Source organism: Sorex araneus, chromosome 9 (assembly GCF_027595985.1).
Source record: "Sorex araneus isolate mSorAra2 chromosome 9, mSorAra2.pri, whole genome shotgun sequence".
Lineage (NCBI taxonomy): Eukaryota > Metazoa > Chordata > Mammalia > Eulipotyphla > Soricidae > Sorex > Sorex araneus.
Window position 1 is genome coordinate 38378508 of NC_073310.1, and position 72089 is coordinate 38450596.

Below are 72089 nucleotides of genomic sequence, written 5' to 3' on the forward strand. Positions count from 1 at the left end.
AAAGAAACTTCTTTAATACTTTTTAAAAAACTGGTTTCAAGGCTATGAATTCTCTTAAGTTTTTGTATTAGGGCCACACCCAGCGGTGCTCACATCTTACTCCTGGCTCAGGGATCATCCTCAGGGACCTTATTTAATCACTGGATCAAATCAAGGTTGGCAAGACAAGAACCTTATCCCATTCAATCTTTCCAGCCTTTATCCATTCTTCTTTTCTCTGTGATTTGGTATTTGAAGGTCTCCTTAAATATCCCACTCAGTCATTGAATTACTATTGAATCGCACAACACAACAAGGCGCTGTCCAAGGTATCATGCCTCATACATAGTACTTCAAATCGAAAATTTCTCCCACAGAGTATTTCCTATTTGTCTCTCTGAAATGTTCTTAAGTGTTAAGGGTAAGATATATAATATTAATTGAGATTTCTTAAGACAAAATGTGGTAAAATGAGATTTGGAATCTTTCATGTGCCTGTCTTCTCAATATTTATTTTCAAATATAAGGAAAGCACCAAATAGAGATGAGTCCAGCAAAATAATTAACTGATTTTCTCCTGTGTCACACATTGTTACAACTCTTTAGAGGAATGTTTAGATATGGTCCAAATTTTCATAAAGCCTATAATAGATAAAAGAAAAAATAATATGAAATAACAATATGTATACATGTGAAACAACACAATAAATATGCAATTAGTGGAAGTTTTAAAGGGAAAATTTCCATATATTCTTGAAGTTATTTAAATATTGTCTTGCTTAAAATAAATATATTTTCTCCTAATTTTGTTTTGTTTGTTTGGGGGCCATGACCCTCGGTTACTCAGGGTTTTCTATTAGCTTTCTGCTCAAGGCTTGCTCCTGGCCACAGTCAGAGGACTGTATGTGGTGAGAGGAATTAAACTTGTGCTGACTATGTGAAAGTCTACCTGCTTTATTATCTCTTTGGCCATTTCTACTTTTTTTTTGCTTTTTGGATCACACCCAGCGATGCTCAGGGGTCACTCCTGGCTCTGCATTCAGGAATTACCCCTGGCCGTGCTCAGGGGACCATATGGGATGCTGGGAATCGAACCCGGGTTGGCCACATGCAAGGCAAACGCCCTACCCACTGTGCTATCACTCCAGCCTCGACCATTTCTAATTTCATTTTGCGGTGAAGTTTACCACAGAATGTTACCATGTTGGGACAGAGAGATTGTAAAAGTCCCTTTCCTTGCACGTGTCCAACTTCAGCTTGAACTCTGCCAATGCATATGATCCCCTAAGAACACACAGGAATGATCCCTGAACACAGAGGCAGGAGCAATCCTTACCACCACTGAGTGTGACCTAAATACAGTATGTTATCATTTAAATGGGTACAGTTATGTGACATAGTGAATTTTATAGTACAGACTTGAATGGATAGAGAAGTTAGGAAAAGAAGAAAATAGAAAGATATGATGCTTTCAAAGGAGGTGTGGTTTGTTTAAAGAAAATAGCCAAGATTGGGATAGATTCTGGGATAAAGGTAAGATATGCCTGTGATATAGCAATAAGATTTATCTGAGCATTCATATTTAGGCTGAAATTTATGTGAAATATTCACTCTTATCTTTTGTGGTTGCTTGAGGGTGAAATAACGAACCTAAAAATATTGTTCTGGATGAATATGGAATTTTAAAATCAAAAGTATTTGTTTAGAGAAGTTGAGAACTCAAGGGTCATTCTGGAATCTGGTTGTTGCTCTCGTTGAAATACATTCAATAAAATACGTCCTCAGAGGCTCCATCTCATAAAATAGAACACTAACTATTTCAATTTATAAACATAATTTTATTTTTTTTATTTTTCTATCCAATAAATGGCCCATTTTGGTAAAAATGAGAGTTACTGTGTTTTATATTTGCATTTGGCATGGCTATTCAAAGTTTCAGACTCTTTTAAATACTAAAGTTTTTAGTTTTCTATAAGGGTTATTTTTCTAAGAGCAATGATGATCTGATGAAGAATATTCTAAGATACTAATAGGCATACAGATATCTTACCAGAAAAAAGAAAAAAACAAGACAAACTAGAATTTAAATTAAAAACATTCCAGAATGAGGAACGTCTAAACAGAGTTTATTGTAAAGAAAACCAGGTAGAGCACAAAGAACAAGTAGTAAAAACACTCGGATACTAGTCCAGTTTCTTGCACTTAATTCCTTGGCAAAACCTGGTATCTCTTTCAATACCAATCACCTGAGCAACACAATGTCCTCTTCAAATTTTTAGTGAATAGCATTAAATTGAGCTAATGCCTCTTCTTCCAACTTGCAGGATTTTCAAACATATAAAAATGGAGTGTGGCATAACAATATGGTGCATCTTATTAATGCAAAAGCCATCTAGCATAACATAGGTGACTGTAACAAAGTATTATTATTCTTGAGACATATTTGATCACAAAGGTGAGGGCAGATTTTTAATGTTAATTCTAAGCATAATTGAAAAGCTCTTCTCTTTTATGACTTGGAATTATTTTTTTATATATTAGGTAAGTTTATTTATATTTATGCTTTAAAGGTAGTTCTCCCATTATCTTTTTCTGTGTAAAGCCCCTAAGGTGGCATTTACATTGAGTGGTGTGATTTTTGTTTTCAAAGAGGGAAATTTTACAAATTGTGCTTCACTTTTATTTCAGCTTGAGCTGTTTCCTCCTGGGAAAACAGCTTTTTGCTTGGCAAAAATGGATGTGAAGCATTGGCGAAAACGAAAGGCCGTTTTTATTGCAAAGAAAACTGCCTTTTGCTTTTGCCAAAAAAAGCAAAACATATGAGACAAAACCACAAATATTTCCCTGTTTGCAAACCCTGTGAAAACGTGATTTTTCACCAGTGGTGAGAATATTTTTTCACATTACTCTACCCATTTCTAAAAATCATCTTTTCAGTGATAAAAGTCACATTTTACAACTACACCATCCCATTACTATAATCAAATATCATGAGTATTGTTATTTGACACTTTGAGTATATTTCCAATCAAACGTCGTATTGGAGGAAATATTGCTTTTACCCAGTAAAATTGTAGTCTCAAAAAGTAAAAGAAAAAATATATTAAGCAATGGTCAAGCAATTAAGACTGAACAACAAAGCTCAAAAAGGTGTGTAGAAGTCAATTTAGATTTATTAAACACTTTGTAGTTGAATGAATAAAAACTTAAGAAAACACAATGCAATAAAAAATGTTGTAACATTATAACATGGCATAAAGATAATTAAAATGCTTTTGAGTGAATTAGGTGCCAGTCTTTAATGTACAGTTAGCTATCTATTTAACTTTGGCAAATCAGTTTAACCTAATATTTTATAGACTCCACTTGTAAAAACAATAGAATTCCATATAAAGTTGTTCATATTTCTCTAACAACTTGCAATACTCATATTGAAAGTTCATTTTTGAAATATGAAAACTGTAAATAGCGAGGAATTATCACTAATTGACTCTACTGGTTTCAAAATAGGCCACTAAATTTAGAAGGCTATTAGTCTATTAGTGATCATTAATGATTTATGTGAAATTATTCATATAACAAACTTAATTGAAAATTTCTTTGGGTTCATGTTTGTCCATAATACAAATATACATTTTTCTCATCTGCACCAAGCACTTCTTACTGTAATTAAACTAATTTAAATTTCCCTAGTGAAATAGTAAACTTTCATTCACCATTTTAAATTAAATATTTAAAATATTAATACTCTTGTGCCTCAATCAAAACAACAAATTTGCTCAAGAAAATGGATAATGTATTTTTGCATCTGAAATGTTATTTTAAAATTTATTTAGTTTAAAAATCAAAGTTATAATAAATGTTTCATCAGATAAGGAGACACCTTAGCAAATTGTAGGAATATTCCCAAATTAAATAGTGAAAATTCAACTTCTTGAAATAAATTTATTTCATATTAATTTCTTGAAAGACAAGAAATTGTATTAAGCCCTACAAAGTTGCTTGCCTTCCTTAACTGTCTTTCAAACCTAGGCCCCTGCTTCTTTTTCCCTCTACCCCTGAAAATTGCCCTTAATTGAACAACAACCATGAGATAAGCAATAGAGCAGGAACATTCATCCTTTATACACATATTTGGTGGTGCAGTATCCACCTTTAGGCACTTGGAAAACATACTTCTTCACTTATTTTATAGGAAAAATTGCCTCAGAAAGGAGTTATTTGTAGAATAGGGGTCATCTTTCATAGACTTGGGATACTACCAAAGTTTTCAGCCCTCAAACTTGCATTATCTGAGTCATGTCACACCATCCACTGATCTATAGGGAGAAATTTAATGGGATTTTTGTGTGGATGCAGTGATTGGGGACTTGGTGATCTGTCTTCTTCAGAGAGACAATGCCAATGATGAAGAGACAGCTCTAGAAATTCTATTCAAAGTGGAAAGTTGTTGAAGCCAGTATGTCCTCTAGATGAAGTCCTGATGCAAAAGGGATTTCCTCTGCACAGGTAAAATTTTAAGTGGTTCCTCTGCTTGTTCAGTCAACCTTCCAGGTGAGAGGTAAAGTTTACTTCCCAGCTGACATCCCTGAAGTCATTGTATTTTAGCCAGATGCAGACTTTTCTCCTTCCACTTGGATCCCAGCAGCTTCCATACCCACCCTCCAGCATCTCAACAAGCCTACAGCTACATCTTAGACCCTTCACTTGCTCAGTCAATTTTCCAAGCTCACATCCACATGCAATATGCATAACTTCGCTCATCACTGCTTCTCTGAACTGCCACACCAGCTCTAGTCATTACTTCTCACACTGTACACATTACTATCTCTTGTCACTGGGTGACAAGGCAAGGAAGGAGATAAAAACACTCAGCCGAATCCCTCAGAGACTAGAGCTCATTTGGTGGGATGAGCTATGGAGATTTACCCCCAGAGAACAACAAATACAATGGGGAAGCAGTGTAGAAACCCACCAAACTCAGTTAAAACAATGCTGAAGACTCTACACATATCAAACAACTCTAAATACTCAATTAATATACAAATATCATATGGAGGATGTTTCAAGAGCATAAATAAGCAATAGTATATGAAGTCAGCAAAGCACAAGAAAGTACAAAAACAGAAATTAAAAAATTAAAATCAGAAGTAGCACTATAGCACTGTCGTCCCATTGTTCATCGATTTGCTCGATCAAGCACCAGTAATGTCTCCATTGTGAGACTTGTTGTTACTGTTTTTGCCATATCAAATACTCCACGGGTAGCTTGCCAGGCTCTGCCGTGTGCGTGGGAACTCTCAGTAGCTTGCCAGGCTCTCTGAGAAGGACAGGGGAATCGAACCCCGGTCGGCCGCGTGCAAGGCAAATGCCCTATGCGCTCTGCTACTAAAAAGTATGGTAGATGAAATTAAAAACTCAGTAGAAAGCTGAGAAGCAGAGTAACAGCAGCTGAGGAAAAGACTGGTGACCTACAAAATGATATGCAGGAAACATCTAGAAAACAATAAGATGGGGAAAAGTCTGAAAAGAAATGAACAGCACACAGAGAACAGCTGAATGAGTTCAGGACAAACAATATTAGAAACATTCGAATCCCTGGGGAATAGGAAGGTGAATTTGATGAAGAACTACTAGTCAAAGAAATAACAGAATTCTCCAGAGTTGAGGCCTGGAAATACAATACTGCACCAAGATTGCAACCAGATCCAAGAAAAAAAGCTAGACTCATGTGGGGAAAATAGACCCAAATAGAAAAACTACAGACACATTGTAATCCAAATTAGAAAAGTCAAAGACAAGCAGCAAGATCAAGAGGAACTTACATATGAAGGAACTCCCATGAGGATCACAGCAGACCTATAAAATGAGACTTCAGGGACCAGAAGGGAATGGTGGCATATAGTAAAATATCTCAATGAAAAAAATACCTTACCGAGAATATCTATCCAGCTAGATTATCATTCAGAGTTTAAGGAATGATACAAATCTTTATGGACAAGTCACAGTTTAGGGGATTGATATCCTCTTCAGTTTTGCAAGAAACATCAAAGTACGTTCTTTAAAGGAGAAGACAAAACTCTCAACACTTTGCTATTGAGTGTGGTTCATGGCACTTACGGTTGTCCTTTATTAGAATAAGAAAGGTCTGTTTAGTCCTGACTAAAGGTTTTATACTTTCAAGTGATAAACTAACAATTCAGTTATTTTGAATGTTCTTTCTTTGTCTAGTCAGGGTATTATTTTTCATCTCCAGAGCAGAGACTTTTTTACTTAGTCTGCACTATCTATAACATAATATTTTCTAGCATTAAGGTATAAACTTTTTAGGGTAAAACACATATTTAATACTTTTATAGACCTATTCAGGTTTTTGTTTAAATAAAAGAAATTCTCTTCTCACTTTACTAAATTGCGTATTTGTAGGAATTATCTGGATTGGAGCAGTAGCACAGTGGGTAGGGCATTTGCCTTGCACGTGGCCGACCCGGGTTTGATTCCTTTGTCCCTCTCGGAGAGCCCAGCAAGCTAAGGAGAGTATCCCCCCACACGGTAGAGCCTTGCAAGCTACCCGTGGCGTATTTGATATGCAAAAAACACAAACAAGAAGTCTCACAATGGAGACGTTACTAATGCCCTCTTCAACAAATCAATGAACAATGGGACGACAGTGCTACAGTAGGAATTATTTATTTATTTATTTCCTGTAAATTTTTACAATCTTTAAAATCTTTTGAATCTTTAAAAATGTGTTAGTATAGTGATAGATAGTATAGTGGGTAAGATGCTTGCTTTGCACATAGCCAACTCCATATGGTCTCCAAAGCACTGCCCTGAGTCCAGCCAGGTGTGGTCCAAAAGAAAACTAAAAAAATTTGAATATGATTGCTCAAACCATTACTCTCGGTAGCTTGCCGGGCTACAAGGAATCAAACCCGGGTCAGCTGCATACAAGGCAAGTGCCTTACCCACTGTGCTATCGCTCCAGTCCACCTATAGAAAGTAAGTATGCATGAGAAATATAATTATAAATTATAAAGTAAATATCATTGCACTTATTTATTATAATAAATTATAACAAATTTTAAATTAGTTATAAATGATAAAGTAAAAATATTGTAAAGTATGGGGCTTCAATGAAAATGGCAAAGAAAAAATTTAAGGGCCAGAGTGATAGCAGGACACTTGCATTGCTTACTTTGGTTTCATCCCTGATACTCATATGGTCCCCTGAATACTTGAGCATCACTCTGTGTCGCCACCTCTTACCCACCTACCTACCCACCAACCCATCCACATCTCTTGGGAAGGAAAGGAAAGAAAATTTTTAGGGTTTGTACTGCCACTTCCTTGTTATAATTGATATAATTCTTGTCACCATACCAGGATTCTCTGGATCAAGAAAACTTCAATCCTCTACCTTTATTTGTGGGAAGTTTAGCTGGAGTACAGGGGCTTTTTAGATGTGTATAAGTCTCTGCTCTGCAGAGGCCAGCAGCCTGGGAGAACAGACATTACTCAGGAGTGTTTCCCAAGTGGGCTGCTAGCTAGGTGATGGGGAGAAGGAAGATCACTTGCAGGTAGTGGCCTTGCCTTCAGAGATAGTTTAAATTCTAGTAGTGGAAAACAACCAAAATAAACATAAACAGAAATAATAAGTGAGAAAAAATAAATTAGCAAAGTGATTCTCAAGCATGGTTCGGAGCAATTATCCTCAAATCCATCAAAAGAAAAGCTGTTAAAGAAACTTTGATTCTCCATTTACTGCCTATATATAAAAACTCATAGGAAAATAACATCTGAGCACTGCTGAGCATAACTGGCCCTCAAAAAAGAAAAATAACATCTGCAAATGTTACTTTCTAAATTGTACAATATGATGTACTTTAAATATAATGTATTTATAAATACACTTCCTACAATAGAAAATAAATCATTTAGCTTATATAAGAACTATATTTATGAAATATGAAAAAGAAAAAAGGAAGGAAAATAATTTATAAGAAATATGTATTGCAATATGTAAATGCAAGAACTCAACTATATTAGACACTGCTATTTCTCTGGTGGTTGCTCCCAGCTTTATTTAGATTTCCACTGTGTTTACTTTTCCCTCCCAATGCTTAAAGCTTATGCATATTTATGTCTTCCCTGTGAATAAGAAAAAAACTCTTCATATACATTCTAGTCTCTTCCTCCTTTCTCTGCATTGCGTTATCTTAAGTTTTAAATTTGAAACATTGTGGATATTTTTAGCAGGGAAGAGGGGACACATCACCACTCTCCTACTTTGCTCTTGAAAGCAAGTTTCAGGGTTTCACTAACTGGGCCTGAGGTTTCAGTGCAAGAGATTGAGTCTGTGGAGCTGCTTCAACTCTGTGGTGCGTGGGACTCACCAGGATTATGCCTGGGAATGCTCGGGGGCCCCTGTGAAGTCAGTGTTCCAAATTAGTCATTGTATGCAAACCTCACTCTTAAAAACCAAATTTTCTAATACGTTTTTCAGCTCATCTAAAAATGTTTTAAATTATACAACTTAGTGGAAATTATACTAAATTATACAACTTAGTATATTTACAACCTTGTATACCATGACCGCTAATTCCAGAATACTTTAATTACCTCAATAAAGAAACCTCACATCCATTAGCAGTCATTCCTCACACCCCAAACTCCTGGAAATTACTAATCTACTTTCTATTTCTGTTTTCTGGACATTTCATATAAATTAAATCATGAAAGTATGATCAGTTACTTTCATGTAGCAAAATGTTTTCAAGAGTCCTGTATGCTATTTTATGTACTTTCATTTCCTAATAGCTTTATTTTCTAAAATAACTAGAAATTAATATCTCCATATTCTTCAAGAATTCTTGCAGAGGTGTAAATTTGTGACTTTTGGTTTGGAGGTCACACCCCTGGTGCTCAGGGCTTAATCTTGACTGTTTAGGAACCATTTTGGGAGTTCTGGGGAAAGGAGATCAAATCCATTGGTCACAAGCAAGGTAAGTTCCCTAACCTCTGTACTACCTTTCCTAGTTTTTCAAAGTATCTTTACTTTATCCTCACATTTCAATAAAAGATTGGGAACTCCTTTTCTTTTTTAATTTTTCTTTTTAAACAACATTCCCTCAACACTGGCTGTTTGCATTATTTTTTTTGAGTGTTAGAAAAGCTTTTTTATTGCTTAGAAAGTAAAATTTTACAAAGATCATCTTATTCAATAAAACAGACATATATAGAGCACTACTTAAAATACACACTCTTCTAAGCGCTCTGAAAGGATCAAAGAAAAATAATAAAAATATTCACCAACATTATAAAGAGACATCTTCCAATAATATGACTTCTAATAATATATAAAGTATGATGTAATTGAGCCACAATGTAAGCCCAAAGGTGCTGTGAGAATATAGTTAAGTAAGAAATGAATTACAGAAGAAGGTTTGATGACTTCACGGAAAGGAAGGTTTGAAATGAGCATGACATATAGCTCACTATTGATAACAAGCACTACATGAAAAAACTTGTTACCCAGCTGTTTGCATTATTTTTGATGTATGCTGTTGTCACTGGTGGGAGATGGTTCTTTATTGTTGTTTTGGTTTGCATTTCCCTGATAATATGAGAACTTAAAATTCTTTCATTATTGTTGGGCTACACCCAGTCATGTTCAGGTCTTACTCATGACTGCACTCAGGAATCACTCCTGGGACTCAGGGGACCGTTGGGGTGCTGTGGGATCAAACCCAGGTCCACCATGTGCAAGGCAAGCGCCTTATCCACTATCACTCCAGCCCCAACTATGAATATTTTTTATATGGTTATTGGCTGTTTGTATGTTCTCTTCACCACAAGTCTGTTAGTTTTCCTCACCATTTTTTGGAATGAATTATTGTGATATCCAGTTACAAATCTTCATGCTTGAGTTTAGGTCATACAATGATCGATCCACTAGTGCACGTTTTCCACCACCAATGTTCCCAGTATCCCTTCCACCCACTCCCCATCCCCCCTCCCTCTGTCTCTATGGCAGACAATTTCCTTCTTATTCTCTTTCCACTTTTGGGAATTATGGTTTGCAATACTCACCATTTCTTTATGTAGTCATTGGTTTCTTTGTTGCTGAGCTCTGTGAGTTCTTTATATATTTTGTATAGTCCTTTATCTGATGTGTTGCGTGCAAAGCATTTTCCCTCACTCTTTAAAATATCCTTTTCTTTTTTTTGCTTTTTGGGTCACACCTGGCAATGCACAGGGGTTATTCCTGGCTCTGCACTCAGGAATCACTCCTGGCGGTGCTCAAGGGACCATATGGGACGCTGGGAATCGAACCCGGGTCGACTGTGTGCAAGGCAAATGCCTTACCCGCTGTGCTATTGCTTCAGCCCCAAGATATCCTTTTCTTTAACTTGAGTTTATTTTGTCATGCAGAAACTTTTAAATTTTATATATTATCACTTGCTTGCTCAGGGCCACTCTCACATGTTTGGATGAGTCTCATGCATGGGGGAGCCAGCAAAGGAACCCAGATGTGCGGGACCCAGGGCCAAGATCTCGAAGGCTGCTCGGATCGGGACTGGGCCTCTTCCACCCAGATCCCCCATTTTCCAGTAGCTAGGCAATACCCAGAGACTGCCCCCAGCGCCCTGTAATCCCATCAACAGCTAACACCCAGAGACTATAAAACCAAGCTCACGGAATAGCCTAGTTCTCCCTCTTGGAGAACCTGACAAGATACCAAGAGTCTATTGTTCCCTTGGGAGAGCCTGACAAGCTCCCCGTGGTGTATTCATATCCAAAATACAGTAACAGATATATACATACCTCTTGGAGAGCCCAGCAAGCTACCAAGAGTATCCCGCCCTCACAGCAGAGCCTAGCAAGCTATCCGTGGCATATTTGATATGCCAAAAACAGTAACAATAGATCTCATTCCCCTGGCCCTGAAAGAGCCTCCAGTCGTTGGGAAAGACGAGTAAAGAGAGGCTGCTAAAATCTCTGGGCTGAGTATAATAGAGACGTTACTGGTGCCCACTCGAGTAAATCAACGAACAACGGGAGGAGAGTGATACAGTGATCACTTGCTTATTTTTGCTTTTGTTATTTTTGCCAGGGATCAAATTATTGAAGATAACTTTGAAGTTCAGCCCCTGGAATGTTCTCCTTAAGTATTCCTCAGTGTATTTTGCCCTGTCTCAATCACTTTGAATTAATTTTTTGTGTTTGGTGTGAGATACAGATTCAACTTCATTCATTTGCAAGTACTTATCCAGTTTTTCTAGCATCCTTTGTTCAAGAGGCTTTCCTTGCTCCACTTTATTCGAATGGTTAGGAGGAAGTTCTTGAACCTAGACCCCACTGGATCTCAGCCTGGGGTTAGTAAAATTTACCAGGAGAGGGAGATATTTTGGCATAATGAAATCAGTTTACTGAAAGATAGTACTCAGGGCAGGCTGACACAATGAGACTTCCAAAGAGCCAACCGTATAAAGATAATAAAATGTATGTAAAATAATTTTAGCCTGTCCCAGAAAAGGAACAGTGTGGCCAATTCTAGGATTTGGGATGGAAAAGGTATAGAATGTATGTCTTGTTAGACCAAATTTATAAAGCAGGGGTGCCTAGGCCAGTTCTAAGAATTGTTGGCCAAATGGAGCAGTGATGGAGCTTCCCTGGCAAGGAGGGCCTCAGCCAACCAGGCTTTGGAAATGGGGAGTTTAAACTAGGTATCTTTTAAAGATGTTTTTGCTAGACTACTTCATTATCCATCCACTCTTTTGTCAAAGATTAGCTGTCTCTAGATCTAAAGTCTTACTTATAGGTTCTCAATTTTTATCAATTGGTCTGATAAGCTATCATTATTCCAGCATTCTGCTGTTTTTATTGCAGCTTTATAGTATGATTCAGAGTCTAGAAATGATCATCTCCCAATTTTTTTTCTCAGAATGGCATTGGTTTTTCAAGTAGGTTTGTAGTTCTACACAAATTTTATTGCTGATAGTTCTAAATTATTGAATATTATCACTTTGATGGGAATTGTATTGAATATGTATAACACTCTGGGTAGGATGGTCATTTTGACAATATTCATTCTTCCAATCCATTATATAAATTTTGTTTCACAGTATATTATTATCCATGACATATTTTTTCATTTCTTAGTATCTTTTTTCATTTCTTAGTGTTTTATAAGTGAATTATAAGTGTTTTATAAGTTAATTATAGTTTTTAAGGTATAGGTCTTTCATAGTTTTGGCTAAGCTTGTTCCTAGTTATTTGATGATTTTGGACATTGTTTTAAATAGCTTAGTATTATATTTTCGTGGTGGGAGCAGGAGACATCCAGAGGTGCAAAAGGCTTATTCCTGACTTTGTATTCAAATATCACTCCTGGCAGGGTCAGGGGACTTTACAGGATGTTGAGGATCAAACCTAGGTTGGCAACGTGCAAGGCAAGCACCCTACTAGCTGTACTATTGCTCCTAATACAGGGTGGTTTTTTAAAATCTCTTTCTCTTTCAGTTTATTTGCACATAGATATGTAACCAATTATTTTCGTATTGATTTTGTAGCCTGCTATTCATCTGTACTGATTTCAAAGAGTTTTTTTAGTATATTCTTTTGGGTCTTCTATGTATATAATCATTAAAAAAGTGATAGAGTTCTTCTTTTCCATTTACTGCTGGTGTTTTCTGGCCCAGCTTCTGTGGAAAACACTATAGAGATTTAAAAAAAAAATTACAAATAGAACTTTCTTAATGTCCCATGAGTTCCACTTCTTGGCATTTACCCCCTAAATATAAAAACATGAATCTGAAGATAAATTTATACTTATGTTCATTGCAACACTTAGTATGATAGACAGGATATGACGGAGGAATGAATAAAGAACCTATCACTGTATCACTGTCATTCTGTTGTTCCTCGATTTACTTGAGCGGGGACCAGTAACATCTCTATTACACTCAACCCTGAGATTTTAGCAGCCTCTCCTTACTCGTCTTTCCCAACGATTGGAGGCTCTTTCAGGGTCAGTGTTCAGGCCCACTCTCTACACGTTCGGATGAGCCTCATGCATGGGAGAGCTGGCGGAGGAACCCAGATGTGCAGGACCCGGTGTTGAAATCTCCAATGTTGCTTGGATCGGGACTGGACCTCTTCCACCCAGATTCTCCAAAAAACCTATATATAAAGATAATTAACTATTCTGCAGCTATAAGAAAATATAAAATCATTTTTATGATAAAATCATGCATTTTGCCGCAACTGGGATGGAATTGGAGGGTATTATGCTGAGCAAAATAAACTAGTGGGAGGACAAGCACCAGATGATGTCACTCATCTGTGATTTATAAGCAAATAAAACAAGAGGATAGATAATGTCAATTACCTATTCTGCTAGCTCTTCAATCTTGTTCTTTTAAATATGATCTGCTATTCCCATTGTAAGCACTTAGAATGGTTTATATAGAAAGGTCCACCTAATGCTGAACAAGATACAAAAGGATGGAGAAAAAAAACACAATTAAACACATACAGTGAAATTTCAGAATATCAAAGCTAAATAAACTCTATTTTTGCCAGGAATGAGTCTCAGTGGCAAAGCACATGCCTTGTATACATTAAACCTGAGCTTCATATTCAGAAGACAAAATTTTAAATAATTAAAAGAAAAGTAAAATATAAGCATTCTTTCTCTGATTCTAGGAATTTATTACTTCAAGTATTTTTTGTTTTCTCTCTTTTGGAGATTTTATTATGAAAATAATTAATGGTGTCACTTTTTCTATACTACTTATCATTTGTCTTAATCTTTTCTTTCCTGATGCTTTCTCTGGGAGTTTCTTGAATTAGTCTCCTGATCTTAAATCTTTCTTCACCTGTATGCATTCTAATGTTGAATCTATTCTTTGAAATCAATACTTAGAAAATTAGGGTTTTTTTTCTGTATTTGGTATTTCTAATAGCTTTATTTTCATAGATTTTTACTCATATAGGAGTTCAAAAGCCTCCTTATATTGGTAGCCACTAATTAAACTCATTTTAGATCCTTGTTATGTCTTTCTCATTACCTTTGTTTCTTCTGGAACCATTGTTTTGTTATTTTATTATATTTTCTTCTCAAACTGTGATGACTTTCAGTGTTTGTCTTGAGAGTGGAAGGTGGGGAGGCCGCGGGGAAAGAATTTGATGCTAGTTTAGATTCAGAGTATGGGGCTACTTCCCTCATATTGGACTCTTGCTCTCTATTTCCCTGATGTTAGCTACCATCTATTCCCACAGAGAATAACTCAACACTTCTGTCCCACACAAAGAGAGTGGGAGAAGGGAAAGGATGCTGGACATTTTTTTTTTTGCTTTTTGGGTCACACCTGGCGATGCACAGGGGTTACTCCTGGCTCTGCACTCAGGAATTACCCCTGGGCGTGCTCAGGGGAGCATATGGGATGCTGGGATTTGAACCCGGGTCGACCGCATGCAAGGCAAACGCCTTACCCACTGTGCTATCTCTCCAGCCCCCTAGAATGCTGGACTTTTACCTGCTTGCCTGTCTCTCTACCATTCTTTATATTTTCTTTGTGTCTGATTTGGTTGACATGATACCTTTCCAATCCCATCTTCTCCCAGTGCTTAATGAATATTACAGAACAAGATAATTTTCCACAGACAAATGCAGGGAAAACAAAAGTAACAGGAGGAAAGAGGAAATGCAATGGTTCTGACTCTACATTGCAGTTGTCAGATTCAGCTCAATGAGATAAAATTATATTAAATTGATCTGTGCTGAATATGGGAAGAGTTTGAGGGAAAGGAAGGTTCCAAGAATTAATCATTGGTTTGCAGCTTGGTTAAGTAGAGGGATAAGTAGTTAGTCTCTGAGAGTGGAAATATTGGAAAAAGTAAGGTTGTAAATTATGATGTTTACAAGTAATCCCTGTCTTCTGGCTGCTTTTGCTCCCTTCTGTAGCTTCTTCCACAGAAAGATGTCTCAGGGTCCTCTAGTCTAGAGAAAGTCTAAATAAGCCGGTGACTAGTATGAGAAAACTGCTTGGTAAAATGGAAATGTTAAGAGACATGAAAGTATCAAGTGAATTATCCTAGTTATTTTGAGATTCTTGCATGTTGTTTGGAACTATTAGGGAGTATGGAAACTTGGGCTTTAAAGACTTCAGCCACAACTCTTTATTTCACTTCTATACTGAAAAAAAAATTACTAAAACTCCCAAATCAGCTACTGATGTATATTATGAAAATTAGAAAGAAATTTTTTAAAACCCTTTGATATGTTTTGTGTATTGTGTGTGTGTTTTGATGTTTGTACCACATTTGGCTCTGAACTCATCAATTACTCCTAGGAGTACTTGGGGAACTATATGGGAGCTATGGATCAAACTCAGGTTGGCCACGTGCAAGGCAAGCATCCCATCCACTGTACTAGCACTCCAGTTTTGTGTATAATTTTTGATAAAATGTAATTAATTCCAACTGCCTAGTTGATAGATTAACTACATAAAACTGTTAAAACAGAAAGTAGCATTTACATAAATTTGCAATGTAAGTTAAAAGGTAAGCATGAGGCCTCATGTTAGAATTCAGAAATAGAATGTTCACCTCTTAAAAATTGTTTAAAAATTTTTTTCCAATTTTTTGGAAGAGCTTGAGAAGAATATATAATAGGTCCTCTATGAAGGTTTTGTAGAATTCACCAGTGAAGCCATCTGGCTCTGAAATTTGGGGTGGCGAAGGGTGGCTATGTATTGTTTCAATATCCTTGCTTCCTTTTTATTTTCTATTTATTCTGATTCAGTCTCTGGAGGTTGTATTGTTTTAAGAATTTGACCATTTTGCTTGAAGTTGTCCACTTAATGAAAAAAATTGTTTTCAGTAGTCTCTTATCATTCTCCGTTGTAATTTCTACCCTTCTATTTTTATTTTATTTACTAGGATTTTCTCTGATCTTTCTTAGCGAACCTTACTAAACATCTGTTTGTTTTATCTATGTTTTAAAAACACCAATTAATGGTTACATTGGTCAAAAAAAATTTTTTTATTAAATCACCGTGAGATAGACCATAACAAAACTGTTCGTGATTTGATTTCAGTCATACAGTGATCCAATATCCACCCCTCCACCATTGTACATTTCCCATCACCAATGTCCCCAGTGTCCCTTCCATCATCCCCTAACACCCCCACTCTCCATCCTGCCATTATGGTAGGCACTTTTCTTCTCTCTCTCTCCTCTCTCTCTCTCTCTTCTCTCTCTCTCTCTCTCTCTCTCTATCTATCTATCTATCTATCTATCTATCTATCTATCTATCTATCTATCTATCTATCTCTCTTTCTCCAGAAGTACAAGGAAGTGAGCGGGGGGAGGTAGCTCATCCCAACTCTGAAAGAAGCCTAGAGATTTCAGTCACAAAGTCTGCATATCTGAATTTTCAGGAGATTAATATCTTGGTGAGGTCCGTACTGAGACAGTGGACTCTGGATGGGGTCATGTTGGTTATTTTGGATTGTGGAAGTGTCTGCTGGTGGCTCTGTTTGGGTGGGCACCAGGTTAACTTGCCCCCTCCAATCAACCCTCGTCTATTCAGCCATGCAAGACTAATTGCTGCTTTTGATCTATTTCAAGATTTATTTACGAGTCTCTGAAGCAAGGCTGGTGGAGGAGCTTACATGGTGGCACTGGAGTTGGTTTGTGAGGATGACTGCCAGGGCTCATGGAACTACAAAGAAATGTCAGGAGGTAGCTCATCCCAACTCTGAGAAAGTCTGTCGATTTCAGTCACAAAACCCACATACCTGAATTTTCAGCAGGTTAATATCTTGGTGAGGTCTGTCCCAAGATGCTGGAGTTTGGCCAGGTGGTGATTTTATATTTTGGAAGCAAGTGGCTGCCAAGGGCTCTGTTTGGGCAGTCACCAGGCTAACCTACCTCCCTCCAATCTATCCAAGTCTGCTCAGCCTCGCGCGGGTCCAAAGTTAACTGCAGCTTTTGATCTCTTCCAAGACTTATTTATGATTCTCTGGAGCAAGGCCGATGTGATTGAGCTAGAGGTGGTTTGTGGGTGTGGCTCCTGCATATCTAAATTTTGGTGGTATAGTTTCTTGGCAAACTTGGTCCTGAATTGTTGGAGTCTAGCCAGATGAATAGCAGTGACTTGGGGTATCTGGAAGCCCAAGGGCACCACCAGGCTGCTGATACTCTTGCCTATCAGGTCCAGGTCATGCAGCTGTTGGGGCAGCACCCTCTGAGCCCCAGCAGGGACCAGAAGAAGGGCGAGGGCAACTACTCTGTGTGGCTGGGATGCTCTGGGAGGGTCCAGCTACCAGTCCAGCAGAACTCACCAGCAGGCACACACCTCAGTCCTCAGGTCTGGTTTTTAGCCAGTTGGTGCTTAGGGAGATTTTCCCCCATAATATTCTGTGGGCAGCATTCCTTTTGAGAGGTACTTGGAGCACTGCAAGTTCTCTGAGTCACAGGAGCAATGGTGGAAGTTTTAGTCTTGGCATACCTTGGGGGCCAGTGCGTGCATCCAGGGCTACTTGGGGCAACCTAGCAGCTCTGCAGTCCATGCTCTGAGCTGCAGAAGCAGCAGGCGAGGTTATTTAGTCTTTGTTCAGCTTCTGGGCCCAGCACGGGTGCCTGATCAGGCATGAATTTCTGGGGATCCCTAGCTGCCCAAGGTGATCACTCATGGCAGAAATGTCAGGCGGCATAGCAGTTCCAGGTGCCAGAGTGGCCTTGTTTTAGAGAATTGACACACATTCATACCTGTAAAATTATGGAGAGTTTCTGTGCCATTGTGCTCTGCAGTTCGGAATTCCAAGAACTGCCACCACTCCACTCTTCCTGGTACCTGCTACGTTGGTCCTTTCATTTATTTCTACTCTAATCTTTTTATTTCCATCTTTTTTTACTAAACTTGGGTTTGAATTGCCCTCTTTTACTAGTTCTTTTAGGTATGAGGTTAGTTTATTTGAAGTTTCTTTAAAAAACAAGCAAACATTAACTTATATTGCTACCAAACTTCCCTCTAAATACGTATTTTGCTGTTCCTCATGTTTCTATAACTCATGTCTTCATTTCAATTGTTTCTGTGAATTTTAAAGATTCTTTCTTGTTTCCTTGCTAACCCAATAGTTATGCAGCAGCTTTTTTTTTTTTTTTTTTTTTTTTTGCTTTTTAGGTCACAACCAGCGATGCTCAGGGGTTACTTTTGGCTCTGCACTTAGGAATTACTCCTGGTGGTGCTCAGGGGACCATATGGGATGCTGGGAATCGAACCTGGGTCGGCCGTGTGCAAGGCAAATGTCTTACCCTCTGTGCTATTGCTCCAGCCCCAGTAGTTATGCAGCAGCACTTTGTTTAGTCTACATCTATTTGAGTTTTATTTCCACCTTTCTTTTTTGTGCTTCATTTTTAGTTTTATAGTATTGTGTGATATGAAAAGATATTTGCTATTTGTTCAATTTCATATTCTTGACACCTTTTTTGCATCAGTCCTTGAAAATGTTTCATGTGAACTTGAATTGATTTTGGGGGGTTTTGGAGAGCTCTGTAAAGCTTCTTCACGCATGGCTGTTGTTTCTCTGTTGTTTTCTGTCTAGTATATTGATTGGTCCATTAGTGGAAGTAAAGTGTTAAAATTTTCTACAACTGTGTTTTTTTATGTCAAGTTTTCTCTTTGGGAATGTTGGTGGTTTTTATTTTTCTGGAGGATTCTCCTTTGTGAGGTGCATATATGTTAATGACTCTTAAGCCATCTTGTCAGATCCTTAATCATTATACAATGCATTATATAATGTCCATCCTTTTCATGCTACCTTTTTTAAAAATTTTATTGAATCACTGTGAGATAGTTACAAGCTTTCATGTTTGGGATACAATTACACAATGATCAAATATCCATCCCTTCATCAGTACATATTCCCCACCACCAATATCCCCAGTATACCCCCCCTTTCCCACCCTCCCCCGTGCCTCCATGGCAGACAATATTCCCCATACTCTCTCTCTACTGTTGGGCATTATGGCTTACAACACAGACACTGAGAGGTGATCATGTTTGGTCCATTATCTACTTTTGGCATGCATCTGCCATCCCGACTGATTCCTCCAGCCATTATTTTCTTAGTGATCCCTTCTCTATTCCATCTGCCTTCTCCCCTCCACTCATGAAGCAAGCTTCCAGCTATGGGGTAATTCTCCTGGCCTTGTATCTACTGCTACTTCTTTCATTGAAGTCTTTTTTTTATCTGATACAAAAATGCCTTTACCTTCCTTTTTTAGTCTGCCATAATCTGCCTTGATGATTGTTTTCCAGCCTTTCAGTTTGAACCAATGTTTGTATAAGAACTTAAGCAAGTCCCTATAGGGAAAAAGGATTGGATTTTGAAAGAATCCTACCATTCTCTGGGTTTTGATTGGTATGTTCAGGTCCTAGATGCTTAGTGAAATTATTGATATAATAAATCTCTTGTCATTTTCCTATGTGAATTCTGAGCATTACTGAAATTTGCCTACATTCTTTGAAACTGAGTTCATTCTTTTCCCTTGTACATTGACATATGCTTTTTTGCAGTGATTAATGCACATTTATATGTTCTCATGTATTTCTTCTAAGTATTTTTTGTTTTGAGGTCACTGTGTGGCTTAAGGGAGGTGTTATATGGACTATTTAACACTGAAAGCCAGTGTATCTCAGGTTTGCTCTAAAAGTCCTTAAGATATCGTTCTTCTTCACCATTAGTTTTTTCTGCTTTTGTCCATTTTTTTCTTTTGCTTTTGGGTCACAACCAGAGATGCTCAGGGGATGCACCCTACCAACTTTTTAAAAATATATATATATCACCATGAGATACACAGTTACAAAGTTATTAATGATTGAGTTTAGGTAATACAATGTTCCACACCCATCCCTTCACCAGTGGACTTTTCATACCACCAATGTCCCCAATTTTCCTCTTTCCACCTCCTACCCGCAGTCAGCTTCTATGGCAGGCACTTTCCTTCTCTTTCTCTCTCTTTCTTTACTTTTGGGCATTACAGCTTGCAAAACAGGTACTGAAAGAATATCATGTATATTCTATTACTGACGTTTAGCACTCAATTCTTGTTCAGAGTGATCATTTCCAACTATCATTGTCATAGTCTTCCTTCTCTATCCTAACTGCTCTCTCCCCACACACCCTCCCACCCACCCTAACCCCCTGATTTGTGGCGAGCTTCCAACCATGGGCCAGTTTTCCTGACCCTTGTTTCTACTGTCTTTATTAATAGTTTCATACTATGTTTTTTTGTTTCCTACAAATGAGCGCAATCATTCCATGACTGTTTCTCCCCTCCTGACTCATTTCACTTAACATGATACTCTCGATGTTCATCCATTTATAAGTGAATTTCATGATTTAATTTTTCCTGGTGGCTGCATAATATTCCATTGTGTAGATGTACTATAGTTGGTTTTTTTTTTTTCAAATCCAGGAGTCTTTTCTCATCCAGTCCCACTTTTTATGCTTTTTAAGTTGTATTGCTATTTCTAAGTTGGTTTCCTTTTCTTTTATAAAATTCCTTCTATTATTTCTTGCAGAACTGTTTTCATCATGAAAAATGCCTTTACCTGTTATTTGCCTGAAAGTTTCTTTACCAGTCCTTCAAATCTGAGTAATAACCTAGAGGGATAGAATATTCTTTGTTGGAGATCTTTTCTATTCAACTATTTAAATATATCATGTTAATTCACTGTGACTTGTAGAAAGTTTTTGTTTCATCACTGTATCACTGTCATCCCTTTATTCATCAATTTGCTCCAGCAGGCACCAGTAATGTCTTTATTTGTCCCTGTCATGTGCTAGTGTAGCCCAATGGCATCTGCTCGCTCGAGAAACACGAAGAGCACATTGTTGTTACTGTTTTTGGCATATCAAATATGTCATGGGTAGCTTGCCAGGCTTTGCCGTGCCAGGGAAAAATAATAAAATAAAAATAAAATAAAAATAAAAATAAAGGATGACTCAAGCAAACAACCTGTAGACGACAGACAACAGTCAGATTGGGTCATAGTTGCCGATGTCATGGATGTCTCCCTTCTTGTACAACAGAATGGTCCTGCCGGTTTTCCATTGGGACGGAAACTTGTATTCGGACAGGTAGCGTGTGAAGAGCTGAGCCAGTGTATTGACGAGTCCTGGCGGCAGATTCTTCAGGTGTTCGGGTCTGACCTTGACTTGACCGGGTGCTGTATGAGTCTTTACCGATGAAATGGTGTGTCGGATTTCAAAAGGGAGGATGTTGGGAACGACATATCCATCCTGCGGAATTAGGTATGTGGGCAGGTGGACGTGGCTGTCAAAGAGATCTGAGTAGAAGCCGTGAATAATCCTCTTCATTGCCCTTCTGAAAGATGTGATAGATCCATCAGGATGTCGGAGAGCAGTCATCTTGGTCTTGTAGTTGGTGAAGGACAGGCAGCATTGTGAATACTTTTCCCAGCTTCTGCTGCATCAGCCAACACTGCTCTCTTCTCTCTTTGAGGTCTTCCTTTATTGCTTCTCTGCACAGCTTTATGAGCTCGGACGTTAGCATGTGGTTGCCTGAGGCTCATGCTAAACCACATTGGTGAATGAATGAGCTCAAGAGTTTCCGAAGACAGGCGTCTGTTTGTGGCTTTCCCACTCTCGGCATTCTTCGCGCAGTCAGGGAGGTGCTGAACCAGTCGATCGTATTCCTCATCAATATTGTCAATGATAGCATCTTCCCACACTGCTGCAATAGTGCCAAAGAGCTTTCAAAGTAGAATTTTGCACAAAGAAGATGTTGGAATTTTGGGACAAGAGCGACATTGGTCAGGCAAAACCTTCAATTGAATATGATGTGGTAAATTTCATTGTGGAACTGTCCACTGGGAGACATCCATGTCCAACGTTTAGATTCAGCCTTCTGGAACTGTGGATGGTCTTCGTCGACATGAAGAACTCAATCTCTCACCATGTTCATTCCATTCTAGGCCATGGGTCCCAATGTGGTGTTCTTCAGGCGACATTTTCAGTCCTATCTTAGAATTAAAATCACCAACAATGATCTTGTAGAAGGTGTGGTCTTCTTTATAGAACTTCTCCAGCTCCATGTAGAACTTCTCAATTTCTTCTTCATCGTAGTTGGATGTTGGTGCATAGACGACGAAGAAGAACACTAGAAGAAGGACAACCATGCAAGCAAGCTGGATTCCATAAAGGATTCAGCACAATCAACCATATCCACACAGAGCCCAAGCTCATTGAAGTTTCACAAGAATTCAAGATGCCACTCTGTCTAACGTTCATCGATTTAAAGAAGGTCTTTGATTCTAGCCAAACAGGGCATTCAAACTCGCTACATCAAGATCCTCCATGAGCTGTATTACGGATTCACCACCAGGATCTCACCATTCTACAAGGAAGTGATCATTGCCATAAAGAGAGGGGTTCAGCAGGATGATACCATTTCACCAAAACTCTTCCATGCCACCCTTGAGAATGTCATGTGACACCTGGGACGGGAAGGAATGGGAGTGAAAATAGATGATTGGCAACTACACTACCTCTGCTTAGCTGATGACATCATTCTAATCACACCAAACATTAGCCAAGTAGCACAAATACTGGCCGACTTTGACTGTGAGTGTGGAAAGGTTGGGCTGAAGCTGAATCTCACCAAGACAATGTTCATGAAAAACGAACTAGTCCCTGATGTTCCATTTGCTCTCAATGGAACAAACATCTCCGAATGCAGCAGCTATGTGTACCTGGGTCAAGAACTCAACATAAAAAATAGCTTGGTATCAGAACTCTGCAAGAGGAAGAGAGCAGCGTGGAATTCCTTCAAGAGCATTGAAGAAGTGGTTAAGAGGACGTAGAACCTCCGGCTCCAGGCACATCTTTTCGACTCCACCATTCTTCCTGCACTAACATGTGCCTCAGAGACCTGGGCCCTATGAGAACAGGATGAGAACACTATTCGGGTATCCCAAAGAGGAATTGAAAGACCTATGCTCGTGGTATCACATTTTACTCAAGTGAGAGAAGGAATCCTTAGTTCCGATCTCTCTTGACGATTGAGAATCAGGGACGCTGTCTTGTTTGCCAAGGCATCAAAAATCAGATGGGGGGCTGGAGAGATAGCACAGTGGGTAGGGCGTTTGCCTTGCATGCGGCCGACCCGGGTTCAAATCCTAGCATCCCATATGGTCCCCTGAGCACGGCCAGGGTTGATTCCTGAGTGCAGAGCCAGGAGTAACCCCTGTGCATCGCCAGGTATGACCCAAAAATCCAAAAAAAAAAAAAACAACAAAAATCAGATGGGCCAGACATGTAATGCAATTCAGAGATGACTGTTGAACTAGAGCTGTTACCAACTGGATTCTACGGGATGTCAAAAGACCATGTGGCTGTCCATCTATGAGATGGTCAGACTTTTTCATCAAAACTCTGAATGAACAGTTTGAGGCTCTTCGTGTTCCTGGAGCGAGCAGATACCATTGGGCTACACTAGCACGCAACAGGTATGAATGGAGACATTACTGGTGCCTACTTGAGCAAATCGAAGATCAATGGGATGAAAAGTGATACAAGTGAAAAATAAGAGGTCATGCGGCCATGAATGTGGCTCCAGGAAAATTGTGTCACTCTCTTCTGGGAACTTTGTTTTATAGTCTCTGTATCTTGGCTGTTGATGAGATTACAAGGTCCCAGGGGGAGTTTGTGGGTGTGACTGCCAAGCTATTGGAAAACTGGGGATCTGAGTGGAGGAGGCGCAGTCCTGATCTGAGCAGGCTTGGAGATCCTAGGAACGAGTCCCGCATACCTGGGTTTCTCTGTTGGTTCCTTCATGGGTGAGGCTTGTCCGAGCATGTGGAAAGTAGCCTTGAGCATGGCTGTGGCTGAGTTCTGGAGGTTTTCAGCTGCCGGGGCTCTACTTGGGGCGGGGAGGGAAATTCAACCCACCTCCCTCCGAGGGGGCCCTGGTGAAGATAGCCTGGTGTGGGGGCAGGAGATTCTGCATCACTCTCTTCTAGCAACTTTGTTTTATAATCTCTGGGTCTTGGCCGTTGATGAGATTACATGAATTATATTTGCTTCATATACATATAAAATTATATATATGTATATATATAAATATATATCAGATGGGCCAGACACATAATGCAATTCAGAGATGACCACTGGACTAGAGCTGTTACCGACTAGATTCCATGGATCATCAAAAGACCACATGGCCGCTCACCAACAAGATGGTCAGACTTCTTCATCAAAACCCTGAATGAATGGTTTGAGGCTCTTCGTGTTCCTGGAACGAGCAGTTACCATTGGGCTACACTGGCACACGACAGGGATGAGTGGAGACGTTACTGGCGCCCGCTCGAGCAAATTGAAGATCAAAGGGATGACAAGTGATACAAGTGATACATATATGAAATATATATGTGTATATATACATATATATACACATACACACATTTGCTGACAGTCTGAGAAGGATTCCCTCATAGGTAACTTCTTTTCTCTTACTGCTTTTAGAATTCCGTTTTATCTTGACTCTTGCCATTTTAAATATAATGTGTTTTAGTGTGTATCTGTTTGTATTTATTCTGTTTGAAATTCTTTTAGCTTCCCAGATCTGGGTGTCTGTTTGCTTCCTCAGTTTAGGGGATTTTACTATGATTATTTCTTCAAATGAGAATTTTGTCTCTTTAGCTACCTCTTTTTTTCTGGAACCCTTTGATGTAAATGTTGCTCCTCTTGAGGTTATTACATTATGTTTATGTAATCTTTATTTTTATTATTGTTAGATTTATTTAATTTTTTTCTTCCTGCAGATCTTTTCAGATGTTTCTTATCTTAAAGTTCACTAATTGGGTTCTTGGCTATTATATGTTTTCAGTTTTGTGATTTGTCTGAATGTTTTTCATAATTCCTCTGTCCTTGTTACAGTTCTCTTTTATTGTTCAACCTTGTTTCAGTAAGCATCACTAGGACTGCTGCTTTAAAATCTTCATTAGGTAGCTTGTCCAGTTCTGTTACTCTATTTTCCAGTCTCGATCCTTCATTGTGACTGGTTTCCTTTGCTTTTTCAAAGTGGCGCTTTGTCAGGGCCTGAGAAATGACTGATAATACATGTTTGAGCATGCCTGGAAACGGCCAGGAAATTTCACTTGTGGGTATCTGGAACTAGCTGTGGTGCTGAGGTTGAGTGGGCCTTTCAGTCACTTAGGGTTTGTGGTCATGCGTGCCTGACATTTTCTATAACACTAAATTCCAACAGACCTAGGGATTACAATAATAAATACTTGGCATAATTTTTGACATTGAATTTGAACAGGCCTTGTGTGGCACCTGAGATCAAGGTCATAAGTGCCTGGCAGCCATTGCAGTGCCATATTGCAGAGACCTACATAGCAACTCGGAACTCTATAATAATGTGACTCTAAGCTGAACCTTATTTCCAGCTGGTGAAGGAATGTGCACTCAGGGATTGGCAGCAAACAGAGTCTGACTGGCTATTGGTAAGTGAATGAGTTTAATTAGCAATAGGATGCCCCTTGCTAGCTATTTATGCTTCTTGAGTTGTACTGGGTGCTTGCTGATTATATGGATGTGACTTATTTGATGGAAGTTATATGAGGATGGGTTGGTATGAGTTCTTCATCTGCCAGAAGTATTCTTGATAACTTTTTAAGTCCAGCTATTTTTCTTAGGTGGAGTAAAGTTCTTGTCACTTCAGAATTTATCCTCAAGATCTGTTATCATGGAGAATGAGATCCAATATGACACCCACCTTCATTACTATTAAGATTGTAAAAAGTCACCAATATGCCACCTGACTGATTCTAACTTATTTCTATCCTATAATTTCTTGCCTCTTATTCCAGTGCTCTAAGAATAGTGTGGTATTGGGCTGTTGGGTAGTCAACATACTCACATTCTTCCCTACTCCCCAGGGCAAAGTTTCGCACATTAAAAATTTTCTTCCTGACTACGTCTTTTTTTTAAAAACTCCATTTTTGCCCAATGCAATGTCTTTCTTGATGAATGCACTTCTGTTTCCTTTCATTTTATCTCTATTTGTAAATGTTCTGCTACTCAGGTTTCAGGTTTGTTTCTTTGTAGGTTAAATCAAATTTTAGTGTAGCTTTGCTGTGGTTATAGAAAGGGGAGACACATGTTTCTCCTTTATTTGGCCATATTGAAATTGCTCCAAATTATTATAAACCAATATTGCAAGTTTCTCTGGCAGAAGTTTTCTAGATAATGCTGTGGAGAGGGTCTCATACTTAAAGATGTTGCAATCTCACATCTGGCAAGCAGGTGCACTTGCTGAGAAGCAGATCAGGACTCAAAGATGAGAGCCAAGAAAGAAGAGTCTTTTTTTTAATAATTTATTTATTTTTAATTAGAGAATCACCGTGAGGGTACAGTTACAGATTTATACACTTTTGTGCTTATACTTCCCTCATACAAAGTTCGGGAACCCATCCCTTCACCAGTGCCCATTCTCCACCACCCGTAAACCCAGCGTCCCTCCCACCCTCCCCAATCCCATCTCCCCCCCAACCCACCCTGCCACTGTGGCAGGGCATTCCCTTCTGTCATCTCGCTCTAATTAGCTGCTGTGGTTTGCAATAAAGGTGTTCAGTGGCCGCTGTGCTCAGTCTCTAGCCCTCATTCAGCCCGCAACTCCCTTCCCCCACATGGCCTTCGACTACAATGTAGTTGGTGATCGCTTCTCTGAGTTGCCCTTTCCCTGGAATGTGAGGCCAGCCTCGAAGCCATGGGGTCAACCTCCTGGTACTTATTTCTACAGTTCTTGGGTATTTGTCTCCCACTCTGATATTCTATATACCATAGATGAGTGCAGTCTTTCTATGTCTGTCTCTCTCTTTCTGACTCATTTCACTCAGCATGAAACTTTTCATGCCCATCCACTTAACTACAAAATTCTTGACTTCCTTTTTTCTAACAGCTGCATAGTATTCCATTGTATAGATGTACCAAAGTTTCCTCAACCAGTCATCCGTTTTGGGGCATTCGGGTTTTTTCCAGATTCTGGCTATTGTAAACAGTGCTGCGATGAACATACATGTGCAGATGTTGTTTCGATTGTACTTTTTTGCCTCTCTGGGATATATTCCCAGCAGTGGTATTGCTGGGTCAAATGGGAATTCAATATCTAATTTTTTGAGAATCGTCCAAATTGTTTTCCAGAAGGGCTGAACCAGTCGGCATTCCCACCAGCAGTGAAGAAGGGTCCCTTTCTCCCCACATCCTCTCCAACAGCGGTTGCTTTTGTTCTTTTGGATGTGTGCTAATCTCTGTGGTGTAAGGTGGTATCTCATGGTTGTTTTGATCTGCATCTCTCTGATGATTAGTGATGCAGAGCACTTTTTCATGTGCCTTTTGGCCATTCGTATTTCTTCCTTGGTAAAGTTTCTGTTCATTTCTTCGCCCCATTTTTTGATGGGGTTGGATGTTTTCTTCTTGTAGAGTTCAACCAGTGCTTTATATACCATTGATATCAACCCCTTATCTGATGGGTATTGTGTAAATATCCTTTCCCATTCTGTGGATAGTCTTTGTATTCTGGTCACTGTATCAAGAAAGAAGAGTCTTTTCCTTTTTCTCACTAGAGACCTATAGCCATGATGGGAGTATTATGTAATCATTTCATCTAAATATAATTACCTTCTGATTGCCACCTCACTTCTTAATACTGTCATATGGGGCTAAATTTTCATATGGGTAAGGGGAGAGAGAAATAAATATTCATTCTATAATTTGTGATGGTTTCCTTTCAATGTAACCCATAATTTTCTCACAAAACCCCTCGGTTTGAATCTGTTTATATGCCCATGTATATTGCCAAGATATGAGAACAGTAAAATCTTTACTTTGGTAGCCAGTGCTTGCCTTAAATTTTGGGATTTTAGTTATTAAACAGACAAAGAAAAGAGTAGATAATCAGAAATTAAACCTATGTATTAAAAACTGGTTTTAAGTCATATTTCTCTTTGCCAAGTTAACACATTTTACCATTTTGTCCAACTCCTAGCCTTCTTTGTGTGCTGTATTCTTCAGTAGGTGAAGGATGACTTTAAAGGGTCATGAAGTGGGCCCAGTGGTCCTTGACTTACTGTAAGCTCTGGGTTGTAAGTAACTGAAGGCACTTCCCCTGAATTCTTAAAATGGGGACTCCTAGTTTTCTTTGTCGCTGACTTCATTTGATTATACATATTTGCCTGTATTTCTTACATAATAGACATACAGTTTTACCACAAAATAAAATCCAATGATGTCCCTATAGCGTTTTACTCATCATTACCCATCAAAATGCTTAGGATATAGTTGGCAACTCATTCAACAAAATTTTATAAGTTGAGGGCTATGGGCAAGCATTGTTTATTGTTGAGATTTTACATATAACAAAAAATTGGTATATAATGAATTAACAAATGACTAATACAGAAATTTTGAGATTAATCAAGGTATCCTAAAAGGTTTCATACTTCAGTGGGGAAACTGGACATGCAAACAGATTATTTTAGTAAACTTGTTTCTCCTTGGTTCTACACACTCTCTCATCCAACCAGGCCACGCTAGCTTCCCAGTGTTAGAGGTTATACACTAGACTAACTTGAATGAATCATTTTGGGAGTTTCTCACTAGCAGTAATGTTGACATTTTTGATATGGTATTTCTTGTCTATCCTAAAAGACATTTTATTTGTATTATATATAATAGCAACCCTGACCTTAACCAACTTGATGCCAATAAAACTCCTCCAGTTGTGACAACCAAATGTGTAATTGTGACAACCAAATGTCTTTAATAAGTCATAACTAACAACCATATGTTCAGACTTTATAAATCATTTTGATCTTAAAGTGTTTGTGCTTGTTAGTATTCAGAATTCTGGACTTTATCCATGGTGTCACTGGTAATCTATTCATAAAGACACACAGGATAAATTCTTCTAGGATTAAGAAAATATTTTCTCTCTAAAATATAGATTTTGATTTTGGGGCCACATCCAGTGGTACTCACTCCTGGTTCTGCACCCAGGGGTAAATCCTGGTGGGCTCTGGAGACCATATGGGGTGCCAGGGATGGAACCCAGGTGGGTCATGTATAAGTCAAGTACACTACCTGCTGTGCTATTACTCAGGCCCTGAATATATTTCTAAATCATAGTTCATTGAGATATAGACTCAGAGGAATACAACTAAAAGTTTATAATCTAATGCATATATCCCTCTCTTGTTTGAATCTCTATTAGTCCTTATCTGATATCTGGGTCAAGCAGTGATCTTCTCTCTCATGCTCTGCTGTGCCTAAGTATAGAACAATGGGATCCAACTTCAGCAAGGTATTGTAAATTATTCTTTTATACTGTAGGATTCTTAAGAGTTTTTGAAGAGATCCCCATCCTGAGTCATCAAAAATATTACTATTTTCTTCTTGGGCTTTCATTCTTTTTGTTAAGTGAACCAAGTCTGTTCCCAGTTCTAGTGCATTGGTCTTCAATCTGCTTCTGGCAAACTTTATTCCTTTAGATCTGAATTCCACTTTTTTATCATTAATCTGCAATCCTGGCTCCACAGTAAGATGTATTACCTAAAAAAATCTTTGATATCCTTGATACACAGCAACACCAAAATTGTCCTAGCATTTACAAAAAAAGCAGAGAACTAGAGTAGCACCAGAACTTTCATGAACAGAAAATTTATGGAAACATTGGAAACATCCTACAATCACCCTAACTTATAAAGCTTACTGTGTATTAATAATTGTTAATAATAATTTATAATTGTTCTTCAGATAATAGTATATATAGTACATGTATATATACATATATATTATATATATGGATATATATGATATATCCATGAGCTATATTACGAATTCACCACCAGGATCTTGTCATTCTACAAAGAAGTGATCATCAACATAAAGAGAGGGGTTTGGCAGGGAGACACTATTTCACCAAAACTCTTTAGTGTCACCCTCTAGAACATCAAGCAATAACCGGAATGGGAAGGAATGGGAGTGAAGATAGATGGACGGCAACTATACCACCTCTGCTTCTCTGATGACATCGTTCTAATAACACCAAATATCAGCCAAGTGTCATGAATACTGGCTGACTTCGACCATGAGTGTGGAAAGGTCAGACTGCATGTTCATGAGATGAAACAATGTTCATGAGAAATGGACTAGTTCCTGACATTCCATTTGCCCTGAATGGAATGAACATCTCTGAATGCAGCAGTTGTGTGTACCTAGGTCGAGAACTCAGCATGACAAACGACCTGGCACCTGAACTGCACAGGAAGAAGAGAGCAGCATGGAACACCTTCAAGAGCATTAAAGAAGTGGTTAAGAGGACAAAGAACCTCTGGCTCTGGGCACATATTTTCGACTCCACCATTCTTCCTACACTAACATACGCCTCAGAGACCTGGGCCCTACGCAAACAGGATGAGAACGCTATTCGGGTATCCCAAAGAGGAATCGAAAGAGCCATGCTAGAAGTATCACGCTTCACTCAAGTGAGAGAAGGAATCCAGAGTTCTGACCTTCGTTGGCGATCAGGAAGGGACGCTGTCTCATTTGCCAAGGCAAATTAGATGGGCCAGACACGTAATGCGATTTAGAGACAACTGCTGGACTAGAGCTGTTACCAACTGGATTCCACAGGATGTCAAAAGAACTTGTGGCCGCCCACCTACGAGATGATTAGACTTCTTTGTCAAAACCTTGAATGAATGGTTTGAGGCTCTTCATGTTTCTGGAGCGAGCAGAAGCCATTGGGCTACACTAGCACGCAATAGGGACGAATGGAGACGTACTGGCACCCACTCTAACAAATCGATGAACAACGGGATGACAAGTGATACATGTGATATGTATCATAAGGAATTGACTTGTGTTTATGTAATCTGAGAAGTCTCTGAATATTCAGTTAATGAGTTGAAGTCACAGAAGAGTCAATGGTATAGTTCCAGTTCAAGTTCAAAGGCCTGAGACCATGGAGAGCTTAGCAATTTGTTAAGTTCCAGTCTGGGTCTCAGTCTAAAAGTAAAGAAAGATCAACATCTTAGAGGCAAGCAGATTTAAACATCTTAGTTAAAAGAGACTCATGGATAGAGCAATAGCACAGTGGATAGGACATTTGCTTTGCACACTGTCAATGTGAGTTCGATTCCAAAATCCCACATGGTCCCCTGAGCACGCTAGGTGTGATCCCTGAGCATAGAGTTAGGAGTAAGCCCTGAGTTCTGCTAAGCACAGAGCCAGGAGTAATCCCTGAGTTTACTCAGGGTGTGGGTGTAGTCCCTAAACCTAAAATAAATAAATAAATAAAAAAGACTCCAATTCAAAAATGCTCAAGTAACAGGGCATATGCCTTGCATGCATGAAACTTTGAGCTTTAGCCCTACAGGGACCCTGAGCATCGCTCCATGTGGCCCTTGTAAAAATAATAATAAACTTTCAAAATCAGAGAGCAATTCTCACTTACTCATATTTTAGTTCTATTTAAGCATTGAACAGATTGGAGGAGATCTACTCACATTGGGGAGTCTTTATTCAGTCTTCTGATCTAAATGTTAATCTCAATCAAAAACTCCCTCAAACATACCCAGAATGTTTAACCAGATATCTGGGCACTGGTCAAGCTGACACATAAAATTAACCATAAAGTCCTTATCTTCTTAAATAATGTTTTATTTTCAATTGTCTTAACTGTCCATTTGTTAAATTTTACATCTATTTCATTCATTCAACAAATATTTATCAATTATCTCATGAAAGCAGTGATGATATAATGATGATCAAGGTAAGTACAGTCCTGCCACTAGACTGCTATAACTAAATTCTGATATTCAAGAATCAGAGAGAGTACAGTGGATAGGTCGTTTGCCTTACACATGGTCAACCCAAGTTTGAACCCCAGCACTCCATATGGTTCCAAATTTTCAGCAGGAGGGATCCCTGGGCTCAGGGCAAGGAGTGAGCCCCAGGCACCACTGGGTGTGGTGCCTCCAAAAAACAAACAAATATCAGCTTGAGGTTCTACAAGTATGACAAGGATGGAAAAGGAGCCGTTGGGGAGCTCTTGTAAGTCCAACAACTGTTTGAGAGGATGCTCATGGCCAGTGCATCCAATGATTTTACGTGTCCACACACTGATTTCTGGCTCATCTGTGTAACTTGGTGGGCAACCCAATGACTTATTGACCACTTGGCTCCAGACTGTGATGGTTCCCTTATAGGGCCCCTAAGTACCACAACTTATCTCCTCTTCAGACTCTGCTAACATCCTTCAGGTTTTCATACACTGTCCCTAATTCATGTGTCAAGAGTTTTTCAAAATGTGGCCATCCAATACTTGTGCTTGCTTTTACACTGTAGAATGCACAAAATGTTAACAAAACTGCTGATTTCAAAATGTCATTCACTAGATTCATTAGATGCCTCCATGCATCTCTATGCAGAGAAAACAAGGCAGAGACTGGAGATTCTAGAAGAAATTTAGCCATCTGCCTCTTCTGTTGGGGCTCAGTGTAGAAACATCCTGCCTCTCAAAGGCTTTTAGAGGAAGTGTTGTCTTAGTAGCCATAAACTTCCATTGTTTTGTAGTAGCTATAACTGAACAAAAGACAAACGAAAACTTTCTCTGTTTGACTTTGAAAAAATTATTGGCATGTCATATGGTAATTCATTAAAGAATTCTCATTCATCAAAACAATTCATTTCTGTTTGAAGAGTCTGAATAAGCAATTTCTTGTTGATTTCATTGTCAGACCCTCTGACTACAATGTCGTTACAGCTCATTTTCAGAATTTTTATTCCTAAATATTAGAAACTTTGGGACATATATAGGATATTTTAAATAAGACTGAACTATTTTACTTGTAAAAATCTCTGTATGAACCAACTTCTTTTTACAGTCTTTCTTTTGTAATTTTAATGCCCAGAACTAAGGCCCTATTTTTCAAGTTAAAAAAATATATATAAAGTTGATTTTTATTTTAGAAAGTAAAATAAATCTGTGGATTTGAATTCACTGCTAAACAGCATAAGTAAATGCATATTTTAACTGTAATTAAAGTATTAATTGATATATTTTAGGTGTCTTAAAATTATTTTTTCCTGAAGGGTCTAAAAGATGATATAAGGGTTAAGTCACATGCTTTTCATGCAGCTAAGCTCTCTTTTATCTCTGGCATCTCATATAGTTCCCTGAGCAGCACAGGAGTGGCCCTTGGGCACAGAGTCAGGAGTAAGCACTGAACACCTCCAGAAATGACCTCAAACTATCTCCCCTACTCCCCAAAATAGCCAGTTTTTCCCTGAAAAATCTTTTTATGATGTAATAATCATGTGCTTTGCAAAATTCTTCATTTTAAAGCATCTTTTACTCTTTTTTCTTTCATTTTTGGGCCACACCTGGCAGTGTGCAAGGCTAATTTAAGCTTTTTGGTGGAAATCACTTCCTGGTGTTTTCAAGGGACCATAAGTGCTGCTAAGAATTGAATCTGGTTGGACAGTATGCAAGGTAAGTGCCCTATCCACTCTACTACAACTCTAGCCCCCTTAAACCTTCTTCTAATCAATTCCATATCACTTATATTGAAATGCCACAGAAAGATAAACGTTTATTCCTCTCACAATTTTTAAAAAAGTTTCTTTAGAATTATTTCCCAGTATCTTATTTGTACATTTAACATATTTTGTATTTCACAAGACTTCTTCTTTCCTTACTCAGTATTGCTCCATCTTACCTCTCATTTTGTTTTCTTTCTCTTCTGTACAACAGGATTGTAAACTCAAAATGTTAACTGAGGTCACACAGGTATTTTAAATGGGTGAATAGCTTAGGAACAATAGAAGGAAACAGTAGAAGGATGCCTAGGGACTCTGGGAAATCAAAGAATCCCCAACTCAGAAGCTGGCCATAGTTCAGTTTCAGATTAGAATTGTCATGGGAGAATATGGTTCTAGATTTGCCAGATCTCATACTTTCTAGAGAAGTCAAAAGTCTAGAGAATAATGTGAAGTGTCCTAATTTTAGAAATGATCAATAATTAAAGTTTTTAAGCTCATCTTTTCCTAGAATCAAATAACAACTTTGTAACTGTGTATCTTACAGTTATTCAGTTAAATATTTTTAAAATTTTTAAAAAGAAACAGATGACCTTGTCCTTTGAAACTAAAGAAAAGATGAACTGAATTCTAGTCTGTATCCATCTATCCATTTGTGACTTCCTATCATTTTTTTGATGTCCTTTCAACGTCTATTATTTCAATTTCTTCTCTGCCACTATGAAGCAGGCATAGCTAGTTATAGGTTTTCCTTCCATTAAACACATCCACCCATGGAAACATTTATATAGATATATACAAACATTCAGAAGAGCTATATCAACTCATACTCACATTCATGCATAGACCTACACATAGCTAGATATACATATAACAGCACATAGGTATAAACACAGAACATATATGCTTCAAACACAAGCTAATGTCTGAGCTTGCAAAGCAGTTCAGAGAAGCAATAAAGGAAGATCTCAAAGAGAGAAGAGCGCAGTGTTGGCCGATGTGGCAGAAGCTGGGAAAAGTATTCGCAACACCTGCTTGTCCTTCACCAACTATAAGACCAACATGACTACCCTCTGATGTCCTGATGGATCTATCACATCTTCCAGAAGGACATTGGAAAAGGTTATCCACAACTTCTACTCAGATCTCTTTGACAGCCATGTCCACCTGCTCACATACCAAATTCCATAGGATGGATATGTTGTTCCCAGCGTTCTTCCTTTGGAAATCTGACATGCCATTTTGTCAGTAAAGAAGCATACAGCACCCGGTACAGACAAGGTCAGACCCAAACACCTGAAGAATCTGCCACCAGTACTCGTCAATACACTGGCTCGGCTCTTCACATGCTACCTGTCTGAATGCAAGGTTCTGTCCCAATGGAAAACCAGCAGGACCCTTCTTTTGCACGAGAAGGGAGATATTCAAGACATTGGCAACTATCGCCCAATCTGCCTGTTATCCATTGTCTATAACAGGCAGATTGGGCGATAGTTGACTCGAGTCATCCTGAATAAGATTGGCAGAACACAAGATGAATGACAACCATGTGAGCAAACCAGGTTCCAAAAAGGATTCAGCATAATTGACCATATCCACACGGTGACAAAGTTCATTGAGTTTTCATGAGAGTTCAAGATGCCACTCTGTCTAACGTTCATTGATTTAGAGAAAGCCTTTGATTCTATTGAGACTGAAGTGGTCATCAAAGCCCTAACCAAACAGGGCATTCAAACTCAGTACATCGGGATCCTCCATGAGCTGTATTACGGATTCACCACCAGGATCTCACCATTCTACAAAGAAGTGATCATTGACGTAAAGAGAGGGGTTCAGCAGGGTGGTATCATTTCACCGAAACTCTTCAGTGCCACCCATGAGAACATTATGCCATGAATGAAATGGAAAGGAATGAGAGTAAAGATAGACAGTCGGCAACTATACCATCTCCACTTCGCTGATGACATCATTCTAATAACACCAAATAGCCAAGCGGCACGAATGCTGGCCGACTTTGACTGTGAGTGTGGAAAGGTTGGACTGCAGCTGAATCTCACGAAGACAATGTTCATGAGAAATGGACTAGTTCCTGACATTCCATTTGCTCTCAATGGAATGAACATCTCTGAATGCAGCAGTTATGTATACCTAGGTTGAGAACTCAACATGACAAATTACCTGGCACCTGAGCTGTGCAGGAGGAAGAGAGCAGCATGGAATGCCTTCAAGAGCATCAAAGAAGTGGTTAAGAGAATGAAGAACCTCTGGCTCTGGGCACATCTTTTTTACTCCACCATTCTTCCTGTACTAAAATACGCCTCAGAGACCTGGGTCCTACGAAAACAGGATGAGAACACTATTTGGATATCCCAAAGAGGAATCGAAAGAGCTATGCTTGGAATATCACGTTTCACTCAAGTGAGAGAAGGAGTTTGGAGTTCTGACCTCCATCAATGATCGAGAATCAGAGATGCTGTCTCGTTTGCCAAGGCGTCAAAATTCAGATAGGCCAGACACGTAATGCAATTTGGAGACGATTGCTGAACTAGAGCTGTTACCAACTGGATTCCGTGGGACGTCAAAAGAATGCCTGGCTGCCCACTTACGAGATGGTCAGACTGCTTCATCAAGACCCTGAATGAAATATATCCTGGAGATGCAAAAATATATAGTAAAAGTGACATCTGCACCTATATGTTCATTACAGCACTGTTCACAATAGCCTGAATCTGGAAAAAACCCAAGTGCCTGAGAACAGATGACTGGCTAAAGAAACTTTGGTACATCTACACAATGGAATACTATCCAGCTGTTAGAAAAGATGAAGTCATGAAACTTGGATATAGGTGGATCAACATGGAAAGTATCATGTTAAGTGAAATGAGTCAGAAAGAGAGGGACAGACATAGAAAGATTGCACTCATTTGTAGAATATAAAGTAACAGAATGGGAGACTAACACCCAAGAATAGTAGAGATAAGTATCAAGAGGAGTACTCCACAGCTTGGAAACTGACCTCACATGCTAGGTGAAGAAGCAGCTCTGATAGAGAAGGGATCACCACGCAAAGGGTGCTAGGGGGCCCACTAGGAATGGGAGATACAGGCTAAAAATAGACTATAGTCCCATTTATTTATCTCTGTTTTCATCTGCTTGGCCAGTGGCGTGTCAGCTTTGAAGATACCAGTATCTTCAATGTTGTGGAGGGTTTTTACGACCTTGTCTTCAATGTACCTTATGGTTTGTGGTCTGATGTTGAGGTCTTTAATCCATTTTGATCTGACTTTTGTACATGGTGACAGGTGGAAGTCTAAGCCCATTTTTTTTTTGCATGTAGCTGTCCAGTTTTGCCAGCACAATTTGTTAAACATGCTTTCCTTGCTCCACTTCACATTTCTTGCTCCCTTATCAAAGATTAGATGGTCATATATTTGGGGGGATGTGTCAGAGTATTCAACCCTGTTCCATTGGTCTGCTGCTCTGCCTTTGTTACAGTACCAAGCTGTTTTAATGACTACTGCTTTGTAGTAGAGTTGGAAGTTGGGGAGGTTGATTCCTCCCATTTTCTTTTTCCCAAGAATTCCTTTAGGTATTCGTGAGGGCTTATTGTTCCATATGAATTTCAGAAGCACCTGCTCCATTTCTTTGAAGAATGACAAGGGTATCCCTATAGGGACCACATTGAATCTGTACAATGCTTTGGGGAGAATTGCCATTTTGACAATATTAATTCTTCCAATCCATGAGCAGGGGATATTTTTCCATTCCCTCGTGTCTTCTTTTATTTCCTGAAGTAGCGTTTTGTAGTTTTCATTATACAAGTCCTTTACCTCCTTAGTTAAGCTGATTCTGAGGTATTTGATTTTTTGAGGCACAATTGTGAACGGGATTGCTTTTATCATGTTGCTTTCTTGAGACAAGGATGCCCACTCTCTCCTCTTCTGTTCAATATAGTACTGGAAGTTCTTGCAATAGCGATTAGGCAAGAAAAAGATATTAAGGGCATTCAGGTAGGAAAGGAAGAAATCAAGCTCTCACTATTCGCTGAAGATATGATATTATACTTAGAAAACCCTAAAACCTCTACCAAGAAACTCCTAGAAACAATAGACTCATATAGTAAAGTTGCAGGCTATAAATCAATACCCAAAAGTCCATGGCTTTCTTATATGCAAATAGTGAGAGAGAACTAAGAAGCTCCTGCACCTCAAGAGAAACAGTGACCAAAGTACAAAGACAATCTACAGAATGGGAAAGGATATTTACGCAGTACCCATCCGATAAAGGGTTGATATCAAGGATATACAATGCACTGGTTGAACTCCACAAGAAGAAAACTGCCAACCCGATCAAAAAATGGGGTGATGAAATGAACAGAAATTTTCCCAAAGAAGAAATCTGAATGGCTCAGAGGCACATGAGAAAATGTTCAACATCACTAATCATCAGGGAAATGCAGATCAAAACAATCATGAGATATCATCTCACACCAACGAGACTGGCCCACATCCCAAAAAACAAAAACAACCGGTGTTGGCGTGGATGTGGGGAGAAAGGGACTCTTCTTCACTGCTGGTGGGAATGCCGACTCGTTCAGCCCTTTTGGGAAACAATATGGACGATTCTCAAAAAATTAGAAATTGAGCTTCCATTTGACCCAGCAATACCACTCTTGGGAATATTTCCCAGAGAGGTAAAAAAGTATAGTAGAGATGGCATCTGCATTTCTATGTTCATTGCAGCACTGTTTACAATAGCCAGAATCTGGAAAAAACCAGAATGCCCAAAACAGATGACTGGTTAAAGAAACTCTGGTACATATACACAATGGAATACTATGTAGCTGTCAGAAAACACGAAGTCATGAAATTTGCGTATAAATGGATCAACATGGAAAGTATCATGTTGAGTGAAATGAGTCAGAAAGAAAGAGACAGACATAGAAAGATTGCACCCATATGTGGCATATAATATAATTGAGAAGTGCAAGTTTGCAGTGATGCAATTCCTGGCAGATATTTCTCTGGACTTAGTTACTAAAATACTAAAATACAGAAACCCAAAACCGTGAGGCCACTAGGTGCGGTCACTCGACCTCATACCTCTTCATTCTCAGCAATGGAAAACAAATTCTCAAATGCTTCCTTTTCAGCAGGTCTGACTTTAGTGGGGAGACTCTCCAAACAATAATAGTGAGTTTTGTTGAAATATTGAATGCAATCAAAGTGAAAGTAAAGTGAAATTTATCAGTTACACAGGCAAGGGAGGGGCTAGGGGTGGTGGTGGGGGCTAGGAGTGTGGGGGGGGCTAGGGGTGGGGGGGACGGGGTGGAGCTATACTGTGATTCTTGGTGTGGAATATGTGCACTGGTGAAGGGATGGGTGTTCGAGCATTGTATAACTGAGCCTTAAACCTGAAAACTTTGTAACTTTCCACATGGTGACTCAATAAAAAAAATTAAAAATAAATAAATAAAAATAAAAATAGACTATAAACCGAAAATGATTCCTACTTAATACCTCTGTAGTAAACCACAACACTCAAAAAGAGAGAGTGAGCAAATGGGAATGCCCTGCCACAGAGGCAGGATGGGGTGAAAGGGACAGGGTGGGGGTGGTGGCAGGGATGCTGGGACCATTGGTGGTGGAAAATGGGCACTGGTGGAGGAATGGGCACTTGATCATTGTATGACTGAAACGTAAGTATGAAAACCTGTAAGTCTGTAACTTTGTCTCACAATGATTCACTAATTTTAAAAAAAAAAGACCCTGAACGAATGGTTTGAGACTCTTCATGTTCCTGGAGCAAGCAGACATCATTGGGCTACACTAGCACGTGACAGGGATAAATGGAGAAGTTACTGGTTGGTGCCCGCTCAATCAAATTGATGACAAGTGATACAAGTTATTAATAATATAAATGTGTCACATTATATAAGATATTAAAAATAAAGGACAAGGGTAAGTACCTTTGTCCTCTATTTTACTATAATAGTGTCTTCTCAAGTTTTTCTTTATATAAAATTGTTCCAAGGAAATGGGACTAAGATGATTAAACAGGCAGAAGCTAAGTCAGTGTTTTCTTGAAAAAGCAGCACAATATATACAAAAAGAAACTCTCAGATTACAGAATCTTGCCTGGACTCTGTCTGGATGGTGGAGGAGGAGGAGAGGAACGGGGCCAGAGATTTGAGTCAGGAGGGATTTCTTTCTTGAACAAAAATGTTGTAGCACAGAAGAGGTACTTAGTAGAATAGGAACAAACTTTAGTAGTGAGCTTGTAAAGTACTAAAAGACTTGTAAAGACTTGTTTAGTACTTGTAAAGTACTAAACATGACTTTGAGAAACATATTGGATTATGCCAAGCCCCTACCTCCAAACACAATTTCCCTTATGCAACACGTAACTCAAGGGTAAGAATCAGAAGTGGGCATTATCACCCTAATCATTGGCAATCTGGCAGTAGCTGCCATTCCTGAGGTGAACTCTGCCCATACCAGGCCACTAGCAAGTAAAAGAAGATGCTGAGTGGACACTTGCTTAGCCTAGACCTTAGATTCAGCCACCCACAGTCACAGCTGACTGGGTAAAAAACCTGTGCCCCAAAATATTTCCAGCTGGCAAGGGAGCCCTGTCTGCTGTATGCCTATACAGACTCATAAGTCAGACTCTTAAGTTGGCCTCTCAATAAAATCTTCCCACTTACATACTGTCTTTGTGACCACATCAGGACAGCCAGGGAATTACCCAGCTCTGATTATCCCTAACTGTCTCTCAGGCCTCTCTCAATGTGGTGGGGGACATTCCCAGGCATTCTACAAGCACAAGCTCACAAAGTGACGTGGATCTACATACCACTAGGTAACTGTGATAGCACAACCATGGTTGTTACCTAGCCATTTAAAATATAGTACTCAGGTATACCAGGATACAGCTGAATTTGTACATCTGGTGGCAGTACAGACCTGCTTAAACTCAGTGCCATAGATCTTGCCAAACACTTGCAATTTCATACCATAGGTCTCTACTCAAGTCTGTTGAACTTTGGTACTATAATTGCTGCCAGTTCCTGGCAAACACAAATCCCCTAGAAGCTTAGACATTCAGTTCAATGAATAGCTGCTATTAGTTACACGTGATTGAGATCCCCAATTGCTGCTCAAAACTGTGGACTTTGACACTATATCTGCTGCCAAACAACAGCAACTGTGAATCCTGGGTCAGAGTTCAAGCTGCTAAGCATCAGTACTGTAACTGCTATAGGATTCATATTACTGCAAATTCCCAGAAGTAATCTAGGTTCACACAAATACGGAGCCACAATGACTTTTTCGAATTTGCAATTGTGAACCACTGATCACTATCCAAGCCAACTCAAACTCAGACCTTCATTCTTAGCAACAGGCACACTGAAGAAATTAAGGAATTCACATACATTGATGAATAAGTACAAAAGCCAAGGAAGACCCCTAAGCACAGTAGAATTTTCTGATCTTACAAAGAAAGGCTCTCAAACTCCAGTTTTATCTGTACTCATTGAAATGAAGAGATAAGTGGAAATGAACTTTTATAAAGACAGAAAAACATGAAATAAAGTATGGAAAATCCAAATAGGAATAATTGAACTCAAAAGTACATTAGGTGAAATAAATCATACAATAGTTTGACTTAACTGCAGAATGAAAGAAGCTAAAAATTGAATATATGAGCTTTAGAAGAAAAATTTGAAAACCATAAAACAGAACAAAGGCAGAATTAAGAATTAAGAAGACTTAAGACATTTGTGAAAGAGCATCACAAAGAATATGTCCTGTGAAAGTTCAAGATTGAGAGAAAATAGAGGAAAAGGAATAATTATTGGTTGAAGAAATAATAATTAAGAATTTTCCCATTCTGAGGAGAGAGACATATACCCAAATTCAGGAAGCCCAAAGATTCCCAAAGGAAAAAATATAATGACCAAGACAAATAAATAATAATTAAAATGCAAAGCATCAAAGAGAGGGGTAGACTACAAAAAGCAGTGAAATAAAAACAAAAAGTCACATGTAAAGAAATGCCCACAGGACTTACAGTACAGTGTATTTGTCAAATTAAACTCTGCAGATCAGAAGGTAATTGTATGATATCTCCTAAGCATTGAATGAAAAATATTCTAACCAAGTATCCTCTATGCAATTGTTACCATTCAAATATGAGGAGTGATATTATTTTTCTAGATGAACAACAGTAAACTATTTTGCCTTCTATGGAAAACAGCATAGAGATCTCATAAAATTTAAACTACAACAATCATATGATCCAGAAACTCCACTTTTTGATAGCAATTCCAAGAACACAGATCTAATTTAAGATGATATATGCATACGTACATAAATTGCAGTGCATTTTATAATAGCAAAATTTGGAAACAATCCAAGTGTACAACAAAAGATGAGTGAATAAAGAAATTGTGAAATATACATAATATGGAATGCTACTCACTATAAGAAAAAATTAAATCTGTATTTTAGTAAAACATGAGAAAAATAGAGAGGTATGTTAGTCAAATAGATTGGAAGGAAAAAGGCCTTCCAATGTAATCTTATTCATGTGTGGCATACAAAAATAAAGAAATGAAATAGTGTTTAATATAAGAAAACTTTAACATTGACATTACCAACAGGGAAACATGAAAAGGCCCTAGAGACCCTAGAGTAAAGGATCCTATGGGCAGTGGAAGCAGTATATTGGCATTTTGGTATGGATGTGATGTAATAAAATGTGTACGCTATAATATAAACATTAATATTCTTATAAACGTTATTCCCTCAATGAAAACAAACCAAACTATTTTAAAATAAAGTTGCTAAAATAGCAAATGTTCAGGGGGAGGAAAGTGTTATGGGTTCATACCCACCAGTGCTCAGGAGTTACTTCTGACTCGGTGCTCAGAGATCATTACTGGCAGTACTTGGGGGAACATATATGGTGTTGGGGTTTGCTGTGTTCAAGTCAAATAACTTATTTCCTATATTATTTCTCTGGTCCATTCTTTATTTTTTTAAATTATCTCACTTAAAGGAAAGAACAGGCAATACTATAGAGTTGGTTAATACAACAGCTCTTTTTTTTTGTTTTGTTATTTTTGTTTTTTGGGTCACACCCAGCGATGCTCAGGGGTTACTCCTGGCTTTGCACTCAGGAATTGCTCCTGGCAGTGCTTGGGGGACCATATGGGATGCCGGGGATCGAACCCGGGTCGGCCACGTGCAAGGCAAACGCCCTACCCGCTGTGCTATTGCTCCGGCCCCCTCTTATTTTTGTTTTAAGTGTCTCTTTTCCTGCTCTGCTTACCTATAGATAGGGATGACATTGATCACCTAAGATTGTAAACTGACTGATGTAGGTAAACACAACATAGGTCATTAGATAAACACAACAACATGTGGCTGAAGGAAATAAAAGTGTTTTCATTATGCTTCTTTGTAATTTTCAAGGTCCTTTTTCCAAATCAACATAGGGCATCTCTTCTTTAAACCACTGGTCAAATTAGGTAGATGTGTGTGCTCCTGAGTCAATCATTGAAAAGGGAGTAAGATGACCAAAAGAATCAAGACCTTCCATGAATCTCATGGTGGGGAAAGCTGAGCCAAGTGACTCTTTTGCCTGCTAATATGAGGCTGGTCATGCTATTTGAAAAGCTAAAGCAAAGCTAATGACCTTATGTTTTACAGTGTGCTGCCCGCTTTCTTAGGTTGAATACATCACTCTCGTCCTTTTTAAATTCTTCTATTTACATGTCCATTTATTTAGTTTTCACATGTAATTTTAAGAGTTTCTATTTAAGGATTATATACTGAGCTCAGGCATATTTTTCAGTGATTGCTGTTTGGCTTCATATAACTCACTACATCTCTATACATCGCAAGAGGAGTAGGGAAAATTGCTTGATTCTGTTACTCACATCAAACTACTTTGGAGGCTCTGATATGCAGTGATTTCCTGATAATTTTGATATAGGTGAAAGTGTTCACTACTCTCCACTTGTCATCAAAAACGTACATGACACGTACATATAACAAGTCCTTCATCAAAATCCATTAACATCCTTCTAATGACTCAATTCTAATATACTTCTGTATGTTGTCGATTTCAGTCTCTTCAACTGGTAAAAATGTTAGTAAAGTAAGAGGTTGGGTTTTCTGCCTATAGTAACATGGTTACCAATTTGAAATAGTTATATGAAAATTATAACTTGGGGTCACATGGTTCTTTTTTTATATATAATGTAGGAGTACTGCTATTTATTTAGCCATTGATTAAGCTGATTGAATTGGGCATAAACTCCACATTACTTTTTTTTAGTCAGAATGTTAATTTTATTTTATAATTTTATTATCCCCTCTCCATTTTTTTATTTACCATGAGATACAATTACAAAGCTTTCATCTTTGAGCTTCGGTTATACAATCATCAAACATTCATCCCTTCACTAGTGCACATTTTCCACCACCAAACTCTCCAGTATTCCCCCTCCCCACCCTTGTTCCAACCCTTCCCCTACCAGTGTGGCAGACAATTTCCCCCATATTCTCTTTCTCTATGTTGGTTACATTAGATATTTCAACACCAGTCCCACCACCACTCAAACCTGCCAAAAAGACAATGCTAGACTATTTTCTTTGTATTGCTTGTTATAGATAGAATATAATGTCCAGGAAATTCTGTCATTCTTTTTAAGAAGCTTTAGTTTATAGTCTCTGGGTCTTGGCCATTGATGAGATTACATGGCACTGGGACAATTTGTGGGCATGGCTGCCAAGATTCTGAAAAACTGGGGACCTGGGGGGAGGGTCCCAGTCCCAATCCAAGCGGGCTTGGAGATCTCAGTCACGGGTTCTGACATATTTGGGTTTTCCTGCCAGTCTGTTCTTGGGTGAGATTCATCCCATCTTGGGTGAGGCTTGTCCTCTCTTGGGTGAGGCTCATCTGAGTGTGTGGAGAGTGGCTTTGGGCATGGCGGTGGTTGGGTTCTGGAGATTTTTGGCTGCTGGGGTTCTGCTTGGGGCAGGGAGGGAAACCCACCCCACCCCTTCCGAGGTGCCCGGGTAAAGACAGCCTGGCATGGGGTCAGAACATTCTGTGGCACTCTCTTCTGGGAGCTTTAGTTTATAGTCTCTGGGTCTTGGCCATTGATGAGATTACATGGCGCTGGAGCAGTTTGTGGGTGTAACTGCTGAGCTACTGAAAAATTGGGGGTCTGGGGGAAGGAGGTCCAGTCCCAATCCAAGCGGACCTGGAGTTCTCAGTCACGGGTTCCTGCCTACCTCGCGCTATAGGTCCCAACTGTGTCTTTTGATCTCTTTTGAGATTTAGGGTCTCTGAAATAAGGCCAATAAATGAGCTTATATAGCTGAGCCAGAAGTGGTTTGTGGGTGTGTCTCCCATATACCTAACTTTTGGCTGTTTAATTTCTTGGTGAACTTGGCCCCAAGTTGTTGGGGTCTGGCCAAAGGCACAGCAGCAATTTTGGGGTATATGGAAGTTTGAAGGCACCATCAGGATGCTAATGCACTTGCCCCGCAGGTACAGGTTGACCTGCTGGTGGCACAATACCCCCACACAGTTCTTTCTTACAAAAATATGTGAAAACTTTTGTTACATATTCAAGCCCCTCCTCATTTAAGGATCTAATTACACATCAATTTCCTATTTCCTGAGTACACATTAAAAAAAAATCAACCAATTCTTGCATGGATTAGGGGGAGAAGGGATCCTCATTAACTACTCATGGGAATGTAGACTGGTCGAGTGTTTCTGGAAAATAATACAGACACTTCTCAAAAACTAGGATCTGAGTTTCTACATGACCTAATATTTTAACTTCTGGCATCTCCTCCAAAGACACAAAAATACTACGTAGAAAAGACGTCTGCACTTCTATGTTCATCACAGTGTTATCCAACCAAATCTATAAACAACCCAAGTGTCCAAGAACAGATGACTGGATAAAGAAACTATGGAGCATATTCACAGTAGAATACTACTCAGCTGTAAGAAAAGATAAAATCACACAGCTACATGGAAAGAGCTATAGAGTTTCATGCTGTAGAGTTTCAGAGAAGAGGGACTGACACAGGATGATCTCTCTCATATGCTGAATATAACCAAAACAAACAATGGATAACCATTGCCCTGAGGCAATAGAGACTAAGAACTGGCTTCAATAGGATGTAGACCACAGGGGACAGAAGAAGAGATCGGATGCAGAGAGTAGCACTGGGAATCGGGCCTTGAGCTGGAATGACAGGCACAAAACCCTATCAAGTAACAGTACTGTAAAACACAGGGCCTAAAGTGAAAAAAATGTACCTGTCTTAGAGACCAGTGAGTGGGAAAATATTGAGAGGAGAGAGAAACTGAGGACACTGGTGGAGGGAAATGAACACTGGTGATGGAATTGGTGTTGGAACATTATATGCCTGAAACGCAACCATGAGTAATTTTGTAAATCCTAGTGTCTTAAACATAAATAAATTTAAAAAATAAAAATGAAATCAATAATTAATAATTATTAGGTTAATTAGCAGCAATCCTAATAAAATATCATGGTACTTTTATATATAGGTCAGTTTCATTGATTGATAGAGGATACTTAGACAAAAGAGCCAGTATTATCAAGGCAATTATATATGAAAATGATTTTATCAATCACTTCTCAAATGGACTAGAGAGTTATCACAGCAGGTAGGATGTTTGCTTTGCACGTGGCCAACCCGGGTTCGATTCCTCCGTCCCTCTTGGAAAACCCAGCAAGCTACCGACAGTATCCCTCCGTAGAATCTGGCAAGATACCCATGGCATATTTGATATGCCAAAAACAGTAACAACAAGTCTCACAATGGAGACGTTACTGGTGGCCACTTGAGCAAATCGATGAACAACGAGAGGACAATGCTACAGTGCTACTCAAAGATACTTGCAGCCCTTAACTGGGATAATCCTACAGCAGGAAATTGGAACAAATATATATTTCTAGGATTATTTTCCACAGGTTTTGATTAATGAGGATCTCATCATCATTATGCATCTTCTATTGGAATACGGTATATTGGGCAGATAAAAAATATGACCTGGCCCTGGAGTGATTCACCGTGGCTTCACTGAATTTATGAATTCAACAAATGGTTATTTCCCCGGTCTTTTAGTATATGTCTGGAAAGGGTATTATTGCTTATTAGCATAATCTCTGATTTAATCCTTAGTTTTTGGAGCAATGACTAAAATAGTAGAGAAGGCCAAACAGGAATCCTCTGAAAATGACCACCCTCACCCAAATCAAAATACTAAATTAAGTCAATATTGTATCCTAAGGAGAATGAAAGAGATTGTGCCACCATAAAGACCTAAATTGTGAAGGGATAATTGTTCTAATAATAGATCTCATTTAACTCACCAGTCTGTGCCCTACAATAAAACAAGGAAGATTCTGGAGTGTCTAAAGTACTATAAATTCAACCAAACCTAGTTCCTATTTTACTGTTGAATTTGGCTTATTTTGTAAGATAAGAGAAACACAACCTTGGGCATAGGTTTTATATATGTCTTCTTCTAAATACACAAGAAATTAAAAATTAAAAATAATATATGATTTTCTTAATACCAAAAGAAATTTAAAAAATTTAAAAATAATAAAATAAATTTTAAAAATACAGGCAAATGCATGACTGTCTATTCTTTTTAGAAGAGTACCAGAAACAATTTGCATTTACATAGAATAGACAACAGTATACATTTTAAAATCTCAAGACATGTTAGTTACTCTCATCTCTGCAATATTTAGTCCCCAAAGAGTATGTACCATGTACATATTTAAATATTATCACTTTGATTTTACTAATTTGATGAAATCAAATAAACAGGCCCACATAATCTACTTGTGGCAAGTAATTAGAAAAATTGATGAGTGGAAAATAAGGTAGAAAGATTCAGGGGACAATTATATCTGAAATAATTAATACTTGGTAGAGAGAGAGCTTTCAAATGGTGCTCATGGGTACCAAGGGCCACGTTTGTGAATATTCAGCTATTCAGAACTAGAGCCTGAAGATATGGTATTGCTCAGGCCCTATAGTGCCAGAGACTACCAGGGTCACCTTGAGGATGCTCACGGGCTTCCAAGGCTATACCCAGTGATTCTCAGGAAGTCATATGATGCTGGGGAATAGAACCTTGTTGGCAATATGGAAGGCATAAGCCTGAATCCCTGTACTATCTCCCCTGTCCTGTGAAAATCCCTTACAGAATAAATTATTGTACTTCATTCTTCCCTTCACTAAGAAGAAAGCATATCACTTGGTAGGCATCTTTGAATGACAGAGGCATTTTTTTTAAGTAAAATACATGTCAAATTTAATTGTCTTCAGTAATTCAAGGTTGTTTATTTATTTTTATTGAATCACTGTGAGATAGAACATTACAAAATTGTTCATGATTGCATTTCAGCCATAATGTACCAACACCCATCCCTCCACCAGTGTAATTTCCCAGCACCAGTGTCCCCTCCCACCCCTTCAGCTCACCCCCCGCCCCCCGCCCCAATGCAGCCTGCCTCTATGGAAAACACCTCTCTTCTCTACAGAGGCATTTTTATAGGGAAATACTACTTTCACACATTTATCAAGTGACATCAAGTTGTATAAGGACCCATTAGAATGTCATCTGTATCATTGTATCACTGTCAGCCAGTTGTTCATCGATTTGCTCAAGAGGGCACCAGTAATGTCTCCATTCGTCCCTGTCACATGCTAGTGTAGCCCGATGACATACTGGGGGCTCTTTCAGGATCAGAGGAATGAGGACTGTTGTTGTTACTGTTTTTGGCATATCGAGTACACCACGAGTAGCTTGCCAGAATATCATCTACAACACAGAATTATATATCATCCAAAAATAAGTCTCCTGTCATTCTAATGGGTTCTGATTGTTTAACCATAGAAAATCAAGTGACCATGTAGTCAGAACTGACCATGATAATCTGGATTCTGTATGACCCAGTGTGTTATAAATTCTGTCAGACATAGAAACAATCCATCATAAGAAAGAGGTAGTATCCAGGATCAGGCAGTAGAAGGATGAATGAGCAAAAATATTTCATTAGTTGGTGACCTAGGTATTAAAACTACCACTGGTAAACAGGTATATTTTCCCCTCAGCTCCTGTCTCTGATCACTTAGATGCTTATGAGAACATCATGGTTTCCTATTTTTCAACTGATAGATGAAGGAACGGACCCAGTTTACCTTACCTTTTACCTTGTAGTCACCTTGTGGTTGCAAGTCAAGAATGCTGCAATATGTCCCATTCTAGAAGTGTCTTGAAAGAGAAAAATAAGGAGAGGACTTTCTTCATAAAAAGAACCCTGGGCTATGAACATGATCATTTATTTTTGAAGAAAAAGTAGATTCAAAAGCAATCATAAAAAGTTAAATCAGGAGTCTGAAAGGATCAAGATTGGAAATATGGGTAGGGGCGCTAGGGAAAATGTATGAACTATGGAAATGGGCACAAAGGATGAAGATCTTTTGTTTGTTTGATTTTGGTTTGGGGCCACACCTGGAGATCCTCAGGAGCTACTCCTGGCTCTGCACTCAGGAATTACTCCTGATGGTACTCCAGGGACAATATGGGATGCTGGAGATCAAATCCAGGTGGCTGCGTGCAAGAGAAGCATCCTACCCACTATATGAGACCTATGGCTCTGGACCTTGAAGACCTTTCATAAACATTTAATACCTATGAGAAAGCATCTCATAGGTCGCCCGCCTACAAGATGGTCAAACTTCTTCATCAAAACCCTGAATGAACGGTTTGAGGCTCTTCCTGTTCCTGGAGCAAGCAGATACCATTGGGCTACACTAGCACACGACAGGGAAGAATGGAGACATTACTGGAGCCTGCTCAAGCAAATCAAAGATCAATGGGATGACAAGTGATACAAGTAAGAAAGCATCTACTATGGAAGGAGAACAAAAATCTAAGAAGTGAAAATGATTCTCTAGTTGATGTTAAAAAACTTCTATTATTGGCCACACAAGGACTAGTATAATTGGTACATAAATACAGTAGGTAATACCTTGGAATGGAGCCTATGTATGAACTCACTAAATAGACTCCTATTCATCAAGGCTAACTCAGTCATTGCTACCCCTAAATATCCAACATGCAAGCCACAGAGCTGAAGAGTTTGGTAGGTGAAATGAAAAACTCATTGGGGGGGCTGGAGAGATAGCACAGCGGGTAGGGCGTTTGCCTTGCATGCGGCCGACCGGGGTTCAAATCCCAGCATCCCATATGGTCCCCTGAGCACAGCCAGGGGTAATTCCTGAGTGCAGAGCCAGGAGTAACCCCTGTGCATCACTAGGTGTGACCAAAAAAGAAAAAAAAAAGAAAAAAAATGAAAAACTCACTGGGGGCCTTGGCAGCAAAGTAATAGCAGCTGAGGATAAAATCAATGAGTATCAATGCAGGAAACCTCTAGAAAACAACAGAATCAGGAGACTGACAAGTCACAATCAAAAGAGACCCAAATAAAAATACTCCAAGACACATCTTAATCAGAATGACAAAAACCAAAACCATGGAATATTGAAAACACCAATATCAAAGAAAAGAATTCCACACTAAGGTGCATCTGTAAGATTCAAGGCAGATTTATCAAGTGAGACCTTGTTGGCTAAAAGAAAATGGAGACATATAGTAAAAAAAAAAAAAAGAAAAGAAAACGAAATATTATGAGGGATTGGAGTGATAGCACAGTGGGTAGGGTTTCTGCCTTGCACGTGGCCGACTCGGGTTCGATTCCTTCGTTCCTCTCAGAAAGTCTGGCAAGCTACCGAGAGTATCCCTCCCGCATAGCAGAACTTGGCAAGCTACCCATGTTTTTGATATGCCAAAAACAGTAACAACAAGTCTCACAATGGAGACATTTCTGGTGCCTATTCGAGCAAATCAATTCACAACAGGACGACAGTGCTATAGTGCTAAATATTATGAGAAACTCACCAAGATGCTCTACTCAGCTGGACTATAATTCAGACACAGTGCTATAGTACAGAGCTTCTTAAATAAGCGATAGCTCAGGAATCTCAGAACCTTGAAAACAAACTAGCAAGAAAACTTGAAGGGGACTTTTTAAGACTCAAACAAAAAAATGTATAGCTTCTACAGAACAATGGTAGAAAACTCCTTCATGTTAATAATCTCATTCAATGTCAATGACCTAAATGTATTAATCAAGAGACACAGAGTGGCAGGATAAATCAGAAAAGTGAACTCAACTTTTTGCTACCTACAAGAGACAGATTTAAAGTCAGGGGAAACACAAAATCAAAGTCAAAGACTAGAAAACAATTATTTCAATCAATCAAGTCCTTTAAAAAGTCTGAGGTGACTATACTTATATCAAACAATAAAGACTTCAGGTTAAAAAAAGTTATAAGGGACAGGAACGGTCACTTTTTAATGATCAAGAGATACACACAGCATGAAGTACACACACTTCTAAACATTTATTCACATGATAAGGGCCCATCAAAATATTTAAAACAACCACTTAACAGACCTGAAGGAAAATATTGGCAGCTATACAATAGCAAATAACAAATAGAGACTTCAAAATTCTAGATAGACCATCTACACTAAAGTTCAACAAAGAAACATTCCCTTTAAAGGAAGACATGGAAGAGATGGGTTAAGCAGACAAATAAAGGGATCCACATCTCCCAAAAGTTAAAAACACATTCTTTTCCAGTGTACATGGGGCTTCCTCCAAGATAGACCACGTTACAAATCAGAAAACATAACTATAAAATTTTTAAAAAGACATAAATTGTATCAACTATTCTCTGACATCAAAAAGCATGGAAAATAGAAGTCAATTACAAATATGGTCAAGGCCACTCTCCACATGCTAGGATGAGCCTCACGCATGAAAGAACCGGCAGAGGAACCCAGGTATGTGGGACCCATGGCTGAGATCTCCAAGCCCACTCGGATTGTGACTGGGCTTCCTCTACCCAGATCTCCAGTTTTCCAGTAGCTTGGCAGTCACAGCCACAAACTGCCCCCAGCACCATGTAATCTCATCAATGGCCAAGATCCAGAGGCTATAAAACAAAGCTCCCGTAAGAGAGCGACAGTCAAAATCTGGAAACAACTTGTGTTCAAAACTGGTAAGTAGATAAAGAAGCTATGGTACATATATACATTGGAATATTACTTGCCTTTTTAAGAACAAAGATGAAATCATACAACTTGCTGTGATCTGAATGGATCTGGAGAGTCTGAGTGAAAAATCTTCTCAGTGAAGTTAATCAGAAGGAGAATAACAGACACGGAATGATCTCTCTCACATGTGAAAATATAACTAGACATAGCAGGGGACTAACAAATGCCCAAATGCAACAGAAACTTAAAACTGATCTTCAGTAAGAAGCTTATCTTGGGGTTTATTTCAAGGTAGGGGAGCTGTGGGAGAACACTGAGCTAATGGTAAAGAAAAGTGGACACTCTTGTTAGAATGTTTGAAATGTTTGTGCTGAAATATTTTATATATAAATAGTTACCATTAAAAGTTTTGCAAACCACAATGCCTGAAAAGAAAACCTTTTAAGGTTCAAGCAGACAGATACAAAAGAAACAAACAACTCTGAATAATGTTGTCCCTCCAATCATGAAAATACATCTATCCAAACAATCTTTTTGAGAAACAACAGCATTTGTGGCTGCGTGACCTTTTTATTTTTATTTATTTGTTTTTCCCCCCGAACTGCAGAGCCTGTCAAGCTTCCTGCGAAGTATTTGATATGCCAAAAACAGAATAAATAACGTGTTCTTCATGTTCCTGGAGGGAACATACACCAATGGGCTACAGTAGCATGCATGAGACAGAGACAAATGAAGACGTTACTGACGCCTGCTAGAGCAAATCGATGAACAGTGATCAGTGATATTGAATAACAGTGGTAAGATTGTATGACTGAAACGCAAGCATAAAAGTTTGTAAGTCTGTAACTGTACCTCACAGTGATTCACTAATAAAAAATTTTAAAAAAGAAGAAAAGATCAGAAGATCGGACAACCTTATCTTGTGCCTGATCTTAGCGGGAAGGCTTTAAGTTTTTCACCACTGAGTATGATATTTCCTGGAGGCTTGTGATTAATGGCTACAACTTTGTTGAGAAAAGCTCTGTGAGCCCCCATTTATACTTTAAAAAAATGTATTAAAGTGCCATAATTCACAAAGTTCCTGATAATTCCCTCCACCAGTGTCAACTTCCCTCCACCAGTGTTCCCAGATTCCCTCTCCATCTCAAATCCCCATCCTGTCAACAAGTGCATTACAGCAATTGTATGTCTATCCCAGTGAGATATTTTGGTTGATATAGTGTTGTTTTATTATTTTATGGTTATAATTTTACTGCACCACACACATCACCAGAGTTCAACATCCTTTCACCATTGTCCCCAGATCCTTTCTCCAGACTCCTAGTAGCACTCCCACAGCTTCAATTCTTAGTTCTGCTGACAGTATTTCAGAGTTTGTTTCCTTTGGGCATTGTTCATTCTCTTGTTTTGTTTCTGTGTATTCCACATATGACTGAGACCATTCAGTATTTTTCTTTCTCCTCTGACTCACTTCACTTAGCATGACATCCTCTAGTTCCATTCAACTTGAAGTGAATGCAAGATTTCTTCTCTTCTCATAGTTGAGCAGTAATCCATTTTGTAATCTTTATTATATCTTTGTTCTATTGTTTGATGTACTCAACTTATAGTACAAAGTGATATCACAACTTCTTTATCTACTCATCTGTTATTGGTCACTTGAATTGTTTTCCTCCCACCGTATCTTGGTTAGTAAGAGTTACATGTAATAAATGTATAATTGTGCATATATCCTTATAAATTGTTTTCACATTCTTGAGATATATTTCAAGGAGTCATATGGGGATTCTATTTTTAAATTTTGAGGTATCCACATAATTACCAATAAAGAGTGAATTAAATGCCTGTTCCATCAACAGCAAATGTGGATTGCTTGTTTAACTGCATCCCCATCAGCTCTGATTGTTTCTGGATTTCTTTATTCTCACTGGTGTGAGGTTATAGATAAATTGTTGTTTTGAATTGCATTTCTTGAATAATCAGTTATGTGGAACACTTTTTCATATGCCTATTAGCCACCGGTACATCTTGGCTGAAGAAGTATATGTTTAGGGTTGGGGTTGTTGCTTTTATTTTTTGTTGCTTTTTGATGTTGAACTTTGCGAATTCATCATGTATTTTGAAAATTAGTCCTTTTTCATATTATAGTGTGTAAATATTTTCTCCCATTAAATCTTGATTTTAGGGGCTAGGGTGATAGCACAGCGGGTAGGGCATTTGCCTTACATGCAGCCGACCCAGGTTCAATTCCCAGCATCCCATATGGTCCCCCGAGAACTGCCAGGGGTAATTCCTGAGTGCAGAGTCAGGAGCAACCCCTGCGGATTGCCTGGTGTGACCCAAAAAGCAAAAAACAAAAAAATCTTGATTTTAGCTGTCATTTCTCTTACAGCACAGAATATTTTAGTTCAATGTCGTACTATGTGTTTATTTCTGCTTTTGTTTTCTTTGTCAGTGGGGTCATGTCACAGGAGACTCCTCTAAGGTTAATGTCATAGAACTTTCTCTCTATGTTTTCCTCAATGCAGGTCATAGACATGGGTCTGACATCAAAGTCTTGAATCCATTCTGAATTAACCTTTTAGTATATTATGTGAGATAGGGGTCTAATTTCATTTTTTGATGTGAGGCTAACCAGTTTTCCTAGAACCATTCAGTATGTTTGGTAAAGGGGGGGAGTTGGGCCACCATGAGTGGTGTTCTTCTGGGGAATACTTCTGTTTCTGTACTTGTGGGTAATCCAAGCAGTGCTTGGGGTCCATGTAGAATCTATATTCAAAGTCCAATCCTCACACATACAAAGCTTTGCATGCACTCAACACATTTAGCTGTCTGGTTCCCAGTATCATTGATGAAGAGAGTTTCCTTGCTCCACTTAATGCATACAGCCTCTCTGTTTTTAATTTATTGTACACACAAATGCATACACACACACTTGCCTGTATCTTAGCTCAAGACACTCAACTTGATCTCATTGGTCTGACTATGACTCTCTATTCCATTACACGCAGTTTTGATTACAAAAGCTCTATAGTACAGTTTGATGTCAGGGGATGTGCTGCCTCACATCTTATTCAGAATTGTTTTGGCTATTTTAGGAGTATTATTTTGGGGTATGTTGCTACCAGCAGGTCAAGCTGTACCTGTGGGGTGAGTTCATCAGCAGCCTGATGGTGCCTTCAGACTTCCAGATACCCCAAAATTGCTGCTGTGCCTTTGGTCAGACTCCAATAACTTGGGGCCAAGTTTACCAAGAAATTAAATAGCCAAAAACTAGGTATATGGGAGACACACCCACAACCCACCCGTGGCTCAGTTATTTAAGCTCAAAGCCTTTGCCCCTCTCTGAGAGCCTGGCAAGCTACCGAGGATATCCCGCCCATACAGCAGAGCCTGGCAAGCTACCCGTGACGTATTCGATATGCCAAAAACAGTAACAACAATGGCTTTTCATGTTCCTGGAGCGAGCTGATGCCATTGGCTACACTAGAACTCGACAGGGGCGAATGGAGGCATTACTGGCACCCACTCGAGCAGTCGTTGAGCAATCAATGGGATGACAGTGATACAATGATGGCTTCATAAAATCTTTAGCAGAATTTGTCTAATGTCTTTGAGATTTTTGATAGAGATTACATTGAATCTGTACAATGATTTGGGTAAAATGTTCATTTTCAGGCTATTAATTCTTCTAATGGAGAAACAAAGAATATGTTTCTATTTCCTGAGTCTTCTTTTTTCCTTGTAGTAGTGATGTATAGTTTCCAATAAATAAGTGTTTCACCCCACTGGTTAAGCTGATATCCCGGTACCTACCTGACATGATTTTAAGTTGATTTTTTGGATTTTTTTCCTTTTCTATGTCATTGTTCATGTACAAGAATGCTACTGAGTTTTGTGCACTGATTTAGCCCATTAATTTACTGTATAGGTTTATTATTTAAAGCAGTGCTTTAGTGAAATATTTAGGATTTTCTATGTATCTTCAAATATGTCATCTTTAAAGTATGTCATATGAAAATAATGATAGCTTGATTTATTTTTTCCTTAACTTAATTCTCCTTAATTTCTCTTTCTTGTCTAATTGTTGAGGTTAAAACTTCAAGTACAATGTTGAATACTAGTGAAAAAAGTGTACATTCTTTATTTTTTAATGTAAGAGTACTACATTTTATTCAGCCACCAATTAAGCTGACTGAAGCAGGCATGAAAACTCCACATGACTTTTTTTTCTAATTTTAAAAATTTTATTTTCATAAAGTTGTTCACAATAATTGTTTACATTCAACATTTCAACACCAATCCCACCACCATTACACCTTCCCCCACCATTATGTCAAATTTTCCCACTATCACTCAAGCCTGCTCCATAGGCAGATGCTAAATAATTTATTGTGTATTACTTGTTATGAATAGCATGAGATGTTGTGCAGCTTCAAAAGTGGCTGAGCACTCCTGGAATTATAAATTTTTTTTAAATATTTGGGGTCCGGAGTCATCTTTAGGGCACACTGCTCTTTTCTGAGACTCATTTGTGAGTCTCTCAATCATGGCCATTAAAATGCTTAAATGGCCTGATTTTGATCTTTTTCAAGATTTATGTATTTATTTATGGGTCTCTGAAGCAAAGTCAATAAATGAGTTTGTATAGTTGAGCTGGAGGTGGTTTGTGGGTGTGACTCCCACATATCTAACTTTTGGTAATTCAAGTAATTGAAAATTTGGTCCAAAGTTGTTGTGGTCTGACCAGATGCATAGCAGCAATTTTGGGATATCAGGAAGCCCGAAAGCACCATCAGACTGCTGATGCACTTCTCTTGTGGGAACAGGTTGCCCTTCTGGGTGGCACTCTCCCCCCAGAGTGTACATTCTTGTTTTTGCCTGATCTTGCAGCAAAGGCTTAAGTTTTTGCTATTGAACATAATATTGATAATTGTGGGTTTATTTTAAATAACTTTTACTACATACAGGCATGCTCTCTCTCTCTCCCAATTTTGCTGAGGATTTTAAAAATAATAGATGGTATTGAATTTTGTGAAACATGTTCTCTGAATCTATTGACATGATAATATGACTTTTGTATTTTTCTTTTATTAGTAAAATGTGCTGGTTTCATTTATTTGTGTATATTTAACCATCCTTGCATCTCTGGGATAAATCCCACTTTGATTAAGTTGTATGATCTGTTCAATGTATTGTTGAATTTGTTTTACTAAAGTTTTGTTGAGAATCTCAGCATCTATGTTTATCAGGGAAATTGGCCTGTAACTTTTCAGTGATATCTGTGACTCCATGTAGTACCAGTGTAATGTTGGTCTCATATAAACTGTTCAGAGAATTTCTCTTTTATCGACTTTCAGTAAAATCTGAGGAGGATAATTGGTTCTCTTTGAGGGATTTTGAAAACTTACTAGTAAATCCAGTCAGCTAATTTTATTGACCTGTTCAGGTTTTCTACTTTCTCCCAATTCAGTATTGGAAGATTGTTATTATTCTAATCATTTTTATTAAACATTTACTTCTTTTAAAAACAAGGCTAGGTTTGCTTAAAATGATTGAGGTCCTGATAACAAAATTACCATGAATCCTGGAAAAATACTCTGATGATATATTGTATCTTTGTTTTCTAGGCAGGGTATTTAAACATTTTGAAATATAGTTCTTTTTTTTTGTTTGTTACTTTTTCTCTTCCAATTTTTTTAAGGGGCTGGAGTGATAGCACAGCTGGTAGGGTGTTTGCCTTGCACATGGTCGACCCTGCATCCTATATGGTCCCCTGAGCACCGCCAGGGATAATTCCTGAGCGCAGAGCCAGAAGTGACCCTGTGAATCACCAGGTGTGACCCAAAAAGCAAAATAAATAAATAAATAAATAAAATTTATTGCTATACTAATAGATAAAACGCATGGAAGAGCCTATCAAGCTCCTCATGGTGTATTTGATATGCCAAATGCAGTAATAATAACAGGTCTCATTCTCCTGATCCTGAAAAGAGCCTCCAATCTTTCAGAAAAACGAGTAAGGAGAGGCTGCTAAAATCTCAGGGCTGGGACGAATAGAGATGTTAATGGGACCCGCTCAAACAAACCAATGAGCAATGGGATGACAGTGATACAGTGATATATATACGCACATATATATTTTTCTTGGATCACCGTGAGATGCAGTTACAAACTTTCATGATTACTTTTCAATCATACAATGATCGAGCACCCATCCCTCCACCAGTGCTCATTTTCCACCACCAATGTTCCCAGTATTCCTCCCACAACCCCCACTCCATCCCACCCCCTGATTCTGTGACAGGCACCTTCATTCTTATTTTCATTTTACTTTTGGGCACTATGGTTTGCAATACAAATACTAACAGGCCATCATGTTTGGTCCTTACATTCAGCATGCGTCTCCCATCCTGGGCAATCCCTTCAACCATCATTGACTTAGTGGTCCCTTCTCCATCCCAACTGCCTTTCCCCCCAGCACATGAAGCAGTCTTCCAAACTGTGGAGCAATCCTCCTGGCCTTTGTCTCTACTATCCTTAGGTGTTAGTGTCATAGTAAGCTACTTTCTATTTCACAAATGAGTGCAGTCATTCTATGTTTGTCCCTTTCTGACTCCTTTCACTTAGCATGTTACTCTCCATGTCCATACACTTATATGTAAATTTCATGACTTTATCTTTTCTAACAGAGGTATAGTATTCCATTGTGTAGATGTAACAAAGTTTATTTAACCAGTCATCTGTTCTAGGGCACTTAAGTTTTTTCCAGATTTTGGCTATTGTGAATTGCAATAAACATACAAGAGCAGATGTCATTTCTACTGTGTTTTTTGAATCCCTAGGGTATATTCCCAGAAGTGGTATTGCTGGGTCATATGGAAATTCAATTTCTAGTTTTGGGAGGAATGTCCATATTGTTTTCTGAAAAGACTGAACTAGTCTGCATCCCACCAACAATAAATGAGAGTCCCTTTCTCCCCACATCCACATCTCTAAACAATTATTAATGCCTTATAGTTTCTCTAGTGTAGTAGCACATAACTATTTATAGTAATTTTACATAATCTTTTGTATTTCTGAGATTCTTATTGTGACTGCTCTTCTTTCTCTTCTGATCAGCTTTATCAGGGGATTGTCTCTTATTTTATTTTTTAATCTAGTTACAAGTTTGTCCATCTTGTTTATTCTTTTGAAAAATATTAACTGTTAGTTTCACTGATCTCTTGTACTGCTTTTGATCTCTATATCACTGATTTCTGCTCTTATTTTTTATGATTTCCTCCTCCTATTTACTTTAATTATTCCTTTTAAAAAATTTCTTGAGATATGTGGTTAGGATATTTCTTTGCTGTGTAATCACAAAATAAATGAGTGATCCTCTGTGATGGCGTTCTCTCTCTCCTGCCGACCATGTGCATTCAGTGGCCATGGGCTGCTTCCCCACCCCGTCCTGCAGCCACTGCCAACAGATGCAAGAAGAAGGGAACAGGGCCGCCATGCTGGTTAGTGATCAGTTGCCATTTATTCCATTTTCCCCATCCATTTGTTTCAGACTCACTAAGTGCCTCATTCCAGTCTTACACTGCCCCTCATTCCCAAGTCCTCCTGTCACCCATGCTAGTTTCTTATCATCTTGCCGCCCTCGGTCTCAAACCAATCTCCAAGCCTTGGGGGTAGCTAACCACACCTAGGTCCCATAGCACAATCAACATATGAAAAGGCCCTTCCTTCAGGGGAAGCTCTTCTAAAGATCTCCTGCAGCCAGGAGATCTGCTCAAGGGCCTAGGAGTGTGTTTCTCTTTTCCTTAGTCCAACAACCATTTAAACATTCATGTTAATTCTACTTCTTAATATTAGTCATTTTGTATGGACACGGTAAGAGACACATTAAGCTTGTAGGCTGACTCTCCTGGGGAGATCTTGTTGTAAATCCCAGACTACAGATCTCAGGCCAGATTAGTCTTTCCTTATCCTAGCAGGGTCCTAATCCAGTAGTTACTCTTTGGATCATGACATAATTTGTCCATGACCATGCTCTTAACTTATAGTTAAGTATTATGGTGCTTGGCCTGGCCCTTTTGATGCCAGGGTAGCTCAGAGCTTGCCCTGGGTCCATCCAGTCCCTCATTGGGCCCCTGCTTTGGGGGTGCTAGGAATTAAGGGCAACTGAGGCTTAAGTCAAGAAAGCAGATGTCCAGGAGTGAATATTATTCAGAGTCAATTAACTCCCAAATTACAAAAGCATAGCATTAACTGTCTTTCCGTGTCTATATAGAAAGGACATTGCTCTGAAGTATCACTGTATCACTGTCATTCTGTTACTCATCGATTTGCTTGAGTGGGCACCAGTAACTTCTTCATTGTGAGACTTGTTGTTACTGTTTTTGGCATATCGAATATGCCACGGGTAGGTTGCCAGGCTCTGCCATGTGGGCAAGATAATCTAAGTAGCTTGCCGGGCTCTCTGAGAGGGGCAGAGGAATCAAACCAGGGTCGGCTGCATGTAAAGCAAACGCTCTACCTGCTGTGCTATTGCTCCAGCCCTGCTCTGAAGTAAACCATGCAAAAGGACATAAGGGAAGGAGAAAAGCAGTATTTCACTTACAAATACAAATCAACAGTCTGATTTGGGGATAAAGATGATTGACTGGTTGGGGAAGCAGAGCACAGAGAAGAGGTTAAAGATAAATACACAGAATGGGAGTGCCTTGGGAGCACTGTGATGGGTGTAACCCAATAAACCTAAACTCCTTGCAGCCAGGGAGAAACAACAAACCAATGCACCTTTTACCTTTCTACAAAATGCCTTCATTACTAAAAATATTCCTCTTGGTACACCTTTTGCTATCTCCCATATTTTGGTAGCTCATGTGTTTTTTCTCCTTTGTAACCAGATTTTCAAAAAAATTCCTGCTGGATTTCCAATCTTACCCAATGTTTGAGTAGGTAGTGTGTTGTTTATTTTTAGTTTTTAATTTTTTCCCATCTTTATATTTGTTCTGTATTGCCACCTTCACAGCATTGATATATACTTGATATAATTTGTCTTCTTTATTTTATAGAGTTTTGTTCTGTGACCCAGCATGTGGTCCTTCATTGATAGTGATGCATGTGCACTAGAGGTGAATGTGTATTCAGCTTTGGTGAGATGGAGAGTCCAATAACATCTGTTAAACCCAACACTTTTATTCAGAGTCAATAAAGTGGCCCTTAAGGCCACAACTTCTTTGTTGATTTTTTTTTGTGTGTGGGGTGGGGTGGGGGTCTGGTTGTTATTTCCAACCATAATAGCATACTAGGCTTAAAATTCTCATAGTTATTAAGTTGCTGTCAATATTTCTCTTCAGATCTATTAAGTTGGGTTTTTTATTACAATTTTTACATATTTTATTTTCATAAAGTAGTACATGCATGAAGGAACCGGCAGAGAAACCCAGGTATGAGGGACCCAGGGCTGAGATATCCAAGCCTGCTCAAATCGGGACTGGGCCTCTTCTGCCCAGATCCCCCATTTTCCAGTAGCTAAGTGGCCACACTCAGAAACTGCCTCCAGTGCTGTAATCCCATCGACGGCCAACATCCAGAGACTATAAAACCAAGCTCCCAGAAGAGAGTGACACAGAGTCTATTGCCCTTGTGCCTGGCTGTCTTCACTGGGGCCCCTCGGAGGCTGTGGGTTAAGTTTTTCTCCTCACCCCGAGCAGAGCCCCCGCAGCCAAAGACCTCCAGAACCCAGCCACAGCCATGCTCAAGGCCCCCCTCCACACGTTTGAATGAGCCTCACACATGAAGGAACCGGCAGAGGAACCCAGATGTGTGGGACCCGGAGCTGAGATCTCCAAGCCAGATCGGATCGGGACTGGGCCTCTTCTGCCCAGATCCCCCATTTTCCAGTACCTAGGCATTCACACCCAGAAACTGACCTTGGCCCCATGTAATCCCATCAACGGCCAACATCCAGAGACTATAAAACCAAGTTCCTGTGAGACATTTTATAGCATAGTTCTCCCTCTCGGAGAACCTGGCAAGCTACCGAGAGTTTCCTGCCCTCATGGGAGAGCCTGGCAAACTCCCCGTGGCGTATTCACTGGCCAAAACCAGTAACAATGTTGGGTCTCATTCCCCTGACCCTGAAAGAGCCTTCAATGTGGCACCATTGGGAAGGATGAGAAAAGAGAGGCTTCTAAAAGCTCAGGGCTAGGACGAATGGAGATGTTACTGAGACCACTCAAGAAAAATCAACAATGAACGGGGTGATGATGATGATGATGATGATGATGATGATGATGATGATGATGATGATGATGATGATGAGTACACAATAGTTCATTACAGTTAATATTCAAACACCCACCCAACCAGCAAGCATTTTCCTACCACATTAAGAGGGAAGTGTGTTAAGGTTGTTGTATTTCATTCTAGGGCCATTTAAGCCCCTATTTACAAGAATACAAGCAAGCATGTTAAAACCAAACACACGTGTGCTACTTTAGGTACATCAGTGGGTTAGAGTATAAGAGGAAATACTCCAGGAAATACTGCATCACTCTCTTCCAGGAGCTTTATTTTATAGTCTCTGGATCTTGGCCATTGATGAGATTACATGGCATTTGGGGGTGAAGGGTTGGGAGGAGTGGCAGTTTGTGGGTGTGACTGCCAAGCTACTGGAAAACTGGAGATGTGGAGGAGGCCCAGTCATGATCTGATCAGGCTTTGAGATCTCAGCCATGGGTCCCGCATACCTGGGTTCCTCTGTCAGTTCCTTTATGGGTGAGGCTCATCTGAGCATGTGGAGAGTGGCCTTGAGCATGGCTGTGGCTTGGTTCTGGAGGTTTTTGGCTGCCAGGGCTCTGCTTGGGGCGGGGAGGGAAACTTGAGTTTCCCTCTGAGGTTCCCCGGTGAAGACAGCCTGGTGTGGGTTTGGGAGATTCTGCTAGATCTATTAAGGTTTTGTTGTTGCTGTTCGTTTGTTTTGTTTTGTTGCATACAAGTTAATAAATATTAAGTCTTCTCAATTTATGGTTCTCTTGTTTATTATATAATGTTCTATTGCTGTTTTTTATTAAATTATTTTTTCAATTTGAATTTGAAGTCTGTTTTGTTTGATATATGTAAGGCCTTCCAGAATTTTTTAAGGCAATTGTTTGCCCATATGATTGGTCTGTAACTTTTTACTTTGAGCCTATGTTTGTTAATGACAGATCAAGTGTGTCTTCTTGTAAGCAGCAGAAGGTTAGTTTCATTTGTTTGATCCATCTGCTCACTCTGTTTCTTTTGATTGGTGAGTTAAGTTCATTGACTTTAAGCAAAATTATTGAAATTTGACAATTTTATTGCCATTTATTTGAAATATGAAGTGTTTGTACAGCTAGTCTTTGTTTATTTGATATTTTATTACATCTTTGTATTTTGATATTTGATTTTTATTAAGTAGTCAATTTCCATTTGTCTCTTTCTGTTTGTGCTCTCTAAGTATGTTTGCTTTGAAAATCCCAAGCAGTTTATCTGGAGTTTCAGGTTTATATAGCTTCTTTAGATCAAAGCACATGAGCCTCATCACTGTACTTAACCCCGTTGTTGCTCTCCTCCTTTTCTGCAATTTATGTTTTAAGAAATTTCTTATTAACAAGTATGGTTGCTTTGTCTTTTATGGAAGGTACTTAGTGAATCTTACAGTGCTAGACTAGTGGCCATGAACTTCTCTAGGTGGGACTTTTCTGTAAATTTTCTTTAATTCCTTTGAATCCAAATCATAATGATCTGGGTAGAATATTCTTGTTTGGATTTCCATTCCATTCAACATGTTGACAATATCGTACTGCTTCCTTCTAGCCTGAGGATTTCCTCTGATAGACCTGATGTGAATATTATGAGGTTTCCCTTATAGATTTGATTTGCTCTTGTTGCTTTTAGTATTATGTCTACCTTTGGATTTGCCATTTTGATTATAGTATGTCTTAGTTTTCTTATTTGGGTTTATTTTGTTTGTAAATCTTTGAGCTTCTTGGATCTGAGTATATAACTTGATTCTCAGATTGTAGAAATTCTCAGAATTTCTCTCAACAAAATTTCTTCCCCATTCTTTCTTTCCTCTCTTTCTGGGATTCTTATAATTCAATTATAAGACTGTCCCATAGTTCTCTGAGCTTTCCTTTATTTTAAAAAATTATCTTTTAATTATTCTTTTTTAATGGTTTATGCACTTGTCCTCAAGAACTTACAATTCATTCTTTGAATTCTGTCATTCTGCTGCTTGGTTTCTCCATTTTTTTTTAGTATATCTACGGTGTTCTTCAGAGTGAGGCTTTCTCACACATTCTCTGTCCTTATTGGAATTCACTTCAGTTGACCTCTATTGTTCTCTTCAGTTCAGTGAACAACTTTGCCATTGTCACTTTGAGTTTCTTGTCAAGGAAATCAGAGAGTTCTTGTGTACTTGGGTCCTTCCTAGGCTTCTGTCTTCATCTATTAGTGCATGTAAATTCCTCCGCTTCTTCATTGTGTCTGGTGTAACGTCTGTGGTAATGATGAAGGTCTAGTTTTGTGCAGGCCTGGGTGGCAGTGCATATTTCCTATTTGCAAATCCAGAGACTAATTCTCTTCTGAGCATTTGCTGTCACAGTTTGCTGAATCAGCTAAAACACTAACAGTAAACTACCCAGTGCTTCTTCTAAGCATTTATATCTGCTGGTATTGACTGCAGTTATGATATCTACCAGCTGGGCTCAGTTTTTTTTTTAATAGGGGGTCACACCCACAGATGCACAGGTGGGTCTGCACTCAGGAATTACCCCTGGTGGTGCTCAGGGGACCATATGGGATGCTGGGAATCAAACCCGGGTCGGCCGTGTGGAAGGTAAATGCCCTACCCACTGTGCTATCACTCCAGCTCCTGGGCTCAGTTTTTATCTTAGCCCAATCACCCTATGTTTTTCTGCTCTCAGTAGTCTTTCAGGTAAAAGCCAACCAGGGAAGTACTTGTAGCTCAGTGTTCCCAAATCTGCTAAGGCCATATTTCTGGCTGAATGTTCTGTCATCCAACTGGAGGCAGGACAGAGACCAGAGCAATCTTTCAATATGCTGATTACATGCTTTGCATACAGGAGGCCTGGGCTTGATCGCCAGCACCATATGGTAGCCTGAGCACTGCCAGGAGCAACCACTGAACACAGAGACAGGTGTAAACCCTGAGCACCAGAGTTTGGAGCCTCAAAACAAAGTATCAGCTGGGGGGCAACATGTGACTAGCAATCAACTATTAAGGGGAGAAGGTGGCCTATTGCACCTGAAACCACAGCTGTCATTTATCTCCCTGTGTTTCCATGGTAGGTTGGGAATGTTGGTTCTACCTCTCAATCTGGCAGTATCATGTAGTCTCCCCCTCAGATGGGGGTTGAGGTCTGTGTGCTCTGTCCTCCAGTGGGGTCTGTCATCCTCAAATGGCAAGAGATTATTACACTGCAGCCAGGTGTGTAGGGAAAGGGAAATCTAGGGCTCTATTTATCTTGATACCACAATGCCAATGCCTAAACTGCTCCTGTGCCTGCAATTTGGGGTGGTAGCTCTCAGGTTCCCTGCAGACTTGGAGGGGGACCTTGTGTATGTATGCTGGTCCTGTGCTATCAGACTGCACTACTAGTGGGTTTGACATCTGCCTAGTGCAAAGCTCCTGCCCTGAAAACTTCCCTCTCCTTCCCGGAAAACCTGCACCTTAACTGTGCCCTTGAATTGATATCCTTGTACTGCAATGGGAGACGGTCAGAAACATCTCTGGTTTATCCTTTCAGCAAGTACCCTAGCAAAAATTCTGTGCCCAATACTATTTTTCTTTTATTTTTATGTTGTCTAGGGGCAAGGAGCTCTCATTGCACGTGCTTTTCCTCCATCCTGGTCTCTATTATTTTAAGCTTTTGGCTCTTATTTATTCAGTTAGTCAGTTTAATTTGGAGCTTACACCTGGAGGTGCTGAGGGCTCCTCACAGCTCTGTGCGTAGCAGTCACTCCTGGTTGTGCTCGAGGAACTATGTGGTTGTGGAGATCAAACCAGAGGCTCATACATGCAAAGTATGCATTCAATCCATTAAGCTACTTCTCCAACCTTTAATGACTGAATTTTATACTTAAACATTGATTGCCCAAAAAAATAACTAATAGAGGCTGGAGCAATTGCCTTGCACGCAGCCTACCTGGGTTCGATCCCCAGCATCCCATATGGTCTCCCGAGCACCACCAGGAGTAATTCCTGAGTGTATGAGCCAGGAATGCACTGTGCATTGCTGGGTGTGACCCAAAAAGCAAAAAAATAAAAACTAATAAAATCCCTAACAAGTTGAAAAATCTCAAGTACCCCTTTTTGCTAAACTTGTCATCAAGCTCTTTTTCTAATATTTGAACAGAAACTAAATGTCAGGAAGAGCAGAGAAACAAAACATTATTCCAGCGCTATTCCTTACAATGTGAGCAGGTATTTAAGATTCACCACAGGTAAACTAGACTCTGATTCAAAACTTTACTTTTGTTGAGATATGCATATTTCAAACTTTGACTTTTCTTTTTCCTGAGAGAACCTTGGGCATTTTTCCTCTCATTTTTTTTTCCAGCAGGAAGGCACAATCATTCTACAATACTGCCAAATATAACAAACATCTACAGATGGGTTGGTCTGCAGCTGGAGGCTTTAACTTTGTAGTATTTATTTGAAATATTCAAGCCAGCAGAGCAGGGCTAAAGCACAGTGGGCACAATTCACAATGTTTTGGCTCTGGAGCAAATAGCAGTTGAACTTAGTTTTTTCAGTTAAAATGGAATTTATGCAGATGTGCTTTGCACTAAATTCATTAAACAATTACATCCTGGTGCAGTTTTCACATTTTTGTAAAGGATCTGCATAAGCACTAATTAGATCTAAAACAATGTTACTGGGAAAATTACAGTGCCGATTGTTTGTCAAGTCTTGCATTCCGCATCTGCTTTGCAATGATGATGATAATTTAGGTGCAAGCAACACAAATTCTGTTTTTTGTTACATTTAATAGAAATATTTATTTAAAACATACTATCGATTAATTGATAATGTAACAAGCTGTAAAATGCCTCCAAATATTTTCTTACGGATGTTTAGTGGTAAAATTGAATATGTGAAAATACAGTAGTTGAAACTTCTCACAGTTGCTAACCGGCATTTTCTCCCTGAGGTTTGCTATTGAAAGGCAACTTTGCATTTCATTTGGCTTCAAGTTCAAGCTGGGTTAGCTGAATTACAGCAGTGCCTTTCAGAGTGTGGCATTTGACATAAAGGCATAAAGATTCTAAAACAGCTCCCAGTCATGGCTACCCACACTATCTCTTCTTCGTTATCCCTGTAAGAGGATGACTTGGTGATATACTATTCACTTATTAAGAATTTCAGACATTAAAGCATGTTTTTTTTCTTCCATATTCATTTACTTTCTATTTCATATATCATTAAATTTGAGTAGACATTAACATCTGAACATAAAATCAATTCTGTGGAATTGCGGACATTCAGATGGGGTTTCTATGGCAACTTTGAATGTACCAACTTAATTCAGGAATTGCTCTTGCCCTGTCATTTCCATTATTGTTGTCATCCCAGACATTCTTTAACTTGCTTGACCAGTCAAGCAGTTGGGAATCCTGAGTAGAGCCATTTGCTCTCACCCAGGATAACTAGTACTACAACTACCTGGCATTATCTTTATCCCTGGGAAGGAGGCCAACATCATGAATTAGTTTGGCTGTTGGTTTCTCAAAAACACTCCTATTGTTTGACTTTTCAAATGGTTACTTTTATTGTTTGATGCAGCCAACATTAAAAAGCAAACTCAGTGCCAGCACCAACAAAGATTAAGAGGCCAAATTTAATCAATGTGGAGGTCCAATACGAAAAAAATCTCCTCTCCAGGCAGGAATACTAATTGTTAATGCAAAGCACAGCAAGTATTAATGGTACTCTCAAAATTTAGCTTCCATTTCACTGGAATGCTTCCCTACCCTTTATTTGGGCCTTTCCATTTCATTCTGCAGATTTTGCTATGTAAAAAGAATTGTAACTAGAAAGGGAATAATTCCTTCCACAGATCTAATTGGTAGGTCTGAAATGCTGTGTCTGTTGAATATGGAATTATATTCTCCCTAAAGGAAAACATAATTTAGCACTAGGACTTGGGGTGGTTTAAAGGGGAAATATCAGTATATCTGTGTCAAAAGACAAAGTACAATTTGAACAAGTATCCAATTTTTGAAGACTCAGAAAGAATAATTAATATTTTCTAACTTGAACCATAAATACTGATTCACCCTAGATATGATTTGGCTCTATATTTATTTCTATTTTGTGTGTTATTGAATGAGAAGAGCATGTGGATTTTATTTTTACAAAATTAAAAAATAATGCATGTTACTTGCCATACTTTGTCAGAAGATGCCTTTTGACTAATAACAAATAGATAAAACTCTAGCCAAAACACAATTTTATAAAGTTATGGACAGCTTAAAAAGGATGTCTGATAACTTTTAAGAGTTTACTGCTTGCTCTTGTGACTAAACAATGTGCAATGACTCATGTAACTTCTACAGAGTTAATTCAGAGGAACATCAGAGCTTTTGGCAAATCTGATCATACTGTATATTGATCCTGTTGTATCTTTTGACTAGCAAACTCCCATTTACAATTTATTGACTTGGATGACACTGCTTTCTGTTCTTAACATTTTCTTAAAGTTGTCATATGTAGCCCAAATATATCTGAAATACCTCTTGGTTCATTTTATTCCTTTACCTTTTCTAGTTTTCTTACGCCTCCATCCAGTGAGAATTTTCATGTTCTTCCATGGGTGCAAGCATCATATTAGACAGTGTAGATCTAGAGAATAAAGAGTATGAGGCCCTTTACTTCATGAAATTTATTTTGTAATAGGGAAAAGTAACACATCACACAGGAACATGGAGCCCTTCCTTCCTATCTTAAAACTGCATATTGGAAAGAACCAGAAACTGAGTGTTGTATGGCTATATTCATCATCATATAATGGGAATTATTGGCAGGACTGAATTTCTAATTTTTTTTTTTTTTTGCTTTTTGGGTCACACCTGGCGATGCACAGGGGTCATTCCTGGCTCTGTACTAAGGAATTACCCCTGGCAGTACTCAGGGGACCTTATGGGATGCTGAGAATCGAACCCAGGTTGGCCTAGTGCAAGGCAAATGCCCTACCTGCTGTGCTATCACTCCAGCCCCTGAATTTCTAAATTGTATCAGCTAGAATATACTATCCAATATAATACTACATGTTATAGCTTATCTAATATAAACTGACAAACTAATGACCATCTAGATAAAATTAAATCAACCATAATTGAGGATGTTGAAAGTTTTTAGTTGCTCCTAGAATAGCTTCCGATACAGCCTTTTCTTCCATATGACTGGCAATTTTTATTACAAGCATTACAATGTCCCACAAATTAATCCCCTTTAAGGATCTTATCTCTTAAGCCAGTTTTACTGGACTTTATACTAAACAGATTACCTTTAAATCACAGGACTCTAAAGCACTTCTAGTAGAAATTTGTTGTAGTACAGATTTTGCTTCTACTCTAGCCAAGAGGCAAAAACTTCCCTTCACTAGAGTTACCTGTGCCTCCCAGGCAGCAAGAGTTTTCTGCTCTCTATACATGAGAATTTAACATTTGAACTTCTGTAGCGGAAAGATTGATTCTATAGCAAAAAAAAAAAAAAAAAAAAAGGTAAGCTTAATTTTAAGGCTCAGAGGGTTAAATGAGCTTGTTGTTTAGTCAGAAATGAATATATTGGGGGCCGGAGCGATAGCACAGAGGGTAGGGCGTTTGCCTTGCACGCGGCCAACCCGGGTTCGATCCCCGGCATCCCATATGGTCCCCCAAGCACCACCAGGAGTGGTTCCTGGGTGCAAAGCCAGGAGTAACGCCTGAGCATTGCTGGGTGTGACCCAAAAAGCAAAAAAAAAAAAAAACAGAAATGAATATATTTATTTAATAAAATCATTTCTATTCATTTACAAAAGAAATGATAAAACATTGTGATGGAGAGGGAGAGAGAAGACTCTGGATGGCTAAGAAAATGCCAATGATCTCACAAAGTAGAAGAGAACACTTAAGAGTACACGTGTGCCTGAGACATTATATCAATTTACATATTTACATGGATTTTACTCTGCACATTGGCTTATGTTCTCTTTTAAAAACATTCAGCAAGGGGCAGGGATATGACTCAGTGATAGAGCACAAGTCTTGCATTGTGAGTCTCTGGCTTTGATTATTGGTACTTCCAGTTAATTAATTAAAAAAAAAGTGTTAGGAGGAAATTTAATATTGGTTTTTTTCTACATGTCAGATTCAATATGTGAAAATGAAAAAGTTAATTGATTTATCATTAGTTTACAATTTTATGGTGTTTCCATATGTTTATACACCTCTACGTGTGTATAATTCTCACCACTGCCACCACTAACACTCCAGACTACTAAAAATATTGATGCTTCAAAGGATATCTTGAGAAAATGAAAATACACCTCACACAATGGAAGAAATATATGAAAATCACATTTGTAAGAAACTTACATCTAGAATATATAAGTAAACTCTTACACCCAAAATGAAAAGATAACTCAATTTGAAAATAGGCAAAAAAAAAATTACGTAGGGGTTTCTCCAAAATATACAAATGATAAATAAGGGAGCTAGAGAGAAGGTACAGTGGGGAATGCACTTGTCTTTACAGATGGCTTCCATCCCTGGCATTCCATATGGTCCCCCGAGTACTGCCACAAGTGATTCCTGAGCACAAAGTCAGGAATAAGCTCTGATCACTTCCAGGTGTGGGTCAAACAAAAACCTAACGAAAAACAAACTAAAAGTGAAAAGGTTTCCTCCTGCTGCCCTCATTTCTGGTTTTTAGGCCACACCCAGCAATACTGAAAGCTTGCTCTGCGTTCTGCACTCATAAATCACTCCTAGTGGAATTGGGGGATCACGTGGGATGCCGGGTATCCAGCTCAACCGTGTGCAAGGCAAAAGCCCCACCCGCCCTACTCCCTGTACATATTGGTCAGGCCCCTAAAAAGCTTTTTATCTTTAGTAACTTGTATCACTTGTATCACTTGTCATCCCATTGCTCATTGATTTGCTCGAGCAGGTGCCAGTAATGTTTCCATTTGTCCCTGTCACGTGCTAGTGTAGCCCAATCGTGTGTGCTCACTCCAGGAACATGAAGAGCCTCAAACCATTCATTCAGGGTCTTGATGAAGAAGTCTGACCATCTCGTAGGTGGGCGGCCAGGCGTTCTTTTGACATCCTGAGGAATCCAGTCTGTAATAGTTCTAGTCTAGTGGTCATCTCCAAATCGCATTATGTGTCCAGCCCATCTGATTTTCGACGCCTTTAGTAACTAAGGAAGTGAAAATCACAGCCAAAAGATACCACTTGACATACACATGTACTAGGATTGATAGAATTTTTTTTAAAAAGTCAGATAACAATAAGTGTTGGAAAAGATGAGTCAAATTTAGAACCCCCCTAGGGAGAATATAAAATGCTTGAGCTGCTTTGGGAAACAATCTAAGTAGTTTAAACACAGCATATGATCAAGCAATTCTATTCCTAGGTATATTAGTGTTGAATATGCTTAGAATTAAATTACTAACTAATTTTTATAATTCCTGTGATAAATTAAAATACATGTTAACACAAAAAAATTGTACAAATTGTTTACAGAATAACTGTTTAAAAGATGACCAGAAAGTTACTCTAGGGAATAAAGCACTTGCCGTGCATACAGTCAACTCCATTCAAGGCCCAGCACCATATTGCCCTCAGTCCCCATGCCAGTACTGCTGGGAGTAATCATACTGCTGGGTGTGGTCCCAGTGCCCCTACTTGCAAAGGTGGAAATAATCTAAATATCAGTGGACAAATGGATAAAAAAAAAAAGCTCATGCTTTTTAAAAATAATGGAGTACTGGTATATGCTACAATATTTATGAACCTTGAAAACATTATGCTAAGTGCCAGAAACCAATCACAAAGGATCACATGTTATTTTATTTACGTTAGAGTCCAGAATAAATATATAGCGACAAAGAATAGTGGTTGCTTAGAACAGTGGGGAATAAGAGAACAGTGTATCCAAAGGGGACAAAGTTTCCTGTTGAGGAGTTGAAAATGTTATAAACTAGACCATAATATTTGCTCAT